Consider the following 72,089-nt stretch of genomic DNA (forward strand, 5'->3'; position numbering starts at 1 on the left):
GAAAGGGAGGGGGGGCTGGGGCCACCCACCCGCCTGTCATGGCTGTCAAAGGGCTGCGCTCCAATCATCTTCAAATGACAACACGACCCACCTCACATCTTAACTCTGAATGGCTAATGAGACCCCGTGGGACACCTTTTCTTGTCCTCTTTTCAGGTGACAGGGTCATTTGCATGATAGCGGAAAGTGGAAGAGAGAAAGCGAGTAGTTGGCGGACAGCAGTAGTTGATCTGATTGATCTATGATATTGATTAAATCATGTACACGGTTATTGATGGTGTGAGCACATGAACTTGGTAAGAGAGATCCTAATAATACTGATCAATACTGATGCTCGAATACTCGATCTTACAAAAAAATAGAAACACTGAAACCTTTTATTAACTCCTCTGAAATTTTTATAAATACAAAACATTTACAAACGTATGTAAATGCAATATCTACAAAGTTTTAGATTCAAAATCCAGCAATAAAACGCACCTATAACAAAATCTCAAGTAGCAGGGCAGATAACAGTAACGTATTGAATTCATTTCACACACAGATACAGAAGCGTCACGCGCCACAGCCCGACATGCGTGAAAATGCGCATTAGCATTTTAAAGAGCTTGATTTAATCTCATTAAATCCAGTTAGATTTCATTTTGCACCTTCAATAAAATATCGCCGCCTGCCAAAGCGTCGGCTAATGAAGCTTAACAGGCTTTTCATTAGGCAAAGTTATTAAAGGTCTAAACATCAGCGCTCCATCAAACGCAACACTGGAGGCCATAAAGACAAACATTAGGGAACGATTTCACGCCCTAAACCATGTGATGGCGTTCACATTCATAAGTTCCCATATGTTCTCACTGTTTGGTGTACTTTATGCTTTGGTAAATTCAGACAAAATAAAAAAGAAATTACGGACAACTGGAAGATGTATAGCAGGTTTTTTTAAATTCAAGTTCATGAGGACAGAGGCCGGTCACGTTCTGGATCTCTCAGAATGGACGTCAGGGCGTCCAGAGCTTCAACCGTCACGACGAGATGACCGATCACTTCACTGCTGTCTTGAACATCCACGACTACATGAGACAAAGAAAAGAGAGAGAGTGAAGTCACCAGGTGGCATTAATAGATCACATGTGTGCCCTAATTTAAAGTAATGTACGTCAGTGATAAAATGTTAGATAGGTTGTTATCTAACATAAAAGTACCCTAAGCTCAAATATTTAATGTCTGTATCTTCCCATTAAATAAGGATTCTGGTTTGACTCAAGTTCTTTGTTGTATCTGCATTCCTAATTGTATCCATCGATTCAAATACAACAAAAATGCAGTTCAATACAACACAAATATGAAAAATGTGTAAATTGGTTTAATTGAAAAATCTTCGCATTATTGTAATAATTTTTTGTATTATCCTCCCCTTTCCTTCTTTCTCTCTTTTTAGTTTGTTTTTGTCTTTGACTTTTGCTTGATGCGCAAGTATAAAAATGTTGTCATCTCCACAATGTCTGGTGCATCAGTGTTATGACTTTTGCTTTCCACTTAATAAATAATTTGAAGCGAAAATGTTGCAATAATCAACAAATTAAACACTTTTTCAGCACCCTGGCAACTACACAGCCCATTTTGGCCTTTTATATATTTTATTTTATTTTTTTGAATATTTAAAGGAGCAGTGTGTATTACTGACATCTAGAGGATGAACTTGGTACCGCAGTCTAAATTTAAAATACTGGAGACGTTTATCCTGGACCCCTTATCCTCAGACTCTACTATGGCAAGCCACCGCTTTGACTTTTATTCATTCTTAGGATATGAATTTTTGTTATCAACAATTAAATTTAAACTAGTAAAAATGTGAATTCTTGATATCAGAAAATGGATTTCTACTAGTTAAAGGCGGGGTGCATGATCTCTGAAAGCCAAAGGACATTTGAAATCACCTAAACAAATCCGCCCCTACCCCAATAGAATCTGGACCTTCGTTTGATAGACCCGCCCCACACATACGCAACCCAGGCAACGATGTTGGTTAGCAGACACGCCCCTTACTGTTGATTGGCTAAAAGTGTGTTTTGGTACTCGGACTGCCTCGCTTTTCCAAAGTGTTTTTCAAAAATCATGCACCCCGCCTTTAAAATGTCACAATAGGCTACTATTATCAAGAATTGTATCTCAGATGTAAGAAATACAATTCTTACAAGTAAAAAACGTATTTTTTTTTATCTAGAATTAATTTTTTACTAGTTATCTAGTTATCATGACATACGAATATATAGCATTTTCGGGATTTAGTAGAGTCAAAACTTACATACAGCTCATTTAAATGTATAAACACATTTATTCAGGGTGCAATATGAGGGTGGGATGTTTTTCAAATATTTTTATTTATAAAAATAAATTAGAAACCACAGGCTCCTATATATATATATATATATATATATATATATATATATATATATATATATATATATATATATATATATATATATATATATATATATATATATATATATATATATATATATATATATATAAAATATGTATATGAATGTAACCAGTCCTACTTGCACCCGCACTATCTTTATTTTAGGCCGTTTATATGGCTGTTTGATGATCATTAATCATGGGGATCAATTTTGTCTCCACCGGGAATAAAAAATAATTAATCAGAGGCAGGGATATAAAGACCAGAAGTGGGGTTAATCCCCCCATCCCACCCAGCAAATCGCCCCCTGCACTTACTGTTCAGACTGACATCCCTCATGTCTTTCTGTTTGTCCAGGATATCGGGGATACGCAGGTAAGCCACGCCCACATCCTCACACTCCTCCTCCTGCTCCGCCTCCTCTGGAGGGTCACTCACCACTGTGAACTTTATGCTGTGACAGCCAATAAGAGAGCTGGTCAATTGATGGAGTCACATATGACACAACAACACATTTAAGAGATCAGAGGAGAGACTGAATAAAAGAAAGAGGTCTCACTGCTCGAGCTGTCTGTTCCTGCCCTCCAACACCGCCCTCAGAGTCTGACGTCTGGATTGGTTATTCTTCATATCCACATGAATCACTGTCAGAACAAACAATGGACATCATTTTTTAGGTTACATATCTATTTTGAAAAACATTCTCAACTTTTCAACCAATCAGATCGCCTTATGCAAATAACCTAGGCAGAGACAGTCAATTATGTTTATGGAAGACTGGAGCATGTGTTGTGGCCACTGTGATTGGCTGTTGGCCACGCATCAGACAAGCCTTCCGTCAAGCGTTAACGCATTCCTGTGCGGAAATATATATATGTATTTGGTTTTTTAGATAACTGGTGGTAGTTTATTTGGATAATGTTCTTTACCATTACTAAAGTTGTAGGAGACACTGTGTCCAGGCAGAGGTTTCTTCAGTGACATCGGGGTCTCGACTGACGGCAGACCCAGGAAACAGTACTCTACAAACAGCCGCACGATCGTACTGTCTTCTGCCACTCTGGATCCCGGCTTCAAACTCAGAGAAACAATATCCACATGAATGCACTCGGACGGCTGGGGGGAAAAAATCACATCACAATGTTACATAAAACTTTAAACTGGCTGACATGACCAGACTCGGTCTGAATATATTACACACAGAAGGGCATTTAGGGCATTGTAATGGATTGAAGGCCAATATGATGGGAGAAAAAAAAAAAGTGGGTCAGGCATAATTTTCGACCAATTAATACGTTTTGTTTGCTTCTTTAAGACGAATTTCGTTTCATTTAATTTGTCTCTTAATTTTAATCAATGTTTTGTTGATAAGTTTTGTGAATATAAATAAATAAAAATATTAAAAGTAGGGATGCTCTGATCGATCGGCCGATGATGCTTGCTATGCTTCTCAATGAATTACGGTGAAATGCCACTACATCCAAAAGCCAGAGGGCGCTCTCGTGCAGAAACGCTTGGGTTACTCACGTAACCCCGGTTCCCTGAAATAACGGGAACGAAGCATTGCGTCAGTTAGCTGACGCTATGGGGGAAACTCCTGTTTACTCCGTGACTGAAGCCTATTGGTTAACGTCTGTACAAAGTACAGACCAATGACGTTTGAACCCGCGCGCGGGAGGAACGCGTCCTTATATAAGCGCGGTTCAATCGTCAGGAGCTCATTATTATTCGACTGAAGCGCGCAGCCGAATAACACTCGCTGCGTAGACGTTTGTAGCACGGCAAGAGACGCAATGCTTCGTTCCCGTTATTTCAGGGAACCGGGGTTACGTGAGTAACCTAAGCGTTCCCTTTCAATACGGTTCACTTCGCATTGCGTCAGTTAGCTGACGCTATGGGGGAACGTAATCCCATCACGCCGTGCATACACAACGTACTGAAGTGCCTTACCGGAGAGACACTGCGTGTGGCCCTATACCCGGCATATTCACAGCTTTAAAAGCAAATGTGTAAGCACCATATAAATTGTTGACGCGCACACGGTGGGGTTTTAAACGCACCGGGGGCACATAACATAGCACAAGACGGCGAGGTACCGAGCGCGCCGCGGCTGTGCGAGATAAGTAAATTCAGAGTCACGTTGGTGAGCTCGCTGAGCGCACCGTGGTGTACACATAACACGCATGAGCGTGCATGATTGAGCCGAGAGAACCTGCGCTTGTAGGGCAGGGACGTCTAAAGGGCGATTTATAGTCGTGCGTAGGTGCTACGCCGTAGCTACGGCGTAGGCTATCCGTAGCCTGTGCGTAGCTCTGCGTAGCCTGACGCGCACCTCACAAAATTCCTAACAGCGCGTTGGCTCTAGGCGGACCGCAAGCTCTGTGGTTGGTCCACCAGAACCCCTCCCGTCAGGTAAAAAAACTGCGTCATAGGTATTTCCGGTTGAGACGATTAAAACAAAGATGAGCCAAGTTGAGGAGTGATTTAACTCAAACTGCAACATATGTCGCTGTTTATTTACTTCCATCATTGCTGGTCTTCTCAAATTATACACAACAAGTTGCTATTTCTTTTTCGTTTGTGGGTTAACTTGCTTAGCTTCTTCTTCTCTGACGACTTCTGCTGCTACTGTGGTTACACGCGTGATTACTGCCAACCAGCGGTTTTGCGTGTGTTTGCACGTCGACGCGGACGGCGACGCACAAGTATAAATGAAAACCGACGCGGAACCTACGCCGTCGCTGCTACGCCGTAGGACCTATGCACGACTATAAATCGCCCTTAAGCTGTACAATCTGACAACGTAGACGGCGAAGACCAGCCGGCCGCGTAGCAGATATCAAATATAGATATAGATACCCCTGTAGACCAAGTTCATGAAGAAGCCAAACTCGCACAGAGTGGGCTCTATATAGGACATAGCTCATAGAGGGGCGTGAGCCAGTGCGATGGTTTCAACGATCCATCTAAATAACCACTGTTAGCAACAGACATACGTAGTGAGTGATCTGCGAAGCTCACGAACGGCCGATCTGACTATAATATGCGGCAGAACGGTTCGTAGCGTGGGATTATACAGATACCACAATAGTGTGAACCCAGGTGCACCCTCGAGCGCATCGGGATGCATATAGGTAGTGTTATAGTGCACAGATCGGTGAGCTTTCCAAGCGCGCCGTAAATGTGTATTGACTATAAATTGCACGGGCACAGGTGAACACTTGAATACATCGTGAATGCATATAGATGAATCAGAGTGTTATAATGCACAGGCCGGCAAGATTCTCGAGCGCGCCGTCATGTGTTCTGATAATAAATTGTGCGCACAGGGGTGAACTCTTCAGTGCACCGTGAATGTGTATAGATAAATCAGTGCACAGAACGCGCCGTGAATGTGTACAGATATGATTGATGAACGTAACGGTGGGCACCCAACGCACCGTGAACGTACACAGATGAACAACAATGTATGTGTCACAAAGCATAACACAGCTGTGTATACAGGTGAGCTTTCCCAAGCGCATCTTATTGTATACCAAAATGTTATAGCGTGTACATGTGAGCTTCTCTAAGCGCACGGTGGACGCATATAATTAAAAACCATATCGTGCATACAGGTGAGCTAATGGGCGCACCTTTAATGCAACAAACCTCAGTAGTGCGTGAAGCAGGGATGTCGAAGCTGTAAACTGACAACGTGGACGGCGGGGACCAGCCGGCCGTGTCACAATTGTCAAATGAGAAACCTCTAAGACCATGCCCATGCTCTAAGACAAGTGAGCATAATTGTCACAGGAGGTGATAACGTCAACGATCCATAAATAACCTGTATTGACAGGTGCTCTAGTGAGTGATCTGTGACGCAGATGAACAGCTGATCGTCTGATGTACGTCAGACGTATGTGTCATACAGGACCTTGGACAGTTCCAGAGCGCTGTGCCTCGGGCACCGTCCGCATCTGAGAAATGACAGGCTTATGATTAAAGTGAATGGCCAGCCGTAAAAGCATGGTTCGCTGTTACCGCCGCCGTCCGCATCTGAGAGATGACAGGCTTGTGAATTAAATGAATGGTCGGTCGTAAAAGCGTGGTTCGCTGTTATCACGGCCACATAGATATAGGTAGGGGAGAGAGCCGCCGTGCCTCTGTAGTGAGGAGAAAAGTGTTCCACCGGCGATTCGCGGGGGGTTTTGACTTTCAAATGTCACTAGACAGAATGGATCAGACTTTGCATAAGGACGCCTCGTGAAAGGGGTCCTAGCAGCTTGTGTCAATGTGTCATAAGGCACGTAATGTAGGTCGTGTCCCACGGATGCCATCTCCGCACGCCCATCGTAATGGGTTAATATTGGTAGTTTAAGCATGAGATGCGTATCACTCTGATTGAACATAGCTTATAAAGCGATGCAATGAGTTTATAAAGGAGATGACTCGTCAGCTTGTTCAGGGGGCGAGATCTCAGTCTGGTTCGGTAAATGATGAAACCACCGTAGATTGCCCGACCGCATTATCACAATAACACGGTCGAGAGTGCTGCAGTGCTAAATCATCCTCTTAATGTACCGTATTCACAGTACAAGGTGATTTATATGAGACAAACGGCGTTCCACGCGCCGAAGGCTGATTGCCGTCGTAAAGCGTGTTCAACCCACAGCAAATGCTGGGCTAGCTCGTAATGACAGCACTTCATGCAGCCGTGTGTAACTTAAGCAAGCTTCCCGGCCGTTAGCTCGGGGCGGGACCTTTGCTTAGTCAAACTGAAGTGGACTTATGAACAGAATGCCACGATATTCAGCTTTCTGAGGCTCGTTAGAGGGGTACGTGTGCCCGTCTTAAACGAGATGCCGCGCGCGTCTGACTGTGCGCGCGCTTTAAGCTTTGAAACTTATTGTGGCGGGTAGCAAGCTCACTTGAGGTTGATATTACCCTTAATATCTCTGAGTATTGGAGCGGAGGTGTGAGCGTCTTCGGATCCGCTAATATAAATCAGCTATATGGCCGAAAAACGTCATAAACCGCTTGGCTGTAAGCCTTTGAGTGGCCGTCCGGAGAGGGCGCGATTCAAACGCTTGGAGCCATGCAAAAGTCTGAGGCTGTCCTTCCTCTAGGAAGAGAGAATAACAGGCGTAAGACCGTGCTCGTTTGCGCCATCAGCATCGTAGCGGAGAAACTGAGGTGGGCTGCGAGCGAATTTGGCAGAAAGGTGTTAGAGACACCGTACAGTCGTGGGGTGTCAATACACAGTATATGGCCAAACCGGGGTTTTTTCGGCTAGCGTCGATAGATTTATGGACAGCGGGCCGTGTGTGCGTATTACTGAATGCTTGTCAGTAAGGCGATAAAGTGTTTAGAGACACCGTACAACCGTGGGTGTCAATACACAGTATAGTAAGCACGGAAATTACTCTTTTTAGAGGAATTAAATACCGTTCGCCACTATAGTGAGGTCGCATAGCCGACAGTATTACACAGTATGTTTGGATAAACAGCACACAGAAAACATTTCAGGGCAGTCCAGCGGAGGCGCGACATAACCCCTTTTTTCCCAGACAGTTTCGTTCTCTGTTGATGCAGCTGTGCTGCGGAGACCAGAGCTCAGCCGTTCAGGTGCACAAGCCTCAGTAGTGACGGTGACCGAACGGCTCACGGAGCAGGGTAGTATGTCTAGGTGGTTTAATGTCAGACTGAACCCATCGCAGAGAGGAAGTCTGCCGTGAGGCCCGCGGTTTTGCCGTTTATTAAAAGGGCAGAAAAACCGGGTATATATATTAGGGCTGGGCAATTCGTCCCCATAAAAAAATCTGAGATTTTTTTATAAAAAACTCGATTTACGATTCGAATCGATTTTTTTTCCCCGACCCCATTTAAAACAAAATAATTGCAAACTGTATATATTTTTAAAATATATGTTTATTATATTTAATTAAAATGCATCAACAAAAAATTGGAAAGGAATGAAGATTGGCGAATGCAAAATGTATGTCAGTGTTTCCCACAGATCTGAAGATTGGCGAATGCAAAATGTATGTCAGTGTTTCCCACAGATCTGAAATTTACTTGTGGTGGTAGCTGGTGAAAAGGGCAGTCATTATAATCCACCGACAAAAAATGGTCTACTATACATGTGACACAGAACTAATAATGTGTGACACAACACAATACTTTGAATTATTGAACATTAATATTAATTTCACATTATAATTCATTAATCTAACCACCCCAAACTTTCTTTGTCATGAACAAAGCTGACACTGTTTGTCAAAGCACCACGAAAACACTTTCTGTTTTTGCACTGGTATATGAAGCAATTTGATGACCCCTTTTATCAAACTCAATATATACAATACTATGTACAGTATATTAAAAGACAGTGCAGGTCTATAGATTATAAATGTGACTGATGTTATAATGGTAATAATTTCTAGAGATAGGCACTTTTACTGCTTCTGCTTTCTATTTCTCTTTTGCCGATTAAAAAAGCTTAATCCACTCATTATTTCAGATTTAAAAGTTTACTTGCTGTCCTGATGACAGACTTTACATTACAGCTTAGCGTTTTTTTATATCCTGAGTCAGCTTTAGCTTTGCTCGTTCAGTGCAATGGGCTTGACATTAGCACTGCTTTTTGCTACAATCTCTGTGCAAACTTTTTAGATTTTAGAAAAGATATGGTCTATTAATAGTATAGATTAGATTATAAAAAAATGGATTAAAGAAAATGCAGCGCGTGGGCGCAACAAGAGCCAGTTGTCATCACCATAGAAACCGGAGGCACGCTGAAACTTCACTCGAGCTTTAGGTAGCGCTCACGGCAGTTCTCCGGTCGAATCGGGTTTTACACACAATATTAATCATACTTGGGACTCAAAGTAATAAACTAGGACCGACCCGGACCAGACTGACCATTTCTAATATAAACCCGGAACCGTACGGGTCCTCTCAGGGAAGAAAGACCTCTAATGGTAAAACTCTGCTCAAGTTCAGAAACATAAAGGATACAATGTGACACTGAGCTGGCTTCGCGTCGCACCCAATTCATTGAGAAACGAAGAGCACGTGAACGGACACTCAACGGGAGAGACACAACGTGCTTGCACGGAAAATGAGGCCAACTTGGATGCTATAAACACATATGCACATAAGCATATGCGACCATTTTGGTCGCAGTGTAGTTCCCTGGCTGCTCAGTTACCTCAGTATGTGCTGCAGTTGATCCAGTTTGCCGCGCTGGATGATGAGTTTATGATGCGCTGGATAATGAGTTTATGACGCGTGCATCTTCACGGGCTCTCTCAACAAAACACGGGTCATCCAGTCGAGTTCAGAAAATACGGAAATTCGTAAAGTGATTTTTTTTCCTGGGCGGGTCCATTTTACCTGGGCGGAATGCCCAGTAGAGCCTATGTTTGGAAAACACTGTATGTACTGCTCTATACTGCAGAGGGGGAGAAAAAAATCTAAAAAAATCGATTTTTTAAAAAAATGAATCGATTTGACCTGCCAACTCGATTTTAAAATCAAATCGATTTTTTTCCCAGCCCTAGTATATATATAAGAATGTACCAATATTCAGCGCACTGATATAGGACGGGACTGAATAAAGGGAGGTATTCGGGCCTCAGTATATTATAAACAAATTCGTTCTGCCTCTGATTCCGTCTAAACCAGAGAGAAATTACCAGGCAGACGAAGAATGAGCTATCTGAAGTGAGATCGGCTCAGGCCAGTAAAGCTCTATAATAAGTGTTTTAGCGCTCCAATAGAGGCGTGTCCGCCTTATCGAGCAGACGAATGCGATCGTTCCGCTCCAGGAGGGGAGGGGCATGAAGCTCTCTTATAATGAGTGTTCTTGGTGCTCCAATAGCGGCGAATCGGCCCTATCGAGCAGACGAATGAGATCGCGCCGCTCCATGAGGGGAGGGGCATGAAGCTCTGTAATCGTTGAACACTGGACAGCTGCATTTAGAGGCAGCGAGCCGTAATACCGCGTGCTAGCTAAGCCGTTAAGAGACCTCACCACTGTGGGGAAAGGAGCGAGGGACTCCGCGAGCGTGGAGCACGAGTGGCTGTGCTATGACAGAGACAGGGGCAGACCGCCCGTGTTTGCTTGTCGTATGCATCTATCCAGGTCTACGGTTCCCCGCTTGTTCATCTCAACAAGAGAGGAACGGCAGAGGGGAGCAGCAACACAGACAGAACAGCCATGCGTCGTGACGGTATCACCCGATGCACTCGGGGGATTAATATATGTGCCAGAGATCTCGCCACTGAATGTGAGAGGAGCGAAGGGACTCTGTAAGCATCAACGGTTGCGGTGTGACAGAACACAGGGGGGGTTAGTCCGTGTGTGCTTGTCTATGCATCCATCTAGTCTCATGGCTCGCCGTGTGTTCATCCCGGCGAGAGAGGAACAGCAGGGGGAGCACGAAACATGGATAAGACAACCAAAGCATAAGCGCGGTCCCGGCGTGGGAGGTGCCAGACCGGTAACGCGCTCGGAGGAAATTCATAGCAGAGAGGCTCACCGAGCCGCTGTGTTGGACGCTATTACAACAGCACCTGCTCTTTTAGCGTATAGCTTTATATTAAAAATATTGATCTTACCGGGCGGCCGCAGGGGAGACCTCGTCAGGCGTGTGTCCGCTGCACAGGGCTCGTACCACGGCAAGCGAAGGCTATCTTCGGTTCTCGGCCGGAAAGCGGCAGGGGAAGACGCTAGACCTGGACTCTGCTATCTTCGGTTCTCAGCCGGAAAACGGCAGGGGAAGACGCTAGGCCTGGACTCCGCTGCAGGGCTTTTGTCAACGGCGAGGTAAGGCTTCTTTTTTTTCTTCGGAGCAGCGAGAGGTTCGCGCTGAAGGAGAAAATAATGAGCTCCTGACGATTGAACCGCGCTTATATAAGGACGCGTTCCTCCCGCGCGCGGGTTCAAACGTCATTGGTCTGTACTTTGTACAGACGTTAACCAATAGGCTTCAGTCACGGAGTAAACAGGAGTTTCCCCCATAGCGTCAGCTAACTGACGCAATGCGAAGTGAACCGTATTGAAAGGGAACTGAATATGCTCTGCAGATGAAGAACCACACACGCAGCTCCAGGAAATGGCTTAAGAACATTTTTATATTGCTGTTCTTTAAACATTTTCAGGTATTTTCATGATAATAAAGAATATGTATAGTGATGATGTTTGACGAGTGTTGCTTTTTCAAACGCATGTTAATAACGACTCAAACTAATAGTGATTTCAGATCGACTTATAAGGACTTACTGATCAAAAGCTTACTGAAATAGCTGTGAATAATAATAATAAAAGGAACACCATGCATCTCATTAATGCATAACAAATACAAATTACTGCAATATCCAACACAGCCTTAAAATTATTCTAAAACACGCAGTATTATAGTTTGCAATAATATCGCTATTGTTGTTTTATGCTGGATTCACACCAACCGCGGTAGAGGCGGCAAAAACGCGTTATTCACACGTAGTTGGATACTTGAACATTCCGAGTTTTCTGCTACATTCGTGTGTGAAAGCCGCGCGTAAAATTCTAGTCATTCAAGACATTCACGTGGAAATTTGCGCCATGGGAGGGGCTTCTGCGACTCCGCTCGCTTCCTAAAATCATGTTCCTACTCTAGCAAGCTCCTGATTGGTTAACTTGGCGTGATTTTTTTGACGTGAAGTTCCGATTTTTCCTGCTCAACATGCGGATGAGGTGGATTCCGCGAGACCTCCAGACGCATGTAAACGCGTCTTTACATTGACTTAACATTGAGGCTTGACGCCTCTACCACGGCTAGTGTGAATGCAGCATTAACTATGTGCAAAATTATATTATGGAGTATATCACTTGCTTTTCAAAATTATTCATTTTGTCAAAGCTCTGAAATCGATTGCAAAAGTCAAAATGACTACAAAAAAGTAAGCCAATGTTCCTCCACAAGGATTTTTCCATTTATGGAGTTTCGGTTGCTATCACCCTGTTTGGCATGATTTGCTTAGCTTAGGGTTTTCTGTTTATATCACTTTTATTACAATGATCCAACTATACACTTTAACTCTTTCCCTACCCTTGACGAATTATGACTGCAATCCATATTTACGCTACTATCCACTAGGTGGTGCTCTTACCCAATTTATAAAATTGATCTCTATAATGCAATTATCTTCGCCTTTTTGTCAAAAAAATTTAACCCACCCATATTTGAAAGCTAATAAAAAGAGAACAAATGAAGGTATGATGAAACTTTTTTTGAAAGCAGAGAGTCTATATTATGTGCTAATATTATTTAAAAAAGAAAGTTTTTCTGAAAGGAATTAAACTTTTGTGAAAATCATAAAATATGCTGGCACTGGCTGGCTAACTAAAAAAAAAAAAAAAAAAAAACGCTGCAGGAATAGAGCTAATAATCCACGTTTTCAGTATGTTTTGCTTTGGTACATTTTATTGTAATACTGTCATTTTGGTGCATCGACCAAGGCAGGTTTATAAACCACTGAGTTTCTCACAGTGTCCTTGAGCCAAGCACACATAAACAAATCCAAGAACACATTCTGGATATACACCCGTACCTGTGTTTTATGTGTGCTCGGAGCAGGAACGATACAGTCATCACTGTCCTCATCCAAACCTGCGGACGACAAACAATGTCTATATTACGCTTCCTATAATGCACAGAATGATTGTTATATAGATGATTTGTTTATGTCTCTGCTGTCTCGAGCGTACAGCAGCAGGTACGAGAGAGATGTAACACTTAAAATACAGACTCTTGACCAAGGTCAACCCACATTAACATTTATGTTGTTGGCCGTAAATAAGAAACAGATCAGATTATTGGCAGTGGTGAATGCAATATTAATGACACACCATCGTTGAGGCCTGACAAACAATAACACAGCTGTTTCCCTCATTGAAACGACCATAACACAGCACTAAGCATCGCTTTACCAAAGCATTCATATGTGGCTTCCTGTCTGCAGCAATACAAATAAACACACACACTTAAGGCTGCAACAACTAATAGATAAAATCTATAATAATAATCATTTGTTGTCAACGAATTTCATTATCAATTAGTAAGTCTGTGACGTTGTTGGTTTTTGTAGCAAATTGTCAACTTCTTGTCTTTTTGTTTGTGAACAAATGTTTAGTATGTGTTCCCTTGCTTTATTTCAGCAACTTTTAAAATATTTTTACTAACCATGCATAAACATAATTTCCTTAAAAATGCAAACATGTACATGCATGTTACTCACGTATTAATGTAGCACAGTTTCTGCTGAATACAGTTTTTAGCCACTAATATGTGACTAAAAAAGACCAAATGTAGAGCATTTTAAAACCTCTGCCAGTGTCCCAAAACCCTCAGACCCCAGAGGGTTAATAACGAATAATATTAATTCTCATTAAGGTGACGATTAAAATTAGTTTAATTATTTGTGGCAACATTTATTCACCAGGACATCCATGTAGACATGTTTAACTATTAAAATCTGCACAAACTTTTTTTATTTAAGGCTTAAAATATTAAAATCAAAAAGATTATATTAGTAAAACTCTGTAGTAGTGTATGGCTTTTGCACTTTTAAACGTACACTTCTACAAATAAATACCCTAATAGTGCCTTATTTAGCTATAATAAGTGAAAAATCTGAGTAAATATTTAGACTTTTATTTGATAAATCGATTATGAAAATAATTGTTAGTTGCAGCCCTACACACACTCTTTTCCATACTAGAAGCACTATTTGTGTGGCAATAATAAAGCTTATTCGAGTCTCGTCTTTAAAGCAGATAATAACAAATGACAATAAACACCTGTTATTGGCTCCTCCAGATCCTCTGAAATCTCAGACCCATCAGATTGAGAGCTGGCAGTAATCAGCTGACCTTCAGAAAAGCGAGACTCTTCCTCATCCTCATCATCACTGACTGCAGCAGGCTGCACAGCCTCGACCACTGTGATCGTCTGAGGAACAGAATGTGATGGGGTGTGAATGTTTGTTCATTTACACATTGAAGAATCCACAGTATATTGAACATACCTTTGGCACAGGGGTTACAGTTGACCCTGTCTCTTTATCATCATCATCATCAGGTGCAGTAGTCTCCTCCATCTAATAACAAAAGTACAATCAAGAAAGATCAATTTTAGTCAAATCTTTCCAGTAATCGTTATCTTTATCATACCAAGAAAAAGCAATGGAAAAAGTGTGTGTTTGTGTGTTTAAAGACAAATGTCAGTACTAAAACCAAAGCAGGGGTACTGTAATTTACCTGTTTTTCAAGCTCTGAGACGTCCACAAAAGAAACTCTTTTAGTAGCTGATTTTGTTAGAGTCCGCTGTCTGGGTTTGGGCATTGGAGTCTACGGGACAGGAAACAAACAAGAGAAGCTAAAATCTGCATTTGAGCAATGCTACAACTCATAAGCAGAGTTATTTTAGCAATGGTTTAATAAAAGCAATAATACATATACGATACGACTATGTTAAGTTGCAAATAAAGTCATTTTGCTGAACTGCAGTAACTAATGAAACCATATATCAGGAGTCTTCGCCTACTCTTCTTTGAGGGCCAGATTTTAAAAATGTAATGTTTTTTATGTTTACCTTTTATATATTTTCACCTTTACATATATTATATATATTATTATATACAGTATGTTATAACTTTTGTGTTTTTTGTTACTTCTTGTTACAGGTCATATATTAAAAAATATGCATTTAAAATAAATAAAAAAATACAGTATTTTGCCTCTTAATTACTGAAAAGTCATATTTTCTTTTTAATTAAAAATATATATATATTGCGGTTTAACATTGCAAAACCGAAATGTTCATAGTTCAACTATGATCATTGCACAAAAAAGTGCGAGTGTAAATAAAAAGTGTTTATAACGGTTTAACTTTTATAAACTGTTACATTGCAAGTATTCACAACATATAGCCTTTTCCTAATTACTAAAATTGATGTTCAAGTTTTCTTTTTTAATATTTTAAAGATATATAGGCTAAACCACCTTTCCATTGTACCCTACATTTAGACACGACTGTTGGAGTTTGCCCCCTAGTGGAAGTTGTAATGAAATTTCAGTTTAATCATAAATCCTTGTCAACATGGGAGAGAAGCTCATTCCAGCGCAAGAGCCTTTAATCTAGGAATATATTTAAAGTAACCAAGCTTTATTTTACATTTTAAATCAGACAAGGATGACCGGAGGGCCGGATAAAGACGATTAAAGGCCCGCATTTGGCCCGTGGGCCGCCATTTGACTAGCTCTGCTCTATATAAACAAAACAGCACAGCCTGATTGTTTATATACAGTAATTCACAGTCAGATTTAAGGTCATTAATGACTGAACAGTGTTTAAGTAAGAGTAAAGTTACCTCTGAAGGGACAGGTTGAGGTAACAGAGGAGGGTCTTTAGGCGTCAGGGTCTCGCTTTGTGTTTTTTCCATCTTTGATGTCTGCCTCTCTGGTGTCTCACTGCTGATCATTTTAGTCTGTTGTGTTTCGACAGCTGAGGATGAGGAAGGGAGGTATCTGAACTTCCATTTTAGTGTCACGTTGATTTGGCCACTGGGAAGTCCGGCAGGGTCTGTTAGCTCAAACATACCTAAAAAAACACATATAAGAGACAGAAAAATAATAAAAGGCACTTTATCAACTGAGAAATCCTCAACTATCCATGAAAATTAATGACTTGTGGTTGCTACAAAACTTGCATTATGCTCAAAGCTTTAGCATTAAACTAAACAAATGACTAAAAGTTCAGTTGTTTTTCTTCTCACCCGTGATGGTTTTGTCTTGGGCCAGTGAGATGAGTGGTACTCTGGCCTTCCCCAGATACATCTGATCCTTAACATCTAAATCATCAAAAACGTACATCACCAGAGTCTCTGACCTCAAGAATGCATCAAGGTCAGAGTTCATTGTCACGGGAAAGACCATGTGATCTTCAAACTGCGGTTCGTTTGATGAGGATATGATCGGTGTGTCGTGATCAGGGAAGTTGTAGAGTCTGTAGATGACGTAAGGACTTGGCTGAGTGTGTGGACCTCTGGATTTGAGATTACAGCAGGAGTGTAAGGTGATGTTTAGTTCGTTTAGATCGCCATTACTTGATGATGAGGAACTAGGAACCGAATCCCAAACAACCTGAAGGAGAAACTGGTGTCAGGATTGGTGCACAGCAAATCTATTAAAACATCTGCTGTTTTCCAGTAAAAGTTATAAAAAAATCCCTTAAATAAAACAAATTTACTAAAGAAGCCACATTTGGGTAAAAAAATAAAATGTGTTTAAAAAATCCCTAAAGAAAGGTTTTACTACCGCATCTTAAATGTTTTGTTTTATTTTATTCTAAGTGGAAAGACAACATGGTAGACTCATTTTTCTTGTTGTTACTAATTTCAAAGTTAGCATTTTGTATACAAAACTTCAGCTTTATTATAAATTATTTTAATTAGTAGCAAAAAAGGTAAAGGTAAAAAATGATTTTCACACACTAAATATTAAAAATGTTTTATCATTAATTCAGTTTTTGTAAAGATTAGGGTTCACAGGGTTCCCACTCTAAGCCAAATGTCAAATTCCCTGAATTTTCCCTGACTTTCATGGATTTAAAAGATGAATTTTTATGACCTATGTCTGAGATGCTGTGAGCCTGATAATGGAGTGTAAACTGTGAGAAAATAAAAAATTTGCTTAAAATGTGTAAAATTAATGAACAATGCCAATAAATGGCTGTTTAGATTGTAGTTTCACTTAAAATCAGTGGAGGCTTGGACTCAGAAACAGCATTCCTTATGTCACAACTTTCTTTCTTTCTTTCTTTCTTTTCTTTTCAACGCCATACCAGCTTCTAAGGCTATATTCATGGTGAAATGTAATTTAACAAGCGAAATTTAAAAAAAAAAATTCACGTGACAAACAACATCACTGATACTTCATGACCTGGTCCAAAAAAAAATTATGCAATGCATACTCGAAATGTGACCTCTGCATTTAACCCATCCCAGTGAGGGGCCGCTATCCCGGTGCCCAGGGAGCATTTAGGGTAAGGTGCCTTGCTCAGAGGCACCACAGACGCAACCTGCTGGCCGTGAGACTCGAACCAGCAACTTTCGGTTAGAAGCCTGACTCTCTCTAACCACTAGGCTACAACTGCCAATTTATTACTTATATTAAATAATTTTTATATATTTACAGTAGGAAATTTACAAAATGGAAAATGATCTTTACTTAATATCCTATGATTTTTGACATAAAAACAATATCTTGACCCATACAATGCATTGTTGGCTATTGCTACAAATATACCCACATGCTACTTATGACTACTTATGAACTTTGTGGTCCATGGTCTCATATGAAAATCTTAAACAATATCTTTGTTTTAAGGATGTTCACACTTTTACTGAAAAACAAGTTGAAAATACAAAATTATTTAAAGGAACATGCCCACATTTTGGGAATGTAGCTTATTTACCGTATCTCCCCCAGAGTGAGATAAGTCCATACATACCTTTCTCATCGTCGTGCATGCTGTAACTCTGTCTGACGCAGCCCCCACTAGCTTAGCTTAGCACAAAGACTGGAATTGAATGGCTCCAGCTAGCATACTGCTCCCAATAAGTGACAAAATAACACAAACATTTTTCTATTTATATGTTTTGATTTGTATAGTAACACCGTGTACAAATAACAAGATCATATGAGACACAGCCATCTTTTAACAGTATACATACTGGGAACTCTATTCTCAGAAGGCGAAGCACTGCTACTACTGCACCCGAGAAGCCCCCTGGTGAGGAGCAGAGAGTTCGGTCAAAGTTGTGCAAATCACTTCACCCAAGTAGCAGTGCTTCGCCTTCTGAGAATATAGTTCCCAGTATGTATAGGGTTAAAAAATGGCTGTGTCTCATATGACCTTGTTATTTGTACACGCTATGACTATACAAATCAAAGCATATAAACAGGAAAATGTTTGTGTTATTTTGTCACTTATTTGGAGCAGTATGCTAGCTGAAGCCATTCACTTCCAGTCTTTGTGCTAAGCTAAGCTAGCGGGGGCTGTGTCAGAAGTGTTACAGCACGCACGGAGATGAGAAAGGTATGTATGGACTAATCTAACTCTGGGGGATACGGTGAATAAGCTAAATTCCCAAAATGTGGGCATGTTCCTTTAAGAAAATTATATTTTGCAGGGTCTTTTAGCAACAAACGACTAGGTCTCAGCATGTTTACTAGCTCTAGATAGGATTGAAATATTACCTGAGTGTCTCTTGTGCCTGTGTTGAGGTAACCAAGTGCTTTGACTCTCTCCTTATAAAGGCAAATGGCTTGTTCCATAGGAACCTTTAGTTTAAGCCAGTACTCCAGAGAACCAAACATCTGGATCTCATCTGCAACACCTACAAACATAAGGAAACCATCATAGGTGTGATTGGCGAAGGACAAAAAAGCAGGAAAATATACGGCACACCTACCATGATGTGGCTACATACATATGCACGCATACACGCACATACACATATAGATAAAATGAAATACAGTTGAAATATAATTTGGCCTCGAAATTGATCGATCTGAATGGCGAATCGTCAATCTGCATGGGCAAGTGCCACCCTGACCATTATATAGCCTTGCCACTGCATCAGACTGAACAAAATCATTTTGTGCATTTAAAGGTAAATATATCAATGTGGTGCATTTTGAGAGTAAAAATAAGTGACTACATCTATGAGGATTTTTATGTTCTTGTAAACAAATTTGTGCCCTTTTAGTAAAATCTTTGGTTGCATATTGTAATAATAATAGGGCACACAAACCATATACACAACTTGATAAATGAGATTCGCCATTGGTCAAAACATGTTTAATGTTTATAGAATAATTAGTGGGGGCATTTAATACAGATTAATTATTGATTACAACATTTGAACGCTGAATTTAAAGTGGATACTGTAACATTTAAGTTACTTAATTCAAATGATGTTGTGACTTTCTGGAAAGGCAATCAAGTGCATTTGTCTTTTGTATAGTTCTTTTGGCAAAGCATCCAACAGTAAAGAGCTTCGCATTTCACAAACCAGATCCACGAATGTTTGTGTTTGTCATTATATTATTCTGTAATCGCAAGCGTTACTGCCAGATTCACCAACCATTAAGAGAAGCAAACGTACGTGTGTGTTCGTCAGGATGACGTTTGATTTGATTTGCGTATATGCATGCGTTAACGTATGTGATTACAGAATAATATAATGCAAGCAAACTTTTTGACAAAAAAAGCAACTTTATATTGATATCGCGAGACAGCATTTCACCTCGATGAGAAATCTGATATTTACATTACTGGCATAGCCTGATTTAAAACGGACAGTTTTGTCAAAGCAGCAAACACCTGGCAGGTTCTCTTAAATTCTTACTAAAATGCTGTTTGTCTCTGCCTAATCCTTCTATCCATGCCCAGCACCACTGATTTAAGTAATTTATCAATTAGGTCGTCTGCTTCATATACTTACTCTTCATCCTGCTGATAAAGTTAACTTATTATGACTTCTCCGCGGCCGCGCGGCATCTGCAGCTGGATCTCAGCCACACCTCAAAGACCCCTCCCTATTCTACTTCTTATTGGCTGGTTTGTTAGTTTGGTTGAGAGTGAAATATGTGTTCCTCTCATATTATTTGTAGGCGAACACATGATTTTTTTTATTCGCAGCCACTACCACACCACACGCCGGAGATCCGACTGCAAGCTTAGTGAGCTCTGCTTTGAATGAAGTTCCATCGTGACAAATAAATAAGACTGCTTGCGGAGTGATATGCGGTCATTTATAACGGTGCCTTATACACACACACACACACACACACACACACACACACACACACACACACACACACACACACACACACACACACACACACGCACTCAAAAAATGGATTTGCATGATTCACGAAAGCCTCATTTTCAGGTCGGAAAAGCCGGAATTCCGGATTTATCCGGAAGAATCACACCCCTGACCATATAACAATTTATTTGGAAGTCTTTCACCATTTGGTTGGTCTGGCCGGTATATCGGTTAAACCGATAATCTACCTGCTAGGCTGACAAACATAAGGGTTTCCTCCGATTGTATTGGTTCCAAAATCTACAAATAGCATTGTCAATAAATACACTTTTTTTTTCAAATCTTTTATAAAAAGATTCATGAAATCTCTTCTGCTTTTATTAAATATATTACAATAATGTGACCCTGGGCCACAGAACCGTAAGGGTCCATTTTTTTTCAATTGAGATTTACACATAATCCGAAAGCTAAATAAATAAGCTTTCCTTTGATGTACAGTTTGTCAGGACAATATTTGGCCGAGATACAACGATTTGGAAATCTGGAATCTGAGGGTGAAAAATTTAACTCTTTCCCCGCCATTGACGAGTTAACTTATCAAGAGAAAACGCATCCCTGCCAATGACGAGTATTTCCAGCAATCCGTAATACCAATATTATCCGCCAGGTGGCACTCTTATGCATCTTATAAAACCCAGAAGTATAGCCCTAGGGCAAACAGCTCAAACTCCATGTTTTGATCATCGCCCTGAATCTGATCTCTATCAAAATTCCTTCACAAAAACGCAATTATATCAGTTTTTTGCTCAAAATTTTGTATTTTTGAAGAAACCTACCCATATTTGAGAGGTATAACAAATAAAGGTAACATGAAACGTTTTTTGTTGTTGTTGTTGTTTGAAAGCAGAGGGTTTGTCCTTTCATTTAATATATTGTATGTTTATATATTTAAAGCAACACCAAAGAGTTTTTGCTCTTTGCTCCCCCTACAGGAAGCGGAATTGTCCATTACCACTGTCATAAATAATTTAGCCTATCGCAGCAAAGCTGGCTCTGAGTGGATTGTAGGTCTGCCGTAAAGCAAGTTTTTGTAGTTTTCACTCGAACTACAGGACCACGACCCGACGGTTGGAAACTTCTTTAGTGCGGTTTTGGCCGATAGAGGGCTGCAAAGCGAATGTGAAAGTGCCGTTCACCCTACTTCGACTTTTTTGGAAACGTTATTTTAAGGTAAAAAAAAACCATTGGTGTTGCTTTAAAGAAGAACATTCTCTTGAAGGCATTAAACTTTTGTGAAAACAATGAAAAATGCTGCCGCACGATTTTGCTTCTTCCACTCACAAAAAAGAACGTTTTGATATATTTACGGTAGGAAATGTACAAAATGGCATCTTTATGGAACATGATCTTTACATAATATACTAATGATTTTTTTGGCATAAAAGAAAAATTGTCAATATTGAACCATGCAATGTATTTTTTGCTTTTTCTACAAATATACCTGTGCGACTTACAACTGGTTTTGTGGTCCAGGGTCACATATTAGCTTTGTTCTGAAACCTAGTTAGTTATTTAATTAAATACCTTCTACTGGTCATTCGTTAACTTAAAACTATAGCAGTCAAAAGCTTGGAATAAATGTCCTTGATAGCAATAACAGCAGGCAGTGTGAAGACTCACCAACTAACTGGATGGTGCCAAACACCTTCCCATCTCTTTCCAGCAGCTGATTTAACCTGAGCTGTCCGGCCGCAACCGTGCGGAAACTCAAACCCTCGGCCAGCTGGATCTCCACAGTAACAGAGCTGTTGTGGATGTAGTTCAAAAAGAGCTCATCTACTCTCACCACATACTGAGATGTGAAGTCGTACGCTGGATGGTCACCTCGCATCACAGCTGTAGACTGCAGCTCAAAGTCATAAAAAGCGTATGTGCAGAAAGTGGACGGGTCTTTGTCCAAACACTGTACAGCATCAGAAGAGAAACGTGCTGTTCCCAGGTGGATTTCCAGAAGGTTTTCTCCTCGAGCCAAGCAAAGAGTTTCATCCAACTCATCTGTAGCGTGCTCTTCGGTTATATCGGGTCTAAAAACAGAGCTCTTGGTTCCATAGGCAATGTCTTTCAGCTGGGCTGCATGGACAAATTGGTTTTATTGAAAACAAATATTTGACATCTCAGACTGTTCGCTTATGTAAAGTAGAGATGCACCAATATATTGGCCTGTAGTCAGTATCAGCAGTTTTTTCTAGTGCTGGGCAAAGATTAATCGCGATTAATCGCATACAAAATAAAAGTGATTTTTGGCATAATATATAAGTATGTGCTGTGTGTAATTATTATGTATAAATAAATACAGACACAATCATGTATGTATTTAAGAAACATTTACATGTTTATATATATTTATTTTAGGGCTGTCAAAAGATTAATCGCGATTAATCGCATCCAACATAAAAGTTTGTGTTTACATAGCATATGTGTGTGTACTGTGTATAAATATTATGTATATATAAATACACACACATTCATGTATATATTTAAGAAATATTTGCATTTAAATACTGTATATACATTTCTATCATTTATATTATATATAAATATAAATATTTTATATATAAATATAACAATTTTTTCTTAAATATATACATGATTGGGTGTGTTTTTATATATAAATAATAATTATACACAGTACACACACATATGTTATGTAAACACAAACTTTTATTTTGGATGCGATTAATCGCGATTAATCTTTTGACAGCCCTAATTTATTTATATTTTTATATATTCTATATTAAAAATAAATTAAAAACAATTATATATAAGTAAAACAATTCTGAAATGAATATATAAATGTGTGTGTGGTTAAACATACACAATTATTAGACACAGTACACGCACATATATTATGCAAAAAATCACTTTAATTTTGTATGCGATTAATCGCGATTAATCTTTGCCCAGCACTAGTTTTTTCCCCACTATATCGGACATCGGCTGATTGTTAAAATATTGTTATTTTTACACTCTGCACTTCTAGGATTTCAAAATATAATACAGTAAGTAAAAGCAAAACTATCCTTATCTATCGTTATGGATAAATGTCATTCCAAGTATATCAGTATCGAAATTTTGTATAGGTGCATGCTCAATATAAAGATAATGTTTTTGATGCATCCAAACCTTCGAGTTTCTTTATCTTGGCAGTTCTCACATCCAGTACTTGAGTTAGTTTCTCTGATTTCAACTCATATTCAAGTTTTAGATCATCCATCTTACGAGTGACCACTTCAACCTCAGCCTACAACAACACAGAGATATAAACCAAGTCAACCATGCGGGTAGTACACAATTTAGCAAAATAGGGAGCTATTTCAAAACACAGCCATTGTCTTTCCTGCATATTTCAAACCATATATAGCCAAGAACAACACAGTGACAGATGATTTTCAAATAAATGCAAAATATAATTTCAAAATTGTTTAGCAGATGATCATTAGTTATTGATCAAACCTGATAGTCTTTGTTGATCTTGTGCTGGATAATAAGCATGTTCCTGGTCTTCTCCAGCTCTTGGACGGTTTCAGCAGAAGTGGCCTGCAGATCCCTGAGAGAACGCTCCACATCCACCTTCACGTCCTCATCCACCTTCTCCAGGAAACCTAGATGTCCGCTCTTCTGACTCCTACGAACCTACACGGTCACAAACAACAATATACACAAATGTTACATACAAGTTGCATTTCTTTGTAATATCTGATAGTTTCCAATCTTACCTTAATGAGCATTAGGGCTTCACTCAGTTCAGCAGCGTCTATTTCACTTTCCTGTACACAATAGTATCAGAAATTTCCTTTTTTTTTTTGTAAAAAAAACAATTCATCGCAAAACTGAAAGAATCTGATCAAATTAAATGTATGCTAAATGTCAACTATTCACTACAGCACATTTTACCTTAGTAAAAAACTTCATGCGATCTTTAATTTCATCCAGTTGTTGTTTCTGTTCAAGGTAACGCAGTTGAAGCTGCTTGTTCTCTTCTGCGAGGTTTTCATTCAGATCTTCAGTGAAAAATGAAATAACAATGAGTCTAACACAGTACCAGTTTTGAACTCTTTGAAGTCACATGTATGATATTGTACCTCTCTCTGCCTTGATCTTATCCAGAATCTGGTTTTTATCTGTAAGGTCAGATTTTAACGCCATCTCCAGCTGAGCGATCTGAAGTTTGAGCTGTTGTTCTCTCGTCTTCCATTTCTGCTCCAGATTCATATCAAACGCGCTGATACAACAGAAAAAAACACCTGTCAACATCAAATTGAGATTCCAAAATGCCATAAACTAGCATATTTTTCAAAGACTTAATCATTTCTCATGATGATACACGGGGAGGTTGCTAGAGTCCTGATTTCACGAATTAAATTTCGATCTATAACATCACCTCACCATGTCAATATTAAAGATATTAAGGTTATTAAAAAATGACTTAACTGTGTTTTTACGAGCAGGGTCACACATGTCTAAATACAAAATACTGGCTTACTGTATTGGTTTGGGTTTCGGTACTTCTCACCTTTTCATTAACTTATCACAGTTTTCTTTGAGCAAGTCTCTTTCTTTTTCCAAGTCTTGGATTCGCTCTTGTAACTGTGGACAGAAAATGTAAAGCCATTTTTTGAAAAACTTGTTTGGTGTATTTTACAATTATCAACAGTGATATATTCTTGTAATGTACTGCTAAACTCTAAGCAGCTGAATGTATGATGTATGCACCTCATGAGCGCGTCTTTGATCCAGAGCTCTGGACTGAATCTGTGTCTCCAGCTCGAAAGTCTTCAGTCTCTCCTCCTTCATCTGTTTGTTGACCTCATCCACCTTCAGCAGAGCTGCATCATGACTGGCCTTCAGAGACTTCAGACTCTACACAAAACATTACAGACAGAGCTTTACAACACCTGCTATTCATCACCAGCAGAGGGCGCAATGGATCATGAAATACACAAATACTTTATCTGTCACAGTCTGTGTTATTTTTAATTTCAGCTTGGTGTCTGCAGACAGATATATAAAGAATAAATCATAAGTAAATATGATGCAAAATAAACATTTTATATTTATATAACAGTATTAAGACTTAATACAGTAAGAGGAATTGACAGCTTGGGACATTTGTCTGGATCAAATGGCTGCTGTCTCTTGTACCTCTTGTTGCTGTAGAAATCTGCCCTCCAGCACTGTAAGTATGTTTCCCTTCTCAGCAAGCTGCTTTTGGAGTTTGATCATCTCCACATTATCCTTTATAGTCAACCTGAAAAACGGGGACCTTGTTTATTGAATACAACTCAAACACCATAACATATTTTTTTTTAGTATCTATTAGCCCTCCATAACATTATTAGCCCTAATAAAAGTTCGATCAGGAAACAGCACCTCTGTCCACTGGCCTGATGTTCTTTCATCAGAAGAAGTGATTCTTCATACTCCCTCTCTTTTCTCTTTAGTTGATCTCTCAACATCTCTGCTGATCTCTCCATCTCCTCCATCTGAGCCTGCTGACTCTCTATCACGTTTTCTCTGTGATCGGTACAAACAGGTAACAAGTATGTATACATTAGATAATGTGATTCCTTTGATGCGTGTCATTATGGCATAAGACACTTTACTGCATCATGTGTGGTACTTACAGGTTACGGACTTCCGCCCGCGCCTCATCCAGCAGACTGTGCCCGTAGCGTGGTAACAAACCCTGAGGCGGCTTTGCACCCGTGTCTCCCTCAACAAGCCTGATATCTTTGAGTGAAACAAAACACAAACATATTGTGAACACATAAAATATGAAACTATTTGAAATTTTCCCAATATATCTGTCCTTACATTGTACTTGTATTGAGAACTGAATTTAAAGTATTCTCTGTGGAAACAGAGAATCTGGATGTATTAGCACAGGATAGAATAGGATAGGGTGGTATGGGATAGAAGAGGAATAGAATGGGATACGATAGAATAGAATAGAATAGAATAGAATAGAATAAAACAGGAATATGATTATGGATAGGGATAGAATATAATAGTAAAAGATAGAGGATTGAGAATATGGATAGAATATGAATAGAGATAGAATAGAATAGAAAAGGAATAGAATATGGATAGAATATAATCAAATAGGAATAGAATAGGATGTGATAGGAATAGAATAGAACAGAATGGGTTAGGGATATAATATAATAGAATAGAATAGGAATAGAACAGGAATATAATAAAATATGGATATGGATAGAATAGAATAGTAAAAGAATAGAGATAGAATATAATAAAATAGGAATAGAATAAGATGGGACAGAATAGGGAAAGAATAGAATAGGAATAGAATGGGTTAGGGATAGAACAGAATCGGGATAGAATATGACAGAATAGGAATAGAAAAGGAATAGAATATGGATAGAATATGATAGGAAATGGATAGGGACGGAGTAGAAATAGGATATAATAAAATAGGAATAGATTAGGATGGGATGGAATAGGGATAAAATAGAAATAGAATGGTTTAGGGATAGAATAGAATAGGATGTGATGGAATAGGGATAGAATAGAATAGAACAGAATAGGGATAGAATGGGTTAGGGATATAATAGAATAGAATAGGAATAGAACAGGAATATATTAAAATATGGATAGGGATAGAATAGAATAGTAAAAGAATAGGGATAGGATATAATAAAACAGGAATAGATTAGGATGGGATGGAATAGGGATAAAATAGAAATAGAATGGTTTAGGGATAGAATAGAATAGGATGTGATGGAATAGGGATAGAATAGAATAGAATAGAATAGGGATAGAATGGGTTAGGGATAGAATATAATAGAATAGGAATAGAACAGGAATATATTAAAATATGGATAGGGATAGAATAGAATAGTAAAAGAATAGGGATAGGATATAATAAAACAGGAATAGATTAGGATGGGATGGAATAGGGATAAAATAGAAATAGAATGGTTTAGGGATAGAATAGAATAGGATGTGATGGAATAGGGATAGAATAGAATAGAATAGGGATAGAATGGGTTAGGGATAGAATATAATAGAATAGGAATAGAACAGGAATATATTAAAATATGGATAGGGATAGAATAGTAAAAGAATAGGGATAGGATATAATAAAACAGGAATAGATTAGGATGGGATGGAATAGGAATAAAATAGAAATAGAATGGTTTAGGGATAGAATAGGATAGGGGTAGAATGGTAATAGAATGGGTTATGGATAGAATATAATAGAATAGGAATAGAATAGACTATGGATAGGGATAGAACAGATAGAATAGGAATAGAATGGGTTAGGGATAAAATATGGATAGGGACAAGGATAGAAATATGATATAATAAAGAAGGAATAGAATAGGATGGGATGGAATAGGGATAGAACAGGATATGGATAAAATAAAATAGGAAAAGAATAGGGATATGGACAGGGATAGAATAGAATAAGAACAAAATAGGATGGGATGCAATAGGGATATAATGGAATAGGGATAGCATATGATATGGATTGGATAGAATAGAATAGGATGGGTTAGGGATAGAATATAATAGAATAGGAATAGAATAGAATATGGATAGGGATAGAATAGGATAAGAATAAGGATAGAATATAATAAAAAAGGAATAAAACAGGAATAGAATATGGATAGGGATAGAATAGGATAAGAATAGGGATAGAATATAATAAAATAGGAATAGAACAGGAATATAATAGAATAGGATAAGAATAGGGATAGAATATAATAAAATAGGAATAGAACGGTTTAGGGATAGAATAGAATAGGGATAGAATGGTAATAGAATGGGTTTGGGATAGAATATAATATAATAGGAATAGGACAGAAATATAATAGACTATGGATAGGGATAGAACAGATAGAATAGGAATAGAATGGGTTAGGGATAAAATATGGATAGGGATAGAATAGGATAGAAAAAATAGGGATAGGGACAAGGATAGAAATATGATATAATAAAGAAGGAATAGAATAGGATGGGATTGAATAGGGATAGAACAGGATATGGATAAGATAAAATAAAATAAAATAGGAAAAGAATAGGGATAGGGATAGAATAGAATAGGAACAAAATAGAATGGGGTGGAATAGGGATATAATGGAATAGGGATAGCATATGATATGGATAGAATAGAATAGGATGGGTAAGGGATAGAATATAATAGAATAGTAATAGTATATGGATCGGAATAGAATAGGATAAGAATAAGGATAGAATATAATAAAATAGGAATAGAACAGAAATAGAATAGAATAAGGATAGGGATAGAATAGGATAAGAATAGAATAGGATGGGATGGAATAGGGATAGAAAAGGATAGGGATAGAATGGGTTAGTGAAAGAACAGAATAGGGATAGAATAAGATAGGAATGGGATAGGATGTCTATTTCAGTAATGATTGTACCTGTTTTTGCAGTGTTTGGTCTTGATGATGGCATAGGGATGTCATTTCGGAGTCTCTGCAGGCCAGTATTGATGCGTGGTTGGATGTGACTGTAGGGAGTCTGCCTGCGGGTTTGAACCTGCAACTGCTGTTTGGCTGCTAGCAGACGTCGTCTGAGCCCTTCATTCTGTTTCTCCAGCTCTTGAACTTTCTCCTGCAACTGCTCAATCATCTCCTCCATCTCAACATCACGACCGCCCGCTCCACGACCCCCTGAGGATGACCGCTCAGCCTGCTTACGGTCCTTCACCAGACGAACCAACTTTGTGGCCATTCTGTCATTCAAACACATTTTTAGTATCAATACATTGATTTTATTGATAGTTAGGGACAAAACTATGTTTAAAAAGAAAAGATAAATAAATAAAAACATTTATTTTTTTATAAAAAGAGTACTTATTAAACTCATCAGTCTAATATATGAACTGAATGATAACTTTGATCCGAGATGATATAAAAGCAGAGTCAACAGAAACAGAACATGTGCAGACTGCATAGACAGACGTTATGTAAGGACACCTTCGGATGTTGTCTTCTTGTTTGCATGTGTGTTGTTTAAGCGCAAGGTTTTCCTCCTGCATGCGCAAATATCTGTCCTCCAGTTCATCTCTGCTGAGCTTGGACACATTCTGCCTCTCTCGGGCATTCTGAGACAACAGAGAATCTACAAACACAAATACTGATCATCATATTCTCATTCTTGTAATAAATTCAAATTCAGATTTATTGGCATTTTGTGCAAATGAATCTTTTTGATGTGATCCGACTAGAGTTTCTCCACACCTGGTAATGTGGCACCGTTGGGGTTAAAAGTGATGTCTTTGACAGGAATATCACCAGCTGTCTCATCGGCGTGAGCAAACATCATTCAACCTGACAACATAATCAACAATATCACAAACGTAATGTTGTTTTTTACATGCATAAAACATCGTGATCAGTCAATTAAGATTTAAAGAAACTAGGTTGTTAAGAACAATAACTCAACCAATGAATCAGTGAATCTCGTGATTCTGTCTATTATAAATATGAACAAAATCCACAGGAAATATTTAGCAGTTGTACCATTGTACTTTAAAATGTATTTGTTATTTATTTATTTATTGCGATTTTGAATCCCCCCCACCACAAAAAACCTTTAATATCGTTAACAACATCTTGCGATAAATCATACCGTAAACTTGTAAATGTCTGAATGTGTATTATTAAAACAAACTGGCAGCTGGCATATCCATTTAACTATAATAGATATAATATTTGCTAAAATTATATTACCAGATAACACCCACCATCACTGTACAGTCTTGCCTCCCAGTAAATAAGTGAATTGTTAAGAAACGTAACTACTATTAATAAAAAAAACCTACACAAAAAATAAAATCACATTCTTCCGTAAGAGACTACATCTTATATCAACAAATAAACACAACATATAATTTCAAACCTTTATATAAATAAGAAAATCAAACATAATCTTACCGTTTGAAAAAAGCATTACACACAAACCACAGCGACTGTTGCTAACAAACAACCGGTACACTTCCGCTCTGAGGCTTTAAACTTCCGGTCAAAGGCTGTGGGAAATGTATTTTTTTACCATAGATTTTCACGATCACACGTTGAGTTTTCATTGAAATCCCGCTACACACAGTATTATAGAAGACATACACCGAGTACTTTTGTTGAAACATACCAATTATTCAATCAAATTAAATACAATATTATAAGGAAAGAAGTAACTTTTCACTTAATCGCAATGAAATATGCGATTACAGTAAATATTGAAAGAATTGTAAGAATAACACAACAATGGCCTAAATAATTTCCTTTAAAAACACACAACTGTTATCCAAACCCTACAATGTAAGCAAACTGGTTTTATAATGAGTTATATCACGGTGAAATGACACTTTTAAAGCAGAAAGTGGGCGTGGTCTCCACTTCCGCGTGACGGGGTTTGCGCACAGAATGGAATTCGCTTTCGCAGTTGCGTCAAATACTCGGCGTATCTTGTTACTTTATTCGCTTCGGCTCGAACTCTGCGTAACTCAAATACAACAGGAGCGAGCTGTCAGTCAAAGGACATTTAAATGGCTACACTGTGTAGATCTGTACAGAAGCTCGCGCTGTCATGAAGTAGCTTCATTTTTATTTCGCCCTATTCTTTTAATATCGGTTTTCCTGTACGCTTTACACATGAATAGCGGTTAAATTCACACGTATCTTTATAAATCTACGCACGACAGCCCTAAAATGAGCGACGAGGAAGATACATTGCAGAAAACTAGACATGCATTTGAAGATCTGTGTCGAGCTCTGAATATGGACGAGGAGTCGAGTAACGGGGCATGGGGGAGTTATGAAAACATCAGCAAAAATTACACTCTCGAGGTAATGTGTACTTACTCATTGCACATAAGACTTGGGCATATACATGCACGAATCACATTTGTGTTATGTCTTGAGTGTGAGTCGTTTGCTAAACACAATGATATTTTTGTGCACGTGTGCTTGTGAAATGTGTAAAAGTGCGCATATCGTGTACTTGACATGAGCGCAGAATTCTGCGCGTGTAGGTATGAGTGACGTCGTGTGTGACATCGTCAGTGGCGTTATCTGAATGAACACCTTTACAAACTGATAATAAGGATGTCTTTCTTTGCGGTTACTGTGGTAAAGTGATGGCAATGCCATTGTACAGAATAATAACAATGCAATATTATGGTATTTATGATACTCCAAGGCATTTTACAGAAAAAAAAACAAATCATATTCTTTACATGCACATCATAATGTACTGCACATTTGACTTGACTCACTTCATGTCATGACCCTTTATTGTTTAGACAGATATTAAGTAAAGTGTTATTTCTCTCTGCAGGGTAGTGAACTGCACTGGTTGGCATGTGCTCTATATGTGGCCTGTAGGACTTCAGTGCCCACAGTAAGTAAAGGCACAGCGGAGGGCAACTATGTGTCGCTGACCAGAATACTGCGCTCTTCAAAACAGAGGTCAGCAAACTTTACCTTATCATGAACATAGAGGTTTGCTAAACAGACTCATGTAACACTTTACGGTTTAATGTTGCGCAGACACACAAACAGCTACATGTTGTGTTGTTCCCAAAACAATGTACAGATCAGCTGGACCTCCAGACATGTGCATTACTTTTACCATTGACACTCATACAGCTCAGAAATACATAGCTTGAATAAAAATACTTTTATTTAGATCTATTTATTTAATATCCATCTTAGTTATGAACAATAATTGTTCGGTCTTTGTAATATTAATTGTTTTTTTTTCAGTTTGATTGAGTTTTTTAATAAAATGAAGAAATGGCAGGATATGGCCAACCTACCCAAGGAGTTCCAGCAGAGCACTGAGAAACTCGAGAGAAACTTTACCGTAACATCTGTCATCTTTAAGAAATATGTGCCTATTTTCAAAGACATCTTTAAGATGCCCACTGATGAATTACCCAGAACGCACAGGGGCAGGAAGCAGAGGTACTTGCAACAAACCCATTCATTGCTTTGGGATCATTTTCAATGTTAGTCACACTGTTATATAACATATTAAGGCATTTATGGTTGACAAATAAGTAAATACCAAAAATTGGATGCAACAATATATATGCATATGATTTATTTAAGATTAAACATTGCAAGAAAAACACATTTGACATAAAACAGCATAAAATCAAGGGCCTGGTTAAAACAGACACCTTTAGCCTATATTCTGAGCTCCTGGTTTTGAGTTGTTCATACGAGGTTTGGTCTGATTCTGATGTTTTCTGTGTCTTCAGACGACATCCATGCACCATCACTGAGGTCTTCAACTTCTGCTGGGTCCTGTTCATACACGCTAAAGGTAACTATTTAACAAACCTTTTATTGAATATCGACTAAATATGTGTTTAAAGAGAATTTTGCAGCATTGTTCCCTGAACTCCACTTTAGTAATTTTAGTCATGCTATAAAATTATAATATATATACAATAAATAGTGTTACTCAAGGTTTCTTGCATCAAAAAGCTTTTAAAATGTGGATATTCTTGACCAGGTCCCATCCTGTGAAAGAAAGTCAGATTTGGTAAATACCAATGGAATTACTTAAGTGACATTTGTGGAAAATAGGGCATTTCAATTAATGACTAATAACATTTTCATTGCGATTAAAGTGAAATTATTGAACCTAAACGTAAGAGAGTGATAAAAAATGCTCATTTGTGAGAAAAATTTCTGACGCACTTAGAGGGCTTTGCGTCTGAACTCCTTATTTTATTACATTGTAATATTTACATTTTTACACATTATTTCCATTACACATAGTATTTACAATAATTATATTGTTATGATGGGTGTATGTGGTGAACATGGTCACAACCATGCTCATTTGAATAGCTTGTCAGTTTTAGTTCTATAGCTTTATGACTTCTGTATGTAAATTATGTATTATTTGCTAACCTCCACATAAACCAAATAGCACAATTTGATATATGAACAATTCCAGCATTATTGATGTGACGTTTGCAGTCAAAACTTGAAATATAAATTCTCGGAGAATGCATTTATTGCCAATATTGATTGTATTAAAATGCACATACAAGCAATAATGTCAAACGCATGGGGAAAGGATTGCTCTTCAAAGAACATTTAATATTAATTTTATTTACATTTTGTGTGTGCATTTTTAAGAAAGAATGTTATGGATGTTACAGTTCTGAAATTTGCACTTAACTATGAAAAATAATTAAAAAAAAAGTTTTTAAAAACTTTAACAGAGACTTTGCATGGATATTTAAACCACCAAATATTTACATCTAAGATAACAGTATGGATAAAAACGTACTTTTCATGCTAAGGTTAACATTTGCATGGAATTGCCCATAAGAAGAAATATCCAGTTATTCTTTAAAAACTACTAAAAAGTTTGCATGTACTTATATGTATTTAGCAGATGCTTTTATCCAAAAAGACTTACAAAAATGTAAAAACATTAAAGCGATTAATCTTACAGCTTTGTAGACTAGACTTATTGTTGGCTCCTTAGACATAATCTTAAATGTTCAATAGCTAATATTAAAAACGTTTGTTTGCCGGCAGTCATGTTTTGAGTCTGAATCAGACCCTGCATGCTTCCATGAGTGATTATGTTGAATAAGGGCTTGGCAGACGTGCGACATTAGAGAGATAATTACATTGGAACAGATTAGCAGAAGAGGAGGAGGTGAGGGGTTTGTGGACTCCCGCTGTATTGAGTAAGGAGGCGGCACACTGTTCCTCCCGTAGGGTCTCACACTGCCAAGAGGGTTATGCGTCTAACACAAAGACGTGCTGTGATTGGCTGGGCGTGCAGAAAGCTTGATCATGTGACCTGCGCTCATTATTCGGGCCTGTGCAGGCACGTTTAATTTAGTCAGAGGCCATTGGGGACACAGCCGGTGAGATTTTCTTGCATATGATCAGACATGCATATGCAGAAGTTTGCAGACTAGCTTGTTTACGGATAAATTTGATTGAGTTTAATTGTTGAGTTAAGCAATAAAATCCAGTCCAAACTTATGAATATGAAACATTCTTCTTCTTCTTCTTTCCATGCTTCTCTATTAGTTAAAGTCATGCAGAATCCTGCAGAGCACAAGGACACCGAGCGCATTATTTCCTCATGAGTAACTTATGCGTCACTTATCATAGCAACCAAATCAGATGACAAGTCAGGACTTGTCTGTGTGTAAGGGAGCTCAGCTGGGCCGCAGGGGCCGACCTGTGTCCCTTAAAGCATGCCTTGCAGAAATATCATTCATACTGCACTTCTTCATGCAAGGATATGTCACTGCCGCGCTGTCAATGGTTGTACCTGAGGAATAAAATGGAAAATTGCATGTAAGTCAACTTAATTCTAACACTGTATGAAATGTAAAGTAGTCAGGGGTCCTGTTTGCGTAATGGTACACGAGGCATTTTATCTGGATTAGTAGTATACAGTATAAATATCTTTTTTACTGTATGTCCATATCATCAGTATTCGTGAACTTATTTAGGGGATTGTTTGTTTCTTTAAAAACTCAGTTTACAAATGCAGTTTTCTTTCCTGTGTTGACGGATTTCTAAGCAAAAGCAGTTTGGGTGGACATATAAAAAGACATAACCAGTAGCCATTTATTTACATTAGTTTTATATGTAAAGTTATATGTGAAACACAATATGATTCATTCGTTATGCAGTGATATGTTACATTAACACATGAACTCTTTATGCATCTTTAATTCTGTAAGTGGAGTGCAGTTATCATCTTTATTTTTATTTTCGTGTTTTTCTTTCCAATGTTTTGTAAAAGTCTTAAAGGGATAGTTCACCAAAAAATGAAAACGTTGTCATCATTTACTCCCCCTTAAGTTGTATACATTTCTTTGTTCTGCTGAACACAAAGAAAGATATTTTGAAGAATGTTTGTGACAAAGCTGATCTGGGACACCATTGACTTCCATAGCAAGTAAAAAATAATACTATGGAAGTGAACGGAATTATAAATGTTTTCATTGTTGTTGTTCTGTAATAACAGTTTCATATTATATCTAAATCGGGACTCTATTAGACTTTATTTTAATGCAACGGTGGCGCTCACAAACTTTCAAATCCGGCTTTGCTGGACTGAATCGAAACGGTATCCGTAATTTTAAAACTTCTCGATAGTTCTGCACTGACTTCCTGTTTATGTTAAAATGACATCACAACATCAAATAATGCAGCGCATTTCAAGGGAGATTCAGTGGGCCTTTAAGGGCCGGTTCACATATCGCGTCTAAAATCGTGCTAATAATGTGGCCGCGCTGCTTCCCCTCCTTCTTTCAAACACACTTTCGACATGGCGTTCTGAAACTTTAAAGTATTTTCAACTGGGTGCGTCACCGCCACAGCTTGAAAAAAAGTGTGCCGTGCCATGTGCACGTTGTGACCGCGTCTCTTTTTATTTGAGCACGCTTGTCATGCGGCTCTATTCATGATAACGTATTTACGCGCACAACAGACACAAAATGTGAATCGCCCCTTGGCGGTCTGATCAAATAATGTATAATTCATTAATTGGAGTGAAAGTTCAAGTTAAGTGCATTACATTGTGAGACTGCATATTATTTTTTTTATGTAGTTTGACATCTGAGCGTTCCATGCATATAAAAAAATCCACAGGCTGTGCACAATACTATGTTTTACTGTACTATACATTGTACTAAACTGGTGGCTTACGCCATTATTACACATATGAATTACAAACATGACTGGTAAGTTTAGTCAATGACTAGTGAAGGGTTTTCTTATTTTTATTTTATAAACTTTTAAGAGCACAAATGAACTAAAAGTCACAATTTAAATTTTAAATTTCATGAGTCACAATTTCATTTGCATGAGCTATATAAGTGATCAATGAAGGTTTTTTTTGCACTGCACAGGCAGGTTACTGTTGAAATGTAGATATAAACAGGAAATTATAAATCTAAACACTGCGGCCTAACAGCACAACTTCATTTTTTGCAGCCTTTTCCTGTTTTTGAAGCAGATGATGTAGAGCTGCCTGCCTGTCGCATTGATATACGATATATGTAGTGTTGTAGTGTTTTTCTGTTGAAAACAATCGTTTAATTATTCTGTAATAGGTTTGGCAGACCATAGAGTTCTCCAACCCAACTATAACTTTAAATAAACTAAGCTTTCTGTCATATACAAAAAGGGTTAGGTTTACTGTCTGATGTCATATATATATGTGTGTGCGTCCATGCGTGCATGTATGTATATGTTTTTCAACTTCCACTGAACTGATTTAAAATCAAAACTTAGATTCGGAAATTTAAGATGCAACACAAAGAAGAATGAATCCATAACATAAAATAATATAACAACTAGTGTGAACATTATTTTGTAGTGAATGTGAAAGACATAATTCACCTTTGTTATTAACAGTAGTTCTGTATAACTGTTCAGGGATCGCGTTCCCTTTAAATGTTTAGAATGCGTGATGACGCATGACGCTGATGAGCGCTTGTTGGAGTTCCTTCTGTTGTTTACCTTTGAAAATAAATGACACACGCATTCGTGTGCTCAAAGTGAGAAGTTGTCTCTTGCAAATTCCACACTGGTGACCCCGATATTAGTCTGCTGGACGTATCCAGAGACACGACGCGATCATGACCACGAACGCTGTCGCCCTCAAACTCCCCGAATTCTGGGAATCGTCAGCATCGGCATGGTTCGCTCAGACTGAAGCGCAGTTCGCGCTGCGTGAGATCACCGCGGATACAACAAAATATTACTACGTTGTGTCAGCTCTCGGAAATTCAACAGCATCCAGGGTGGTGAGCCTTCTTACAAATCCTCCCGAAAATGAGAAGTATACAGCACTTAAAACCCACCTGTTGAAAACGTTTGAACTGTCAGACGCTGAGAGAGCCAGCAGGCTTTTCTCACTTCAAGGACTGGGTGACAGCAAACCGTCCGAGCTCATGGACCGTATGCTGGATCTTTTGGGCGAACACAAACCTGATTTTCTTTTCATCCAGCTTTTCCTGCGCCAGCTGCCTTCCCAAGTAAGAGCTGCTTTAGCCAACACCACAATCACTGACTGTCGTAAACTAGCTGACGAGGCTGATAAATTTTTTCTGGCGAGTCAGGGACATTGTGCGTCCGCGCTTTTTCCCGCGCATATCTCTTCGGTGACACGGGACAACTCCACATTCATTGCTGCGTCCACTTCTCGTCGGCAGCAGTTTTCTGGCACCCAGCAGCCATCAGGATTGTGTTTCTATCATGCAAAGTTTGGAGCCAAGGCCAACAAATGCCGTCCACCATGCAGTTTCAGTGTTTCGGGAAATGCCAGGGCCGGTGCTCAGTAGTGGCCATGAGTGCCGGCCGAGTAGGCAGGCTGCTTTTCATCCGCGATAGCATCTCAGGACGCCGTTTTCTGTGCGACACGGGAGCACAAAGGAGCGTTCTGCCCGCATCCCGTTTGGACATGGTGACCGACAGCCACGGTCCCCCTATGGCAGCTGCCAATGGCAGCCCCATCCGCACATATGGAACGAGGTATGTCGAATTGTGTTTCGGGGAACAGCAGTTTGGTTGGGACTTTGTTACCGCAAAGGTTGCTTTTCCCCTCCTCGGCGCTGATTTTTTGTGTGCACATGGACTGTTGGTGGATGTTAAGAACCGCCGTCTGATTGATGCCGCCACGTTTTGTTCTTATACATGCACGCTCAGTGAGGCAGACCCCATGCGACTGTCTAGCATGCTCTCTGTTTCCGATGATTTCCACCGTCTACTGGCCAGTTTCCCAGCCCTCACTCGGCCTACTTTCTCTGCATCTACTGTGAAGCATGGTGTGGAGCACCATCTCGCCACTACAGGTCCACCCGTTTATGCCCGCGCTCGGCGCCTTGACCCGACCAAGCTTGCTGTTGCAAAGGCTGAGTTTGCAAACATGGAACGCCTCGGCATAATACGCAGATCCGACAGCCCATGGGCATCACCCCTCCACATCGTCCCCAAACCTGGCGGCGGCTGGCGCCCGTGTGGCGACTACCGACGGCTTAACGAGGCAACGGCACCTGATCGATACCCAGTCCCGAACATACAAGATTTTTCAGCACACCTGGCTGGCAAGGTGATCTTTTCCAAGGTGGACCTCGTCCGGGGATATCATCAGGTGCCGGTACACCCACTGGACATTCCCAAAACAGCGGTGATTACGCCGTTTGGACTATTTGAATTTCTGCGCATGCCGTTCGGCCTTAAAAATGCTGCCCAATCTTTCCAGCGACTCATGGACTCTGTTTTGCGGGACCTTCCTTTCCTTTTTGTGTACTTGGATGACATCCTGGTAGCGAGCACGTCCAAGTCTCAGCACCTGGTACACCTCCAAACCCTTTTTGAGCGACTTAGCCACCATGGACTAATTGTCAACCCTACCAAGTGCCAGTTCGGTCTCTCCACCATTGACTTCCTCGGACACAGAGTCACTAAGGATGGAGCTGTTCCTCTCCCATCAAAGGTGGAGGCAATCGTACAGTTCCCGCGCCCACTTACTGTCAAATCCCTGCAGGAGTTCCTCGGCATGGTGAATTTTTATCACCGTTTCATCCCTCGTGCCGCTCAGATTATGGGGCCCTTACATGAGGCCCTGAAAGGTAAACCCAAACACGCTGTGGACTGGACTGAGAGCAGAGTCAAGGCTTTCGATGCCACTAAAACAGCACTAGCAAACGCCACTATGCTGGCGCATCCCTCTCCTACAGCCCCCATTGCTATCACCTCGGATGCCTCAGATTATGCTGTCGGTGCTGTCTACGAGCAGTGGGTGGATGGGGCCTGGCAGCCGTTGGCTTTCTTCAGCCGTCACCTGCGCCCTTGTGAGCGGAAGTACAGCACTTTCGACCGGGAGCTGTTGGGTCTCTACCTCGCCATTAGACACTTTCGTTCCCTGCTAGAAGGCCGACACTTCACTGCTTTTGTAGACCACAAGCCGCTGACTTTTGCCATGGCTAAGGTGGCCGAGCCGTGGTCCGCCCGCCAGCAACGGCACCTGTCTTACATTTCCGAGTTTACTACAGACTTGCGGCACGTTGCCGGTAAGAGCAACCACGTGGCGGACTGCCTATCACGAGCCGTGGCAGGGGCAGTCCATCTTGGATTGGATTACAACCGCATGGCCACTACTCAGACCACAGACCCAGACGTGCAACATCTGAAAACCTCGGCTACTGGGTTGCAGATTGTGGACATGGTTTTTGGCGATGCCGGCACAACGCTCTTGTGTGACATCTCCACAGGTAGTCCTCGGCCAATCGTTCCCTCGGGCTGGAGACGACAAGTGTTCGATGCCATCCATGGTCTCTCCCACCCAGGTGCGAAAGCTTCACAGAGACTTGTTGCAGCAAAATTTGTTTGGCGCGGCCTCAAGAAGGACGTTAGGGACTGGGCTAACACCTGTGTTGAGTGCCAACGGGCCAAAGTACACCGCCACACTAAAGCCCCGTTAGAATTGTTCCCAGTGCCTGAGAGGCGTTTTGACCACGTAAACGTGGACCTGGTTGGTCCTTTACCCTCCTCTCAAGGTTTCACGTATCTGTTAACCATGGTGGACAGGACCACCCGCTGGCCTGAGGCTGTGCCGCTGACATCAGCGGCGTCCGTCGAGATGACACGGGCCTTTATTGGCACCTGGATTGCTCGTTTCGGTGCCCCTTCAGACATTTCTTCTGACAGAGGTGCGCAGTTCACGTCTGAGCTTTGGGACGCTGTCGCACAGAACCTTGGAGTGAAACTCCACCGCACGACTGCATATCACCCGCAGGCTAACGGGCTCTGTGAACGTTTTCATAGGTCAATGAAGGCTGCCCTGCGTGCCAGCCTCACAGACGGCAACTGGGTCGACAAGCTCCCTTGGGTACTGCTGGGCATCAGGACTGCACCAAAGGAGGACCTTCAGTCCTCATCGGCGGAACTTGTTTACGGACAGCCGCTGCGAGTGCCAGGGGATTTCGTCCCTAGTGCCACCGTTCCCTGGTCTGCTACTCTCCAGCGGTCTAATCTACTGGATAATGCGAGGCTTTTTGCACCTGTCCCTACTTCCCGTCATGGCTTTCCTCAGTCGCACGTCCCCGCAGGACTTCAAACAGCCGACTATGTTTTCATTCGCCACGATGCCCACAGGGGACCGCTACGCCCGCCCTACGAGGGCCCATTCCGAGTTCTGGAGACAGGGGACAAACATTTTATGGTGGACAGGGGTGGCAAACCAGAGCGACTCTCCATTGACCGCCTTAAACCAGCCCATTTGGATGTGGACAGGCCCATTGGCCTGGCCCAGCCCCCACGACGTGGACGGCCTCCGGCTTTGCCCCCGCCTCGTGCTCCTGTCCCAACCAAGTTTCCCACACTCTGTGCCCCTCCTCCATGTAATGACGTTACACCGGCTGCATTGGGGTCTCCTCGACCTCCGGTACAGCGCAGTCGTTGTGGTCGGTTGATACGCCCACCTCCCCGTTGACTGTTATGGTGAATTCTGGGGGGACGTGTGTAGTGAATGTGAAAGACATAATTCACCTTTGTTATTAACAGTAGTTCTGTATAACTGTTCAGGGATCGCGTTCCCTTTAAATGTTTAGAATGCGTGATGACGCATGACGCTGATGAGCGCTTGTTGGAGTTTCTTCTGTTGTTTACCTTTGAAAATAAATGACACACGCATTCGTGTGCTCAAAGTGAGAAGTTGTCTCTTGCAAATTCCACAATTTTTTGTTTTTATGACACAGTATACAGCCATTGAAAAAATGAAAAGACAACTCCAGCTTTGACTTTAATAATCATTTCTAGATTTATTTTGACCATTTTAGTCCAGTGTCTGTTAAATTTCAACAAAAGCAAACCTTGGGAGTGAAATAAAGTCACCCAACAACTTTTTTCCTAAAATACATGTAAAAACATTAGTATTTTGTTGTTGAGACTTTAATTTGAAATAGTTTTCTCTGCAGCATTGAAGATCGGAAAACACTGCATCTTTTTTTTGACCAGGTTTTCCCCATTTTATTTTTCAGTAAATAAATGCAAATAAAAACATAATTTTTTTTAAGAATTTGGCATAGATGTTTTTGGTCTTTGAAAGAATAAAACAAAAAAGAGAATTTTACTAAAAACACACACTGCAAAAAATGATTTTCAAGAAAAAATTCTCAGTATTTTTGTCATGTTTTCAGTAAAAATATCTAAAAATTCTTAAATTAAGATGATTTTTCTTGAAAAAGACCCAAGAAAATAAATCTAGTTTTTAGACCAAAAATATCACATTTAAGTGATTTTGTGCATAAAACAAGCAAAAAAATCTGCCAATGGGGTAAGCAAAAAATCTTGAAAATTTTTCTTAAACACTAAGAAAAAATCTAGAAAAATTTTCTTACCTCATTGGCAGATTGTTTTGCTTGTTTTTTTGCACAAAATCACTTAAATTTATATAGTTTTGGTCTAAAAACTAGGTCTTTTTGCTCATCAAGAAAAATCATCTTAATTAATTAATAAAAAAGATATTTTTACTGAAAACAAGACAAAAATATTAAGATTTTTTTTTCTTGAAAATAATTTTTATGCAGTGCATACTTATAATTGAAATGGTAGAATATATAGAATACAATATATAGAATATATTTAATATGTATTGTCTTATTATTTTTTCATCATTTATTCTTTATTGTCTCTCGATTTTGTCTGTAGGAAATTTCCCCATGATCAGTGATGATCTGGTGAACTCGTATCATCTTCTCTTGTGTGCTTTGGATCTGGTTTACTGCAATTCACTCCTGTGCTCCAGTCGTAAAGACCTGCTTAACCCTGCATTTAAAGGTTACACACACACACACACACACACACACACACACACACACACACACACACACACACACACTTATAACAGACACCCATAAACACTCTCACACCCATACACACACACACGCACACACACACACACACACACACACACACACACACACACACACACACACATGCATCAAAAAGCAGAGAACATATAATTTCTTCAGTCCAGACAGTAGGTTATGACAGATGTTTGTGTGTTTCTGTACCCAGCGCTGCCGGAAGACTTCAGCAGTAAAGATTATAAACCAGGCCCGGGCTCATTATGTTTCATTGAACAGTTGTGTGAACTGCATGATGGTCTGGTGCTGGAAGCCAAAGGTGTGAAAGAGCATTTCTGGAAACCCTTCATCAAGAAACTCTTTGAGCGCAAGGTACTGCAAATAGTATAGACATCAATACATCACACAAAGTTTTTAACACATTGAAAAAGTTTCTTGTGAGTAACATTTCGCATCGTCCTAAAACTAAGTTTAAATAATACATTTTTTTTGTTATATGCAACCGTCTTCCATGTAAACAGATTTTGAAAGGCAAAGAAGACACGCTGACAGGATTCTTAGAGCCGGTGAACTTCAGTGACAGTCTGTAAGTTATTTATAGTTAAACAAATTTAATGTAAAGATCTTTCTCTTAAATCTCATGTTTCTTTTCTCTTTTCTAGCACATCTCTGAACCGTGTGTATGAAGAACATGTGTTATCGTCCGGTTCTCTGGATGAGAGAATATTTTTAGGAGAAGCGGCAGGAGAAGACATTGGTACCCCAGGATCCTGTTTATATGAGGGGATAGAGAATCAGGAGCGCATCACCAACACCCCCCAGAACTCTCTGACAGTATGTTTACCAAACGTACCAGAACAAATAAATACACGTCGAATCTCTTTATGTTTATGAACAGTAATGATGTCATTTTGTGATATAATTAAAGATTGCGTTTGTTTTCCAGTCATCTGCTCTTAGAGTGTCTACTCCGCTCACGGGAAGGAGGTACGTGCTGCACAGCAACATCGGTACCCCTGTTTCAACGGCGATGCAGAGTGTGGGTCGCCTGCACACTTTACTGACAGGATTCAAATACAGACCCAGCATGAGACTCAGAGACGCATTCAGGTAATACCATTTTAAACTAGATTCTCCTGCATTCTGCTTAAAACACCAAAAGATTCACAGACAGTTCACTGGAATCAAACCCAGGAATCACTGCCATCACAATTCACTGGAATCACTGCCATCACAGGTAACTGGAGTCACTACCATCATAATTCAATCATCACTGCCATCACAATTCAATGGAATCACTACCATCACAATTTACCCGAAATCACTTGCGTCACAATTCACCAGAATCACTGCCATCACAATTCACAATTGACCAGAGTTACTCCCATCACAGTTCACCAGAATTACTGCCATCACAATTCACCAAAATAACTGACATCTCAAATCACTGGAATAATTGACATCACAAGTCACTTAAATCACTGGCCTCACATTTCACTTAATACATTTCATCACACTTCACAATTAAGCAGAGTCATACCCATCACAGTTCACAGGAATAACTGCCATCGCAATTGACCAGAATTGTTGTCATTACAGTACACTTGAGTCACGCCTATCACAGTCACAGAATTACTGCCATCACAATTCACTGCAGTCACTCCCATCTCAAATCACTGGAATAAGTGCCATCACAATTTACTGGAGTCACTGCCATCACAATTAACCAGAGTCACGCCCATCACAGTTCACAGTAATCACTGCCATCACAATTGACGAGAATCGCCGCCATCACAATTCATGAAAATCACTGGCATCACAGTTCACTGGAAACACTGACATCACAATTCACTGGAATCTCTGTCATCACAATCGACCAGAATTGCTGCCATCACAGTACACCTGAGTCCCTGCCATCACAGTTCACAGGAATCACTGTCATCACAGTACACTGAGGTCACTGCCATCACAGTTCACAGGAATCTCTGCCATCATGGTTCACCAGAATAACTGCCATCACAATTCACCAAAATCACTGCCATCACTGTAGTGTACTGGAGTCACGCCCATTAAAGTTAACCAGAATCACTGCCATCATAATTCATTGGAGTCACTATCATCACAATTCACTAAAATCATTGTCATCATCACAATTGACCAGAATCGCTGCCATCAAAGTACACTGGAGTCACTGCCATCACAGTTCACAGGAATCTCTGTCATCACAGCACACTGGAATCACGCCATCACATTTCACCAGAATTATTGCCATCACAATCCACAGCAGTAACTCCCATCACAAATCACTGGAATACCTGCCATCACAATTCACGAGAATCAGTACCATCACAATTCACTGGAATCACTGCCATTACAATTCACCAGAGTTACTGTTCATCAAACTTTACTGGAATTACTTACATCACACTTCACTGCCATCACAATTCACTGGAGTCATGCCAATCACAATTTACTGGAATCATTGCCATCACAATTGACCAGAATCACTGCCATCACAGTACACTGGAGTCACTGCCATCACAGTTCACAGGAATCTCTGTCATCACAATTCTCCAGAGTCACTGTCCATCACAATTTACTACCATCACAATTCATCAAAGTCACAATCCATCACAATTCACTGGAATCACTTCCTTCACACTGCCATCACAATTCAATGGAGTCACACCAATCACACTTTACTGTAGTCACTGCCATCACAATTCACTGGAGTCATGCCAATCACAATTTACTGTAGTCACATCCATAACAATTCACTGGAATCACTGCCATCATAATTGATCAACATCATTATCCATCACAATTCACTGGAATCACTTCCTTCACACTGTCATCACAATTCAATGGAGTCACGCCAATCACACTTTACTGTAGTCACTGCTATAACAACTCACCGGAATTACTTCCATTTCATTTTGCAGGAGTAATACTGTACTAATAAACCAATATATTAGGAATTAAAGTTGGTTTTGGTTTCAGTGTTTTCACCAGTAAACTACAATGCAATGATTCCAGTGAATTTTGATACCAAGAATGCCAGTGATGCCGCAATAAAACGTAATTTATTTTATTTCCGTGAACTGAGATTGCAGTTAAGATTCACTGTTCACTTAAACGGTATTTTCTGTTTAAAATTAAACAGATCTTGTGTGAGAGACCCCAGTGAGTCTATAGCAGCCAGACTGAAAGAAATGTCAGAGATGTTTCTTCAGAATTATGAGGGCACAGGCGAAGAGAACAAGAGGCTGGCCAGAGGTATGCACATTCATGTCACATATTGCTCATTGTTTCTTTGTGGTTTAATTTGTAGCTCATGACTCCATTCAAACACAAATATCTCATTTGGCCATTCTATCGCACAGATGTTGCAGTGAAGTATTTCTGTCTGGCTGAAGCTCTGTATTACAAATCACTGGAAGCAATAATCACCCAAGAGAAGAAACGCCTTGGGGATGTGGATCTGTCTGTAAGTTTCACATTCCGTCAAAAAGAAATTTGCCAATCAATGATGTTGTATCTCTTATGAGTATGTACTGAGTATAGTATTGTGTGTCTCAGGGCATTCTACAGCAGGACGTGTTTCATCGATCTCTAATCGCCTGCTGTCTGGAGATTGTCATCTTCTCATATCGACCCCCAGGAGAGTTCCCACGAGTCTTACAGATCTTTGACCTCCCTGCTTATCACTTCTATAAGGTATGTGATTATATAGAGGTAGTAAACTACTAATTAATGGGACGTATATATTAGAAGTCTTTGTCTGTGTCTCAGGTTATTGAGGTGCTGGTGCGGGCGGAGGAGGGTCTGTTCCGGGAAGTGGTCAAACATCTTAACCATGTTGAGGAGCAAGTACTGGACTGTTTGGCGTGGAAAGGAAATTCTCCATTGTGGGACAGCATCCGAGAAGCCAAGAACTGCGTTCCTGCCTGCCAGGAGGTCAGAACAATAAAACTGCATAACTACATGGACATCATAAGTAGTTATGTCATATTTCATCATATTAGGCAGATTATAAGAAATTGTTTATATGCTTGACAGGTGATGCCTCCTCAACACCTGGAGGACAGTTCAGGAAACAGCACACTTACTCCAAACAAGAGGGAGTTTAGTGCCAACATCACAGCAGCAGCGAAAGGTACCTATACTGGTTCTTACCTTCGTTTCTGTACCTTTTATTTACCCAATAAACTGAAACACTGTTATTTTAATCGGACCTTTTTAGGTGTTTCTCCATCCCCCACCACGCTTCACGAGCGCTACAGTTCGCCCCCTACAGGTACGGCTCGACGCCGACTTTTTATCGACGGAGAGTCCACCTCTGATCCTGCCCAGCCTGTCAAGCCAGCTCAGCCCTCTTTGGTCACCACCATCCCAGCCGGACAGACTGTGGTCACCATGGCAACAGCTACTGTCACAGCAAACAACGGCCAGACGGTCACCATACCTGTTCAAGGTGCATTAAAATGTACAAAAATGTGTATGTGATCATTTCTGTTCCTTATGCTGCGTACACACCAAACGCGAAGCTCTCGCTTTAGATCACTTGCTGGATTTAACATGCAAAATGTTATATATAAATAGCAAATTTTCCCTGCAATCGCGGCACCCTTTACACTCCATTCGCAACGCCTCACCCGAGTTTGCGTATATTCGCGTATTTGCATTGACTTTGTATGTAATCTTCTTGCGCAAATTGTTGAATTCTTGTTTTGTGTGTATGCCCCATTAGACAGAGCTATTGTGTGACTTATGAATGCTTCTAATATAGCACACAAATCATTTAAACCACTTTTGCACAATACTGTATCACTATAAATATAGTTGCTACTCTTTATCTTTTAAATTGTTATCAACATTTATGTTTATCATCTGTAGGAATAGCCAATGAGAGCGGAGGCATCACATTTATCCCAGTGCAAGTGAATGTGACGGGGCAGAGCGGTGGGGCACTGCCGACCTTTAGTGCCCAGACTCTGACGGGCACTCTGACCACCCAACAGCTGACTGCCACCCCCCCAGCCCCAGTCCAAAACAATCCCACTCCTGCCAAACAGGACAGAAAGATCCCTCAGCAGGGAACACCCACCAGTCGTTCACAGAAGACAGGGTCGCTTTCTCTGTTCTTCCGCAAGGTACAAAGATCCCCCGTTGTTAATTTTGTTATTATTTAAATGATTTAATCCGAAATAACACAGTTTACTTCAACTTTGTCAGGTGTATCACCTTGCTAGTGTGCGTCTCAGAGACCTGTGTGCTAAACTGGACATCAGTACAGATCTGCGCAGGAAGATCTGGACGTGTTTTGAGTATTCACTCGTGCATTGCACTGAACTCATGATGGATCGCCATCTAGACCAACTGCTCATGTGTGCCATTTACGTCATGACTAAGGTGTTTATATCTAAATATTTACACTATTTATTGTGCAAATCATATTTCGTAGCTATATTCAATGATTTTGTGGCAGCTGTGTATAACCAAAAGTGGTGATGTCAGGTGTAAGTTGATTTTTGCTCAGTTTTAAGCAAACTGACATTTTGTGTTTGACTAAAGTAGTTTTTTAAACCATGTGTTCATTTTTTTAGGTCACTAAAGAGGAAAAGTCCTTTCAGAACATCATGAAGTGCTACAGATCTCAACCTCAAGCCAGCAGCAGTGTGAGTTACACTTAATTTCTCTCATGAGATACTGGTGAAGTTGATCATACGATAAGTTTAACGGAGGTGATGATGTCTTTTCAGGTGTACAGAAGTGTGTTGATCACTGGAAAGAAGAGACGTCACTCTGGGAACGGTGAAAACACACAGAGACACGGCTCACCAGCAGAGGGAGCACAAGAACAAGGTAACACATGCTTTACATTCAAACTACACTGTTAAGGAAAATTGAACGCCACTTTATGTGTACTAAAGCGTAAAACCATGTATCTTACTTATATGCAAACTTAAATCCTTAACCAGGTGCGATATGAAGAGATGAGATGCCACTAAACGCCACCTCTTTAAGTGCTCTCGGCTCGTATTTATCAAATAATGTTGCTTCAAATCCACTTGATCCCGGTCTTGTGCCATTAAGAAATACCGGTTTGCTGGCAGAATCCATTAAACGGCACATTTTCAGCAAAGTCCTCAAAGTGCACGGAAGATGAATGGGAAGTAATTGTGGATCACAATCAAACTTGGGTCCCTTGTGAGTTCTTGGACCTGAATACATCCCTTATGTGGCAGTGACATGGATCCCGGCACCCCCTAATGTGTGCTTTAGTTTCTTCATTTTTTTACATTCTGGCTACATTATTTGCAATGTTTTTACATGGAACAAAATTATAAACGCAACACTGTTGTTTTTCCACCCATTTTTCGTGAGCTGAAAGATCTAAGACTTTTTCTATGTACACAAAAGGCCTATTTCTCTCAAATATTGTTGACAACTCTATCTAAATCTGTGTTAGTAAGCATTTCTCCTTTGCCGAGATAATCCATTTACCTCACAGGTGTGGCATATCAAGATGCTGATTAGACAGTATGATTATTGCACAGGTGTACCCTTATGGTGCATTCACACCAGACGCGGAAGAGGCGGCAAGCGCGTGCGATTTACATGTTAAGTCAATGCGAAAAGGGATCATGCGGCACAGTAAGCGCAAATGGCGCAGAAGGCACAGAACGTGCAGATGGAAAAATCGAAAAGTTGCAAAATCTGAATTTTGGTGGATTTTCGCGCCGCGTTAACCAATCAGGAGCTTGTTCTAGCAGTGACGTGATTACAGGAAGCGAGTGAAGGCTGAAAAACAAAACAACAATGGAGGACAATCATCATCACTACACGAGACATCTTCGTACTTTTACAGGAATTAAAAGGATCTTTTTTGGAAGAGTGAGGAGGTTGAACAATCTGGTAAGTTTACGCAATTTGAGCTATTCAAGCCCATGATGTAAATTTATGCGTGAAGTCTCGAATGACTAGAATTTCACGTGCGAATGAAGCGAGTAATCTAGTTCAAGCGTCCAACTATGTACTAATAGTATGTTTTTGCTGCCTCTTTCGCACCTGGTGTGAACGCACAGTTAGGCAGCCACAAAAATGTGCAGTTTTACCAAACAGCACAATGCCACAGATGTCACAAGTTTTGATGAAGCATGCAACTGGCATCCTGACTGCAGGAATGTCATCCAGAGCTTTTGCCCGTGAATTTAATTTCTCCAAAGACACTTTAGAGAATTTGGCAGTACATCCAACTGGCCTCACAACCACAGACCACGTGTAACCACACCAGCCCAGGACCTCCACATCCTCCATAACCAGCATCTTCACCTCCAAGATTGTCTGAGGACAGCTGCTGCAAGAATCAATTTGCATAATCAAAGAATTTTTTCACAAACTTTCAGAAACCATCTCAGCGAAGCTCATCTGCATGCTCGTCGTCCTCATCGAGGTCTCGACCTGACTGCAGTTTGTCGTCATAAAGAGAAGAGATGTTCTGTTCACAGAAGAATCACTGGTTTTCACTGTACAGGGAAGATGGCAGGCAGCATGTGGGTGAGCGGTTTGCTGATGTGAACATTGTGAATCAAGTGGTCCATGGCAGTGGTGGGGTTATGGTATAGATGTATGTCATAGAACAGTGCTTCCCAATCCTGGTCCTGCCAACTTCCTCCAAGAAAGTTTTAGATGTCTCCTTATTTAAAACACCTTATTCAACTTATCAGCCTCCTTCCCAAATGGTAAATGGGAATGCATAGAGAAACTAAGACCAGATCCTGGGGCCCATTGTTGTGCCATTCATCCACAAACATCACCTCATGTTGCAGCATGATAATGTTGCAAGAATCTGTACACAATTCCTGGAAGCTGAAAAGAGTTCTTGCATAGCTTGCATACTCACCGGACATGTCACCCATTGAGCATGTTTGGGATGCTCTGGATCGGCGTATACAAAAGCGTGTTTCAGCTCCTGCCAATATCCAGCAACTTCTCACAGCAATTGAAGAGGAGTGGACCAACATTCCACAGTCCACAATCAACAACCCAATCAACTCTATGCAAAGGAGATGTGATGCAGTGCGTGAGGCAAATGGTTTTGGACTCTGCCCAATGCAGCAAAACATCACATTTTAGAATGGCCTTTTATTGTGGCCAGCCTAAGGCACACCTGTGCAATAATCATGCTGTCTAATCACCATCTTAATGTGCCACATCTGTGGAGCGGTGAGCATGCAGGCGTAAGAACATAAGTGTTTATATTTTTGCTTTAGTAAATAGCAGTTTCTTTTTGTCTGTTTTCCAGCAAGTGGTGAAAGCAGTCCGGTGCCCATGCGATCCAGCAGCACTCTTCCTATTCCCCACCCCAGCAGCGCTCCGTCCACCCCGACCAGGGCCCTCGGAGCCCAGGAGCAAGAAGAAGAGAGAGGAGACCTCATCCGTTTCTACAATAACATCTACATCAAACAGATCAAACAGTTTGCCCTGCGTTACTCCAGGAACTCGCTGAAAAACGGGGTGACTACAATGCACTATACATGATCTGTTGAGAAGTATTCATTCACTGACAAACAATTTTGCTTAACCATCAACCCAGTTGTGGTCATCCAGTTTACCCTGTGTTGTCTTACTGAGCTGACATATTTGGTAGTCAATTTGTATTGAAAAGGTTTTTGGAGATCACGTTTTTATTAATTCTATACATTATTGGGTGGTTTCCCGGACAGGGATTAGCTTAAGCCAGGACTAGGCCTTAGTTTAATTAGGGAATATAACTAGTTTTACTAAAAGCATTACTTGTGTGCATTTTGAGGCAAAACTAAGGGCACTGATGCTCTTACATTTATTTGAGTCTAGGACTAGTCTAATCCGTGTATGGGAAACCGCCCCAATATAAATTTGGATGTAACTCATCCCACACTATTTGATTGAGCAAGCAAACACTTGTTGGCTTGATTGTGCTGTTTGTTAAAGGAAGGTGTGTTATGATTTTATTTAACAGGCCATAGATCTTAAACGTGACAGCAGTCATGTAAAAGATATGGAATTTGTGTAGATTCTGCAATCCTTTTTTGTATACCGCATCAACAAATTTTTCGTAGAGTGGGAAAAAACGGATTTGAGGCTGTATTTTCGCCAAACTTGCATTTATTTACACGGTACTTAGGATGACAGTCTATTACTTGGGCTGTGGTTGATGTATTTTCATGCAACTTGTTTTGTTGTAGTCCTGAATCATTGCCGAGTCCAATGATTCCAAACATGCCAGGTTTTGCCTTATGTTTAGTCCAGCGCCTCAAAACTTTTTTCACCTAAACATATAGCTTCTGGACTAGATACTAATGACGAAACCTCAAAATTCCCATCGGAAATGGATGAAAATGCAATTTTTTTATTTTGTATGTATTTGAGGCTCTATCTTTACAAAATGTATGCATATTGACACGATACTTGGTAAATGTGATGGCAACGGTACATGCACAGTTTTGCAACCATGCCACCTAGTGATCAGAAAATGATTTAAATGACTATAACTGTGGCAGCGATTGACGTATTGTCATGGGAGTTGATTCATTAGAGGCCTGAATTGTTGCCGAGTCCAACAATACCAAACATGGCAGGTTTTGAGTTTGAAAAACAATCGTGAATATCTGAGGTTTCATGCAAGTTTCATCATAGCGCCACCTAGTGGTCACGCTTAAAACGACTGCACAATTACATCTAAAATCATAAATAATCATGGATGATTCCTTTCGTGGCCAACTCACTCCCTAGCAACCCAACAGAGTACCCTAGCAACAATTTTGCAACTCCTAAAGTCATAGAAACGTAGAGACATGGGGGTAGGCTCTTTATCCTAAGTAAACCCAACTTAACTTTATTTCCTTTCTTGCTCTTGTTGGCTTGAATTGCTGCTTGCAGCTATATTTATAATTGTGTGTTTTTTATTTGCAGGCTGAAGCTCCTCCCATTTGTCCGTATCCGTCACTCCGGATTGGCTCTCCACGCCGTGTCCTCCTTTCCCACAGTCACTCCATCTACATATCTCCTCACAAGAGCTCCAGCCCTCACACACCTCGAGACAAAGTCTTCTACTACATCAGCTCCAGCCCGTCTAATGTAAGACAAGTGAATTATTACTTTTTGTTCACGTTCATGGAGGTCGGATTTATATTACGTCATCAAAATGCAGTTTCATAAAATCATCTAGCATCATAACACCTACATATAACAACCACATCACAGCTCCAGAATTTCCCAACACCTTTCCTAAGAAAATCTAAACCCAATTCCTTCTTTTTCCTTCTCAGCGCCTTCGAGAAATTAACAATATGATCCGGACGGGCGAGACGCCCACGAAGAAGCGAAGCATTGCCCTGGAGGAAGAGCAACAGTCTCCCGCAAAGAGACTTTGTCAGGAGAATCAGACAGCACTGCTCAGACGCCTGCAGGATGTTGCCAATGACCGCAGCTCTTCACATTGATCCTGAACCGTACAGATGCTCATTCACATACAAGATACTTTAATAGATCCTGTTTCTCGCAAAGACCTCCATATTGCACAGACAAAATTAGATAATTATAAAGCGATACATTTTTTTACCCAAAGCAACTTATATGCGATGCATAGTTCCCATTCTTTATAGACCAATGGGATTTTATCACCAGCTAATTGATCAGTCATGATCAATCAATGATAAAGTTTAATCGAATGTTTTTAAGCTTAAAATAGAGTTTACATGCATAAAAAAACACTCAGATGTGACAAGATTTGAAGGACATTTGAAGCACTTAACAAAAGGTTTGTTTGCAAATCTTGCGCTGATTTATCATTTGAGTGTTTTATAAAGAGCTATTTTTAATTAAAAAAAAGTTTTATATATGTTTAATAACAGAGTTCATAAGAAAATCAGATAACTCTTGCTACTCCTCCATGTATTTGCTGTATTTTTGTGCTTGGTTTTATGCTATTTTTCTAAGTATAGACAGTGATGGTAGTGGAGAGGCACATCAGGTAAAAATCATGTTGATAGTAGAGAGTGCTTGTATTTATTTGCCCGTTGTTTTTTGCATGTATGTGAGATGAATCTTGTTTCATTTCTGTGTTTATAGACATCAAAACGTGTTTTATTACTTTTGAAATGTGTATGTGTTTGTTGTAAGTGCCTTTTCTCCTGGACCTGATAACTTCTGACCTTAACACAACCACTTTAAACATGAAATTCAACATGATTCAGAATAAATAGTAAAAACAATCCTTAAATAAATAGACTAGCTGTTGTTTCATTTCATTATTGGGACTGTTGAAACTACTAAATAAATAAAGTGCTTTGATATGACTCAGGTCTTATATTACATACTTAATAGATTTGACTAAATTTTAAGCTATTAACTAAAAGTATTCCCCTGGTCACAAGAGTCAAGAACAAATGGCCCTTTGTCCCCGCTGTGACCCAAAGTGTGAATAATAATAATTGTTGTTCATTCCATTGTATTATACATTTTAACCAGCAGATGGAGGACTGGTTAATGTTTTTTATTGTTATGTGTATGTTTTATATATATATATATATATATATATATATATATATATATATATATATATATATTTATATATATATATTTATATATATATATATATATATATATATATATATATATATATATATCTTTTTTACAGTCTATGGTCTATACACAGTGCTCTTACGAACCGCCTCTTCTCGCTTAGATGTTGCGTGTCAAAAGTTATCAACCAATCAGAATAGACTTCTGGAATTTTTGCCTTGGCATGAAAATCTGACTTTTTTCATGTTTAAGTGCTATGATTGGGTCCCCAGTGCTTCTATCAACCTAGAAAATGTGAAAAAGATCAACCCAGTAACTTAGTTTTGGTAAACCATTCTCTACAAGCACATGAAAAAATAGGTCATTGAAATTTGTCTCTCTTTATGATGTCATAAGGAGCTCTTATTATAATAATACCACCCCTTATTTTGCACTATCCAACCACAGCACTGCCATTTAGTGCAGAGAAAAGCACAATTGAGTTTTAATTGCAACAAACCACCATCATTGTGATCAGTGTTTGAATTTCATCAGCTCATTTGCATTTTAAAGGACACACCCAAAACGGCCCATTTTTGCACACACCTACAAAGTGTCCATTTTAACATGCTATAATAAATTATATATATGGTATTTTGAGCTAAAACTTCATATATGTGCTCTGGGGACACCAAAGATTTATTTGACATCTTAAAAAAGTCTTGTGCCATGGCCCCTTTAAAAATTGCTCGGAATGAGGGGCCTGGATTAATTGTTTGGAAGTAAAATAATGCCAAATGTTTTCAAACAAAAAAGCCTGTTGGATTGCACTACTTGAAAAATTGCATTTTAATGCATTATATTTTATAGGGCTTGCAATGTAATGGGCTGAAACACACATTTTCAATATAAAAATAAATAAATAATCCATATTCACCTTTCATATTTCACTTCCAAAATATGCAGTAAATAAGTTTAAATATACAACCTAAAAATACAAAATAATATTCGACAGGCAATTTTTGGTCCATTTTATTAACCACTATTTTAAATTCAGTGGTTCAAATTCGACAGAAAATCAGAAAGGCAGCCATAGCAGAAATGCAACGTTCCACAGATGTAGACGCGTGCATTTGCTACCTTTTACCGCTAAAAGGCGCTACAATCACAGACTTTGAAAAGTGTCAGTTTATTCTCTCTATTCCATATTCTGGTAGCAGATAATTTCAAGTGAAACATCTTAGTTAAGCGACAATACTGACATTACAGTACAAATATAGAACTAAAACAAATATAGGCTTCTGTTGCATCAAGTAGGCTAAACGTTAACATTACGTTCCCAGTTTTTCTATAAAGGCTATACATCTCAGGTTATGTGTTATTATAAAACGGTTAGTTCCAATCCTTGATTATGATTGGTCAATAGGTGTGCTTTATTCACGATAAAACACGGCTATGACCGCTTTATACCTAACGGTTCTGTTTATCACTGAGCACTTAGCAACCACACGTATCGGTTTGTTGTTTTTATTTGAGCTTTTATGCATATTACACATTGGAACACATTTTTGTTCATGGTCAGGGACTATTTTTTTCTAGCGGAAGGAATGCTTTTTATTGGTTTAACTTCATGAAAGTTGCACTAATATTTTTTTTACTTTAATACTGTGTGGTAACCGTTTTATAAAAGCAATAGACCAGGGGTGTCAAACTCAAGGCCCGCGGGCCAAATCCGGCCCGCCCCCTCATTTCATCTGGCCCGCAAGAGTTTACAAATTATGTTAATTATGTGGCCCGCGAGAGTTTACAGATTATTTTATTGTTATTATAAGTTTTATTTTTGCAGGTTATTTCCTATATAGATTTTTTTAGCAGCCACAAAAACTACTTTTTGCCCCGCCAAAGTCTTTTTGTAATGTAATTATAGTGATAATGTTGATGATTGCATGAGAGAGAACGAGCAGTGCCCCGCACGCGCGCACTACTAGAGTGGGCGTGTCTGAATGCGAACGCTGCAGCGTCCGGAGCTCGCATTTCCAGGCTGCATACGTCATCAAGACTGTCTTGTTTCAGAATATTAACAATTATAAAGTTAAATATTATTCTTTGTTTATAGTAAATAGTTGTAATATGCGTATGACTTGCGAATGTCAGTTAACTTAAATAAACCAGGCTTGATGACGCTGCCTATGCGACCTCCGCATATGGAAACGGACAGTAAGTTATCTGCTCGTTCTTTCTCTCCCTCTCTCGCGCCCGCTCACGCGCATCCAGCGAGAAAATGTTTTCCGACTCGTGTACAGAAATGTTTCGCGATGTCCAGCTGGGATTAGTTTACAACGCGTCTATTTCCGCTGAATACGCGAACTAATGACCCATCTGACTCATTAATAAACGATTGAATCTATTGATCTGTAGCCTACAACAATGAACTCATGAGACGTCAGTCAAACAGTCAGACACTCAAAGCCAGGTAAAAAAATCACAGCTTTTTTGTAAAGAGGGCAAGAAATGACAAGCGAGGGTAGATGTGTTTAATAAATGCATGGTGGAGATTGTAAAACTCTTTATTAGTATCTAAAATGCCTCTCATTTTCTGACCTGCACAATGAAGGATAACATAACATTTTGAGTGTACTGTACTCACATACAACATGTGTTTTGTCACCACAATTTTTTTTAAAATAATCTGTAGAATAGTTGTACTCTATACACTTTGTCATTATTTGCCTGGGCTTCTACTTTCAAAGCTAGGTATTAATTGAGTTATTAACAAAACCAATAGTAAGCAAATGCAGAGAAAATTATGCAATGTACAGTAATAAAAGAGTTGATACATTCATACAGTCGTTCAAATACAACCGGCCCTTTGAGATTAACCGTAATGCTGATGTGGCCCGGGATGAAATTGAGTTTGACACCACTGCAATAGACCAATTTCGTGTTTGCAAACAGAGATTACGTTTTTTTGTGGGCGGAGCCAAACTGGTTGCAGAAAGTGACTGCTCCGCAGTAGGGTTGTGAAGCGTTTTAGCATTAAACCGTGATTTTTATGGATCCGGTGTTCTGTTGAAGTCTGATTCCCCTATGTTTCCCTTTAGTGCAGTGTTTCTTATAGCGTTTTAATCACGTTACGTTTATTTTTTAGATAGATAAAAAGTTTAAATGGCTTGGCTACTGATATGCATGTATGTAATATGTATTGTTCTTTTTTGCTTAATCAATTATTTTTACAGTCTGAATCGCTAAAGTACATATAAAAGCAATACTATCATGTATTATATATAATAGCGTTTATTAAATATCTCATAATTTTCCTGTTTTCTATTATTTCTTCCTTATATTTATCTTACGTGTTTGTTCTAAAACTATTATAAAAGTATTATGTTTAACATACATTAAAAAGGCCTGTTTATATATTAATATCACTTTACACCATGTGTGTGTGTGTGTGTGTGTGTGTGTGTGTGTGTGTGTGCTATATTTATATATTTATTAAGTATGTAAACATAATAAATTTAGAAAAACAGGAAGAAGACATAAGCTAAGATATAAGGAAATAAAAATAAATAATAGAAAACGAATTTTTTTTTTAAATATTTTTAAAAAATTGTGATATTATTGCTTTTTCAGTATAAAAAAAACATTTATTCCGAATAAATTATAATTGTAACGTGATAAAAACGGTATAAGAAACACATGGAGGGAACAGACTTCGACAGAACACCGGACATCTTCTCTACTCTAATTATTAAAAGATTTCCAGATGATTTCCTCGCTCCATTCTGTCCGTTTAAGGGCTAAATGTAATCCTACGTTTATCTTCAAATGATGTCTTCGACGATGGTATTCTATAAAAATGAAAGCCATCTTTTTTGGCATTCTTATTCTGACACTGAACAGCACAACAGGACATTTTCTAGTGAGTTATCTTGCTCTTTTCACTCGTGTCTAATTCATTTCCACTGCTTTTCTGCAACCGCATTGCGCGCGCAGCTTGAGGTGACGTAACTGTGACGTCAAGTCTAAATTGGTCTATTCACCTTATTCCGCCACGCCCCTTTTCAATTCTTCGCTCTTCCGCATTTTGTCAACCGACTTCCGCTGTTAATATGGCACAGTGCATTCGGTAGCTAGTTTGGTGGTTAGAAGATTGTTTGTAGTTCACTATAACTTTACCAAAATGACAATTATCGCACCTGCTGTAAATGTTTTAAATTAGGAGCACGGAGAAAACCCATTATAATGTCCCATCAATCGTCTCGTGGTTAGACGATATGAAGCAGCCGCGGCAAGTAACCTATTGGACATATTTAATTACCTCGTCCTGTCAGAAGGAGCAGCATTGAAAATTATTAAAGTACTTATGCCTACCAATATTTACACAGTGATTTCGTCTTTTTTAAAGCAAATGTGCACCTTAGCCAGTCCAATAACTATTTCGTTTTTATGTGGTAATGTACCATGATAGAATTCATTTGCAAACTTGCAAACACTTATTCCTTCAAATCAGGAGACTTAAATCCTTTTAAGTGGAATCTACAAAGCTCACATATGGTTTAAGAAATTCCTTACAGGTAATATCTGATCACATTGTAAAGGTTTAATATCACTGCATGACATCTGATCACATATGAAGGTTTAATGTAACTTTACAACAGGTAAAATCAGGTCACATTGTAAAGGTTTATAAAAATAACTATGGACTAAGAAACTTTTCAGCAAGACCACCCTGCAATGAATTAAGACGCAGCTTTATCAGAGTCATCAGGAGCTGATCCCAAGTGTTTATCTGGAAGCTGTTGGTGTATGTACTGGTGATGTGCTTCGCGACTGTGTAATGCATGCAATATCAACCCTGTGTAAAGCTGACAAAGATGGTTGTTTCTCAGCAGAGATATGTACATTTGTGCCAGCTCAACACATGAAGCAGAAGGATTAAAGCAGTTTCTCGGACAGGGTTTACAGGACCAGGCCTTAATTATATTAGGACATTTTAGTTTTTACAAACAAACCACATCTTGTGACAAAACAATGGTACTCATATGTTGAGGTATGTCAGTACAAGGCGTTTTTAAATTATTGTAGCTCAAATAAGCATTTTAGCCTGGGACCAGCATAAGCCCTGTCCGGGAAACCGCAAGGTTGTTTTCCCATATCACAGTGGTTCTTAACGTTATTCCTCGAAGCCCACTGCTTTGCACATTTTGTATGTCTCTTTAATCTGACAGACTCAGTTCAGTTCATTGAGATCTCTTCTAATGAGCTGATGATTTGAATCAGGTGTGTTAAATGAGGGAGACATACAAACTGTGCAGGGCAGTGGGCCTCGAGGAATAATGTTAAGAACCACTGCCATATCAGATGTAGGTTGCTTCAGGTTGAGTTGTGATTTTAAAGTGTAGTTGTGTTCAGAGACGGATTGATCCTCCCATTGTGTTTCTGCATCACAGTTAAGGAACACATTGATTGTATCATCCTCACAGTTGTCCATTGCATCACTAAACATCAATGCATCTGTGAAAATAATATAACCATAAACATTTTTATGTTAGTATTTAAAAGAAACTTGCATCATGAGAATTAATATATAAATGACATCCATACTTAAACAGAACAGTGTGTGAGAGAGAGATACATTAAAAAGAGACAGTAACATTATACACAAAACCTCTAACTTCAGTGTTAAATAATATGTAGTTTAATAGGTCATTATCAATATCTGAATGAGAAATTAACTGACCTTCTAGCATCTGAAATCTCGGTAACTTGTATGAATCACGTGAGCTACTGTAAGAATGTAATGTACTAATATATTGTTATCTTATCTTAAATATAAAAATATAGGTGGGCAATCAAAATCATTCAATATAATTGCATTTGATAAACTAACGTTACTGATCTTAAGTGTATTTGTAGAACGGACATCACAAATCTAACGGTAGGCGAAAGAGCACATTTAGCTTACCTGAAACTGACCACCTTTTCAACACCCGGCATGGCTTCAAGTTACCGGAACATCGTAGTCAAACCATTACTTGGGATAAGGGTGTTCCTCAGTCGGCATCCCGTCCGTTAAAATTGGTAAGAAACAAACATAAAGGCGCTTGAGTGAGCTTTTTAAGTTTAACGCGTCGCCTTCAGCCACTGCCTATATGCAGCCGGAAGTACGTTGACAAAATGGGCGTAATGGCGCCGCCCTTGTTGTCGTGGAAAATAAGGTGAATAAGGTACTTGAGGCAAGTGCTGTATCATGAAAAAGTGACGGCTGAAGGGCGTTGTTAGGCATGACGCGAAGCAATACAGCACAGCCTCTCGTACCTTATTGCTTACATAAGACATTATACATCATGTTATTCTAATTTGTTAGTATATGTATTAACTGAAACAACAGTGAAATAAATTAAACGAAATGATCGTTTACTTTAAACAGCCTCTTTCACATAGTAATTCTAGTAAATTACCATGAATTTACCAGAACGAATTTACCAGTAAATACAAAAATGTGCGGTTCACACATGCAATGACGTTCCGTCTTTTTACCAGTAATCCCTGCTGAAAAAAACAGCATCAAACCAGCATGTTTAGCTGGTGGTCACAGCATACCAGCACCAAAACACAACATATGCTGGTATGACCAGCATGGGATGCTGGTGCTAATGCTGGTTTAGCTGGTGCTAATGCTGGTTTGTTGCTGGTTTAGCTGGTGCTAATGCTGGTGCTGGTTTAGCTGGTGCTAATGCTGGTGCTGGTTTAGCTGGTGTTCACTAGCAAACCAGCACCAAAACACAACATATGCTGGTCTTGCTGGTATGCTGTTTTTTTCAGCAGGGAAGACATCATTCACACATCAGTATCAAAATACCGGTAAACTCGGAGAGAAAGCCGAAGTTACCTGTGGCGCACGGCCGCGAGCTACGTGTGGTACTTGTACACAATGTCGGGTTATGACTTAAAATCGTCGGTCCGTATTTTGTTGTTTTCACATCTGTGGCAAACGGTTGCGAAGTTGCTCCTGACCAAACAACATTGCGTTAGGCGGCGTCAAACGGAACTTGTGTTTGCACATTAGGCTTCACCGAGGGTGTGCTAGGACGTCGGCAATTTGGCAAATATATGGTAAGCTGTTTTAAACAACTTTGAAGAAATGTGGATGTTAACTTTAGTTGTGCTCGACTTTTAAGCAGCATGGGTGTGGAAACGAACGTAAACAGTGGGGTGGTAAACGCGTCATCTGTTTAAAAACGTTCTGATTGACCCGATCTGTCAGCGTGGTCTGACGTCGTCCGTTCTAAATGCCAGTAATCCTATATTTTTCGTTCACACATAGTGCTTACCGGTAAATTACTGGTAATCTTACAACCTGTCTTACTGGTAAATTGGGAGCACTGATTTACCGGAAAGGTTCTGTTCACACATGACATGTGTGGGATTTTTATGTTGTTTTATCAATCTTGCTAATTGCTAAAAGTGTTAAAGTTACAAAGATGTCCAAATAAGGACTGTGGAAATTGATTTTGTTCCATTTTTATATTTCTTTAATTGTTCATTTTATTCTATAAACATTGTGTGTTTCATATATGCACTGAGCTATTATGTAGAAATGAGGTGTTTATGTTTGAGAGTGGAGAGTTACCAGCTTTTGTGTGTGTGCTGCAAGGAGGAATTTAGGAATTTACGACTGGTATCGATCAAGATAAGAGAGAGGCCTGAGGGGGAAAGCAAACAGGCGACTATGTCATTAACTAATGTTTTAATGTTCACAGGATAAAATATGCAATGTATTTCTTACTTAATCAGTATTAATCATTGAATAATTGATGTAATAAATATAAGATGTTGTCTTTGATAAATGTGTATTAACCAATGAAATGAAGGTTGCATACAGAAAAACCTAATGGGGCCAGGGCAGCTCAACCTTGAAGAACAGAATCTCCTGTGTGTCTGTTTTCTTTCCTAACAGATGGGTTTTAATAATGATTAAAGTGTTTGCTTAGAAGTAGTATTGCAGTAAAAGATTTAATATGTGTTTATCTATCTAAAGAAGTTAATGTGTGCCTTATTCATATAACCAATTTTACAAATAATGAAATGATGTCATGATATTGAAATATGTTTTACATAATAATCACTTTCATCTTACAGCTTATGTTTTTTTATAAATGAATGTTTTATTAATGATTTGTTTTTAAGAAAGCATTATAACATGCTATTCAAAGTGGAGGAGTACTGGAGAGGAACTGCAGGGCTCCCAGGGATGAGAGGAGAACAGATTGTTTTTTCTTTGTCTATGTGTGTCCATCTTTGCCTACAGGCTAAAATTGGGTGTGGTGATGGAGTCAGATGGACGAGGGGAACGGCCTTTGTGGGTGGAGATTTTCTGAAGAAAGATCGACGTCACATATCTTATAAATATGCATGTTACTTCCTGAGCTGGTTGTTCGCTACTTGAGAGGACCCAGCGCTGTTAAACTTTTTCAATCTGATCAATAAATATTTGAACTTAGATATTCGTATCTTGTGCCTTTCCTCTAAATTATGAACATGCAAATGGACGCCTTAAAGTCCAACAATTGGTGACCGCCGACGTTTTGTGGAGGGAAAGGAGAGAGTGAGAGGAAGGAGGGTTTCACATTGAAGAAACCAGAGTAAGGGAGGGCTCCATTTCAACACAAAAGACCGGTCTTCTAAAATAGAGGTAAGCAGAAACCTGTTATATCAAATTCTGCTATTGGACATATACCAAATTAATTGTGTTGATAAGGAGCTCCGAACTGAAATTAATTATTTAAACAATAAGAATTGATCAGAGTGAAAAACTTTTTGAAATTTTTGAATTTTTTTGTTAAATGAAAGGTTGAGGATTCCTTTAACGCATTAGGCGTTATAAAATACCAACTCGGGTTGAAGCCCGTAGGGGGTTGGGAAACCTTTAGGTGGAAGGCCTAGAAATCATCTAATTGAGTACAGTATTAAATTTATGGGTTGGGAAACCTTTAGGTGGAAGGCCTAGGAATAATCTAATTGAGTACAGTATTAAATTTATGGGTTGGGAAACCTTTAGGTGGAAGGCCTAGGAATAATCTAATTGAGTACAGTATTAAATTAAGGGTGTGGAAACCTTTGGGTTACAGGCCCAGGAAATTCCATTGTGCACTTGATTCTGCAGTTGTATTTGGGTATATTTCATTTTGATGTTGTATATATATAGAGGAATTGTATTTACAGTTGTATAAAGAATGGTTGAATTTCAGAAAGAGTGTGATGAATATGTGTGTTCACCGGTGTATGTGCCATGGAAAAAATGATAATAGTTTGGAAAGGGACCAACTGTAAAAGACTAAGAGAAAGAGTTGAGAATTTGGACAAGATTGGCTCTGGTTGCTGCTGCCATGCAGGCTATTGAATCAAATAGAAAAGGGGAAGTTTACAGTGGTGCAGCTGCAAAGCAACAGGAAGTTAAACAAGGAAACAGTCAGCCAGACTCAAGTGTGACAACTACGGCTCCTCCTCCAGCTCCACCCCCAGTGAAATCGATCTACCCCTCCTTGCACACACCTACTCCTTATGAGAAAGCCAAAGCCCCAATGCAACAGCCTGTTTTTCAAATCAATAGCGGTGAATTAAATGTAGATGTAGATTTTATTTGTGTGAAAATGTAGTGTGTCTGTGATATATTGAGTCTGTTAAAACCATAAATGGGATTAAGCAAAATCTAGCAGAAAGACTGAGGCGAAGCTTTGAAAGAAAAACAACAAATTACAGAAAAGAGTAGAGACCAAGTTATTAAAGGTGGAAATGAAGATGAACAATTGAAAAAGGACAGAAAATTGTTAAAAGGTGAATGACACAGATAAATTGTATAAAGGACAAAAAGATTTAACAAAATGAAGAGGAGTCTTCATCTGATGATGGAAGGTGGTCACAAGATAAATTTTATTTTAAATTGAAAGGCAATATTTTGCAATGGGTTAAGTTAAACCTTGAAAGGCTGAAAGCTCTCATCCTTTGACATTCAAGAAAGTGAATAAAAGCTGGCGATGCAAAGACAATGAAAAACTGTGTGTGATATCAAAGTGCTGGAGTTGCAAAGAGAGGAGTAACTCATAAACTGGACTGAGAACACATTCTATTTGAATGGGACTATACTTGAACTCAAGCGGTGAAGGGGGCACTGCATATGGTCAGAGACATTTACAAGGATGAATCACAAAAAAGACTGAGTGGAATCCAGAAAGAGACTAACAAAGACAATAATGTTCTTGGAGGCAAGAGAAACTGGACAATATTTCACTGGACACTGAACTTTTTCATCTTCATACGAGCCTTTGAGTGAAAAAGGGGAAAGAGTAAACAGCCGTTCAATGTTTAGTAAAGACCTTGTTACTATAGGGACACAGACAATTTTTATGAGAAAATCAGCTTGACAAATTTAAAAGCTGATCAAGAACTTTGTTGTTAGGTGTGACTACCTGTTCTAAAATCAAATCAGACTCCTATTAATCTGACAGGAAGAAATGCATAATTGAATTTGGTATCTACAGAGGAAGTTAGAATTCCACTGATGGTACTGAGCTAAAAAGCAAATATATATGGCATAGAACAGCTATGGCAGAAAGGAAATTAAAATAGATATAAGAAATAAATTGAAAAAGAAAAAAAAGAACACCATAGAACACTATAAAAGGTAAACAAGAAAAGCTGTGAGTATAGAAAATAACTGATTATTGTAACAAACATTGTATTTAAGGAAATTGCCAGCCCAGACATCATATATGTGCATGAAGGTGTTCACATGGCAGATCTAATCACTGAGGGTGAGCCAAATGATTGTATACCATTGACTGATATACAAATTATTGTTATTGTAATTAATTGTAATTGTTATACCATTGACTGAAAAAGCAAATAAATTGAGAGATGGTTTGTTCGCGGTACCACTGACAACTGCCCCACCGGTAATCTAAATGTTTACAGATGGTTGTTGTTTCAGAGCAGCAGATGACACATTGACGGCAGGTTTTGCAGTTGTTGAACAGGTTGAGGGTGATTTTGTAACACGACTGAGTGGTAGATTGAAAGGTAAACGGTCAGCACAGAGAGCTGAAATGACAGCTGTTATCAAAGCCTTGCACTACACTGGTGAAGAGAGGGTGATTGTTTATAGTGAATCTGCATATGTGATTGGTGCAGTATATATGGAACTGCCATATGGCAGATAGGTGGGTTTGAAACCAGGAAAGGCCGGCCTATAGTAAATGCTAGCAAAGCCTGACACATACTACAGGCTGTGAAGGTACCTAATGAAGTGGCTGTTGTCAACTGCCTAATAAACCACTTATATCCCAAACCATGGTTTCCCAAGACAAAGTTAGATCTGACATACTGACAAACACGCAATGGAATTGACATATAGTTTCGGGGCTGCTTATCACCCCAATGTTAGAGCAAAGATGAAATAGTGAACCTGACTTTGACATTAAAACTTGACTTGACAAACTATGTGCACAGACAAAAATAACATGGCTTGACGCATTACCAATTGCATTAATGTCTATTCGCTCTTGTGTTAACAGGATTTCTGGTTTCACACCTTTTGAATTGCTTACAGGTCGACAGTTTCCAGGTCCAAGGCATGACGTGGTGCAGGATCCCATCCTGCCTCTAACACATGACGTTTCATCTAACAAACTAACTGCTATGATTGAACATTTTTCCTGACAGGCTACCACACAACGAAATTGTGAGAACGACCCAGCTGTTAAAAATGATGATTGGGTTTCTAACAGACACAGGTGTGGACCTGAGGACTCAGGTCCAAGAGAGGGAGAGTGTTGAAAGTGAAAGTGAATCAGCTGGAATACAGAGAGGACAAACAGGAAGTGGTAACACATCAGTGGTAACACTCACACAACACCAACAACAAAGTCAACAAACACTCTGTAAAATTGTGCATAAAAAAGGTGACATTTTTTCCAGCCCAGTAACAGAACCCCTAGCACAGTGTGTGAGCACAGATTGTGCCTACGGAGCAGGTACTGTATAGCCGTACAGTTCAAAGCGAAGTACGGTACACAAAAGGTTGTAAGACAGAACAAACACACAGGTGAATGTGCAATTACCCATGAGGACGACGGCAGATTGATTTTTCATTTAATAACAAAACAAAATTGTACTGATTTACCAACATATGAGAATTTTACCCACAGCCTAAGACGTATGAGAGAGTGGTGTGAGAAAGAAAACATAACAAGTGTATGCACTCCCCGGCTGGGGTGTGGCTTAGATAAATTGGATTTCCACAAAGTGCTGGAAATCCTGACAGAAGTGTTTAGAGACCTGAATATCACAATTACCATATATTCATTATAACCTGGGTAACTACATACCAGATTGACCTTTGAATTTTGATCTTTGAATTTCTTAAGTTTCTTATACAATTCTACAGTATTAATTTCATATTTCATTTTTCTTTTCCTTTTTGAATTTACGATTGTTATTTGAGTATTAGCCAATAGGCATAAGTGTATTTTTTCCACAGAGATGAAGCTATATGGAAATTGGAAGGTTCTGTGGGCCCTAGGAGTTATAACTGCAATTATAGTCACCATAATATTTGGCATAAACAATGGAGATCCCTGTGTAACAGACTGATAGTGTCTGCAATAGAGAAAAAAGAAAATCCACCCAAATACAGCATGCCGCTATTAGGCCTACAGAACCTGGATGAGGAGGAGGAAGAAAATGTGTGACCTCTTTCAGAGGTCAAGAGAGGGAATTGTGGGATTTTTATGTTGTTTTATCAATCTTGCTAATTGCTAAAAGTGTTAAAGTTACAAAGATGTCCAAATAAGGACTGTGGAAATTGATTTTGTTCCATTTTTATATTTCTTTAATTGTTCATTTTATTCTATAAACATTGTGTGTTTCATATATGCACTGAGCTATTATGTAGAAATGAGGTGTTTATGTTTGAGAGTGGAGAGTTACCAGTTTTTGTGTGTGTGCTGCAAGGAGGAATTTAGGAATTTACGACTGGTATCGATCAAGATAAGAGAGAGGCCTGAGGGGGAAAGCAAACAGGCGACTATGTCATTAACTAATGTTTTAATGTTCACAGGATAAAATATGCAATGTATTTCTTACTTAATCAGTATTAATCATTGAATAATTGATGTAATAAATATAAGATGTTGTCTTTGATAAATGTGTATTAACCAATGAAATGAAGGTTGCATACAGAAAAACCTAATGGGGCCAGGGCAGCTCAACCTTGAAGAACAGAATCTCCTGTGTGTCTGTTTTCTTTCCTAACAGATGGGTTTTAATAATGATTAAAGTGTTTGCTTAGAAGTAGTATTGCAGTAAAAGATTTAATATGTGTTTATCTATCTAAAGAAGTTAATGTGTGCCTTATTCATATAACCAATTTTACAAATAATGAAATGATGTCATGATATTGAAATATGTTTTACATAATAATCACTTTCATCTTACAGCTTATGTTTTTTTATAAATGAATGTTTTATTAATGATTTGTTTTTAAGAAAGCATTATAACATGCTATTCAAAGTGGAGGAGTACTGGAGAGGAACTGCAGGGCTCCCAGGGATGAGAGGAGAACAGATTGTTTTTTCTTTGTCTATGTGTGTCCATCTTTGCCTACAGGCTAAAATTGGGTGTGGTGATGGAGTCAGATGGACGAGGGGAACGGCCTTTGTGGGTGGAGATTTTCTGAAGAAAGATCGACGTCACATATCTTATAAATATGCATGTTACTTCCTGAGCTGGTTGTTCGCTACTTGAGAGGACCCAGCGCTGTTAAACTTTTTCAATCTGATCAATAAATATTTGAACTTAGATATTCGTATCTTGTGCCTTTCCTCTAAATTATGAACATGCAAATGGACGCCTTAAAGTCCAACACATGTTAACTGCAATTTACCAGTAAATTACCAGTAAAGACTGTATGTGTGATAGGGACTATTGTCAGGACATGCTAAGCAATTTAGTCCGTAACAGTTGTGTTTTAGCATTTTTTGGTTATATAAAGAATTAAATAGGCTTACAGTTGGTTGTTATGGTTAACATCATTTTTTATGTATGAAAACATTTCAACATAAAACATTGTATTTTTGTAATTTTGCCTTGATCTGTATGTAAGACGCTCTCTTTCTCTCTGAGTCTCTCTCTTTCTTTTTACTGTCTGTGTTTTATCGTTATTATCACTGGAAGACTATTTATCATGAGGAGAATTTGTACCAGTATCACAAATGATAATACAGTATATTGTCCATCCCTACTTCACACACATCATGTTTTGAATAAAGAAAACACTGCCCCCAGGTAGCCAAAACAGTTTGGCCCAATAATGGCCCAAATCCGGCAGGCCAGAAAAAAGCCACGGCCCAGTTCCGGCTCCCAGAAAAGGGCCAAATCTGGGATGAATGACGCCCCAGAATCGGCCCAAGTACACTGGCCCATGTCCGGGTGCCAAAAGTGAGCCGACACTGCCAGCACAATGCCAGAATCACGCAGGCTAAAACTTTACACTCAGCCGAAACTAGCCCAAATTTTTTTTTAAAGTGTTTTCCACAAAACAATATTTTATAACCTTAGCCCTTAAGATGGCATGTACTTTTCCCTTCTTAAATTTTTTTTAATTATATTTAGTTAAAAAAGTTAAACTGCAGATTAGAAGTTTTATCCTCAATGTTTGTGATGCTTTTAATGTGTTAAGTGTCACACTTTACTGTAGGTGTTTAAAAAGAAAAATATACAGTATGTTTACATGTTTATTTGAAACATAACATTACATTTATAAAACATTAATAAACATCTGGACACTCCTCAAGTGTACCCTAAAAGAAGGAAAGACAGAGAAAAGAGATAAGAGGGGGAACAGAAAATTACTCATGGTTACTTCATCAGATAGACTGAAGGCATTAATGTTAACTTGGGTAAATGTTAAAGGAATAGTTCACCCAAAAATAAAAATTCTGTTATCATTTACTCATCCTCATGTTGTTTTAAACCTGTATGAATTATTTCTGATGAACACAAACGAAGATATTTTGAGGAATGATGGTAAACACACAGCAGATTGTAACCATTGACTTCCATAGAAGGAATAAAAAAATATGATGGAATTTAATGGGTACCGTCAACTGTGTGCTAACCATCATTTATCAAAATATTTTCTTCATCATATATCACAATACTTCCAAAATACTTTTTCCTACTATGGAAGTCAATGGTTACAATCTGCTGTGTGTTTCCGCAAAACATCTTCATTTGTGTTCATCAGAAAAAAAATCATTCAGATTTAGAACAACATGAGGATGAGTAAATGATGAAAGAATATCTATTGAACTATCCCTTTAACAACAATTGAAATACCTTGAATTTGCTTGTTTTCAGGCCCGCTCTTTTCTTCTTTTTGCATCTCTGTCAGATGCAAGCTGCAGAAGTTTTTACGAACTTTTCTACTTCACCATCTGCTGCACGAACAGTAGTTGAATTTCTTCTGACAGATTCTTGAAAAGAAACAAAATTATTTAATTAGGTAAATGCAAGCATGTTAGTTTAACCCCATTTTTGGATGAACTATCCCTTTAACATCAATTAACATTGGCCACATTTGACCCGTGGGTTCTCCAGGGTTAAATGTTACCTACAAGCTATTCTGCTTCAAAAACAATGACAGATACTTCAAGGAGGAAGGAAGACTTATAGCTTCATAGATTAACATTGTAATGACTATATATACAGTGGCAAGAAAAAGTATGTGAATTTCATAGTTTTCTGAATAAATTCGTCATAAAATGCGATCTAAACTTTATCTAAGTCAATGGCATTGACAAACATAATGTGTCTAAAAATTATTACACAAAAACATTCTGATCTTTCATGTCTTTATTGAGAACTACCAAAAAACCTCCTAGTGCTTGTGAAAAAAATATGTGAACCCTTGATTGAATGACCTCAAAAAAGCCAATTGGAGTCAGGTTTTAGCACACCTATGGCCCTATCGTTTATCCCCCAAATTCAGTTTAATTTGTTCTCAAATTCCGTGTTTTCCATTTTATTCTGGATTCTGGTTTGAATGGTTAAATTAAATTTCAGTAATCAAAAAGCATATCTTATCAACTGAAAACATAACAGAAAGTTTGCAGATCCACCACTGCAGTGAATATACTATACTGTATGAGTGTTTCCACAAGGTGACGCGCCCGTTTACCAGCGTGTATAGCTCGTACATGGTTCTCACACACGATGGCTCTAAGTTTTCTTTCTTGTTTAAGTGAACATAAACATCTGTATGTTTATCAGTATATTGAAGCAGTGCCGTCTTAAAGCTGTCTTGGGTGTTCAAAGTTGTCTTGGGTGTTCAATGTTCATTACACAAAAAAAACCCTCACTACTATTAACTGAATACATTTCCCAGCTGCACATTTAATCCATACAGTGAGGACTGTGCAGTGTTTTATTTGTATTTATTGCTAATGTTAAATCATGTTGACAGACAATTTCATAACTAATATATTTACATTTAATCAGAGGTGTAAAGAGTAGCTGAAAGCCATACTTGAGTAAAAGTACAAATTCCTTACTGTAAAAATTACTCCACTACAAGTTACAAGTCACCAATTTAAATACGACTTGAGTAAAAGTATTAAAGTAACCCAATTTAAAAGTACTCAAGTATTTTTACTCGTACTGAATGTTGGCTCAAAGATGCACTAGTCCTCAACACAAAGAGACATTGTAGGTCTGGGCAGTGAAAACTAAGAAAGTTTATTTATGAGGTTTTATTTCCTAATATAGAAAAGAAATCAAACACCTCAAAATTTTGACCTGGCAGAACAAACACAGATTAAACATAGTCATAGTCTTTAGACTAAAATTTAATTTAGTTTTAGTCATATTTTTGTCATCTGAATTGATTTAGTTTTAGTCTAATTTTATTCAACTAAATGCCATGAGATTTTAGTCTAGAAATCTACATTAAATTTAATTGAAACCCATTTAATTTTAGTCTAGTGTCATTGTGTACTTGAATGTTCCATGCTGAAAAATATATAGCCTAACTTTGTGATATAAATATATGGTAACACTTTACAATAAGGTTCATTAGTTAACATAAACTAATAATGAACTGCACTTATACAGCATTTATTCATCTTTGTTAATGTTAATATCAACAATTACTAATACTTTATAAAAATCTTGTTAACATTAGTTAATGCACTTTGAACTAACATGAACAAACAATTAAAGCTTAAATTTTTATTAACTAACTGTCAGGAAAGACTTCCGAGTCAAGTGCAAGTTAACAATATTTATTGAGAAAAATAGAATGAGAGATCTGGAGAGCAAAGTCACTGGTAGATCCACACACGGCACACACCCTTGACTCACTCTGGATGACAACACTACTGTGGGAATGAAGCACTCCCACAGTAGGAGAGAGTGAGTCGGCGCTACACGATAGTCCAGTACAGATCCGAAGGGAGAGAGAGAGAGAGCCACCCACGCACTCCGTCGAGAACACCAGCACAGTCACCACACGCAACAGAGGGATGAAACACGCCGCCCTGAAGGTGGATGACAGGCGGAGATGGAAGGTGGAAAATCCAAGTTCTCAGACGGGTAATCCACTGTGAAATCCTGATGTAGATGAAGCCACCCGAAACAACTGGTCACCGCCTAAAAACGAAGCGAACCAGCGGTTCCGAGAAACAACAGTCATTAGAGTCAATGTAATCCACAATGGTAAAAAGGTGTACTCCACTCACGGGTGATGATGCAAACCGATGAGAAACAGAGACAGCTGGTGTACCGCCTAGAAACGAAGCGAACCAGCTGTTCCGAGAGACAAACAAAGTCAATGAGTTCCAGTAATCCACAAGCGAGCGGTCCGGGCGAAGACGAGTCCCCGGACGCCGAAAACCAAACCTGGGGTAACAAGAGGAAGAGACAGAAAGCGTCCGACAAGACAAGGCAGGGCAGCAAGACTATTAAAACAAATGAGCGCGCAACGAAAGACAGGACTACGTGCAATATAAAGGAAAAGGTAAACGAGACACCACCGGTGAACAATTACCGAAACAAGGGGGTGGAGTTAGTGAACACACGAGGACCCGGCACCACAGGTAAACAACACACACACACACATATCCCACACAGCCATCGATCACCCAGCAGTCATGACACTAACATTAACAAAGATGAATAAATAATGTAACAAACGTATTGCTCATGGTTTGTTAAAGTTGGTTAATACATTAACTACTGTTAACTAATGAACCTTGTTGTAAAGTGTTACCAAAT

The 72,089-nt window shown here is 39.1% G+C and overlaps 2 protein-coding genes across 2 annotated transcripts; one reads left to right on the forward strand and one right to left on the reverse strand.

Annotated features, from left to right (window-relative positions):
* Positions 1-238: 238 nt before the first annotated feature.
* rpgrip1l (RPGRIP1 like) lies at positions 239-30,541 on the reverse strand. Its single transcript, XM_065291224.2, has 26 exons — positions 30,271-30,541; positions 29,575-29,664; positions 29,311-29,455; positions 28,753-29,066; positions 25,969-26,074; positions 25,715-25,858; positions 25,487-25,592; positions 25,058-25,204; positions 24,858-24,931; positions 24,427-24,566; positions 24,239-24,345; positions 24,061-24,111; positions 23,798-23,977; positions 23,468-23,585; positions 21,965-22,414; positions 18,708-18,847; positions 16,223-16,589; positions 15,818-16,047; positions 14,706-14,795; positions 14,474-14,545; positions 14,247-14,397; positions 12,998-13,056; positions 3,349-3,535; positions 2,979-3,063; positions 2,737-2,873; positions 239-1,067 (listed from the first exon to the last, which is right to left on the reverse strand). Exons 2-26 carry the CDS (start codon positions 29,657-29,659, stop codon positions 949-951), a joined length of 3,804 nt encoding a protein of 1,267 aa, XP_065147296.1. The 5' UTR covers positions 29,660-29,664; positions 30,271-30,541; the 3' UTR covers positions 239-948.
* Positions 30,542-30,808: 267 nt separating this feature from the next.
* On the forward strand, positions 30,809-53,551 carry rbl2 (retinoblastoma-like 2 (p130)). Its single transcript, XM_065297920.2, has 22 exons — positions 30,809-31,182; positions 31,673-31,803; positions 32,101-32,301; positions 32,601-32,665; positions 42,052-42,180; positions 42,421-42,581; positions 42,731-42,795; positions 42,872-43,043; positions 43,156-43,319; positions 45,373-45,485; positions 45,593-45,696; positions 45,789-45,926; positions 46,002-46,166; positions 46,269-46,365; positions 46,453-46,683; positions 47,106-47,362; positions 47,445-47,621; positions 47,816-47,887; positions 47,972-48,074; positions 50,518-50,729; positions 52,167-52,331; positions 52,523-53,551. Exons 1-22 carry the CDS (start codon positions 31,045-31,047, stop codon positions 52,694-52,696), a joined length of 3,234 nt encoding a protein of 1,077 aa, XP_065153992.2. The 5' UTR covers positions 30,809-31,044; the 3' UTR covers positions 52,697-53,551.
* Positions 53,552-72,089: the final 18,538 nt, after the last annotated feature.

The sequence above is a fragment of the Paramisgurnus dabryanus genome, chromosome 23 (assembly GCF_030506205.2).
Source record: "Paramisgurnus dabryanus chromosome 23, PD_genome_1.1, whole genome shotgun sequence".
Classification (NCBI taxonomy): Eukaryota; Metazoa; Chordata; class Actinopteri; order Cypriniformes; family Cobitidae; genus Paramisgurnus; species Paramisgurnus dabryanus.

Bases quoted from the DNA above. Each gene is read 5' to 3' on its own strand.
- rpgrip1l (XM_065291224.2), bottom strand. From the start codon at position 29,659: ATGATGTTTGCTCACGCCGATGAGACAGCTGGTGATATTCCTGTCAAA. The intron at 24,567-24,857 runs GTGAGAAGTACC...CTGTTGTATCAG, and splicing joins TGTGATAAGTTAATGAAAAG to CGCGTTTGATATGAATCTGG. The intron at 2,874-2,978 runs GTGAGACCTCTT...TGGCTGTCACAG, and splicing joins AGGAACAGACAGCTCGAGCA to CATAAAGTTCACAGTGGTGA.
- rbl2 (XM_065297920.2), top strand. From the start codon at position 31,045: ATGAGCGACGAGGAAGATACATTGCAGAAAACTAGACATGCATTTGAA. The intron at 31,804-32,100 runs GTCAGCAAACTT...TTTTTTTTTCAG, and splicing joins CTGCGCTCTTCAAAACAGAG to TTTGATTGAGTTTTTTAATA. The intron at 47,622-47,815 runs GTGTTTATATCT...TCATTTTTTTAG, and splicing joins CCATTTACGTCATGACTAAG to GTCACTAAAGAGGAAAAGTC.